Here is a 72089-nt window from a genome sequence, read left to right on the forward strand (position 1 = left end):
GTGAACACTATCCATTTCTGGTACCAAAAGTCCAAAGTTAGAGTTTTACTATCAATTGTATACTAATATTTTCATGACAATGTTTCCTATGTTCAAATTAACTTTTCAATTTCGATACTCCTTCATAACCAATGATGGCTTAATCTAATCCAAATTCTGGCATTGTTAAACATACAAAGTAAATTCGTTCGGAAGCCCGTGTGGCTTCCATACGAACCACAGACAGCCACCCATTTTCGCCCAGTTTAAAATAATATCCTAGGTAATAATCAAATAACAATCAATAAGCATACCATTGGGATATACATACAGAGCAGCAAATTATGTTATCAGCACCCTCATTGGTATAAAGATTTAACGATTCGTGTACAAATCTAATAAACCAACATTTCAGGGGAATCCTGTTGAAAGCAGGAAATTGAATAGACAGCAGCTCATCATAATAACTATTATCACAACGATGATCAAGATAAAGAGTCCGTCTCGGCTAGCCAGTAAACATTTTCTTTTCTTTTCATCATTTCATCACCTCACCCTTCGCAGTGGCTAGAAGGCGAAAGAAGGAAGGACGACCCCGTCGCCAGAGGACCACCTTCAGTAGCGAGCAGACGCTTCGACTAGAGGTGGAATTCCATCGCAACGAATACATCTCTCGTGGTCGACGGTTCGAGTTGGCTGAAATTCTGAAGCTATCAGAAACACAAATCAAAATCTGGTTTCAAAACCGGCGTGCCAAAGACAAACGCATTGAGAAAGCTCAAATTGATCAACAGTACAGGTAACTAACTACCAAACTGAAGTAGAATACGGTGCCTGCGTAGTGATTATGATGTACCATCATTACAGGACGTTCGCCGCTGTAAACGGATTATTTACTCCCTTTAGCTCACAATATTCCCAAGTGCTTGATCCATCAGTTACGACGACGGCTACGGTACACCAGAGTTTCTATGACCAATTTAGTACAACGCCCAAAGAGGATCGAAGACACACAAAGTGAACTCCACCTAGTCAAGCAGGGTTTACAGGTACAGAAGCGGACCACTAAAAATGTACATATAGCAAAAATATAAGTCTAATAAGTCAATGTGTTACGATTTTACTGAATGAAAATAGAGAAATTTTAGAAATAGACAATGAGAACCACTCTTAGTTCATTTTCTTTGTCGACTATTACGTTCAGTAGAAGATAGAAGTAGTAAGAAATATTTCGAAGGGGGTGGGGGGGTGTCGTTGTGCTCCCATCGTACGACTGTCTTTTATTCACGAATTTTCTGCAGTTAACTCGCTTAAACCATGAAATGTCCTTTGAGCCATTTAGCTTCCGACTTTCCTCTTTCAATAAATTACCGCAAACCATTTAGCTCCCCAGAAACCGACACTAACTTTTTATCAGAATAGATTAGCGCCGGCTTAACGCTAAATCCCTAAAACTAAAACACATTTTGTGTTTCAATCGAACGGCTGATCAAGCGGGATGTCCCGTCCGAGCAGATGTTCTGTTTATGCCGATAAAACACAGTGAAGCCGAAACTTGTCTTGGCTTAGCAGGCCTATGCGAAAGCACTATGCTATATTTCACCCTAAATCCCTGGGTAAACACCAAAACTTCTCACCAGCGCGATTTTTTTTTGGTAAAACCAGTCTTTGTACATGAAGGGCACAGATCCTAACTTATCCTAATCGCCCTAGTGAGATTTTGGTGCTTACCCAATTTTTTCGTTATGGTGAAATATAGCACAGTGCATTTAGCTCCCGTTTTTGTGAAACATTTAGCTCCTAGTTCCGTGAGCCATCCAGCTACCAGCTTTATCACGATCTGCTCAGACAGTCTCCAGCAGTGAGCTCGCCCTACTCCGTTTGAGGGTTTCTCTCGAGCTTTATCGAGATCTACTCGGATATTTCCCGGCGGTGGAACTATTTTACTCCGATTGACAGCTCTCTGGCGAGATAATTTGATTCGGTAACGATGTCTGTTTCGTAAGCCTATTAGCTCCCAGCTTGGTCACGATCTAATCGCTATATTCCACGGCAATAGGCCTAAGCTACTCAACGAATCAACCGGTAGGTTCCTAGGCCTGTCCAGCGGTTCCGGTTAGATCGTGGCTTCCGGATGACTGGAGCCCCAACGATCCGCCACTGGCTGTTCGACACGGCCTTTTCGCTCTAGTCATCGGCGGTGTAGCTAGCCCACTCGCGAGGTATTCGTTGGGGTGTCGACAACGACACGACGAGACATTCAATGCAAAGTAACGTAGGGAGTTTGCGAGACAATTACCACCTATTACCAGCACATTGAGTTACCCCTCGATTCAGACAGAAAAAAAATTCAGGAACACTGCATTACTGGATTGTTTTTCAGTTCCCTATAGCAACAACCCACATTGGAAAATAGGAATAAGAAACAGTACTGACGACGAACAAGAAAATCAAGCTACGCTAGAGATTCTCACCATCAGCGCAGAAAAAATATACATATTTTCAGATCAGTAATTCTCGAAATACCTTTAAGACTTCTGATTCGTGGTAGAATATCGGATTTTTATAAGTTTTCATTTATTCAGCAGATGTGTCACTATGCCTGAGAGGAGCTTTTTGGGAGAAATACTTTTTCGCTTTTACAGCCTTTTTCGGTAACAAAATTGCTGAAAGCATTTTTTTTTGCTTAAACATTTATAATTTTGAAAAAAATGCGAAATAAAATTATTCGTGTCGGGCTATAGCCAATGTAATAATAATTAAAGAAATGCCGCATTTTTCCCGTTTCAACTACTCGAACCAGAGTTGCGATTACAGGAATTTCAGGTCAAGATTGTACATAATGAAATACTTTAAATTTTAAAATTGTAAGATTATAAAATAATAAAATAAAAAAGGATGGATGGGTAATATCACAGACATAACCGAAGTGAAGTAAAATACATCTTAGGCTGTTAATATGAATGCTGCAATTTATGCTATCTTCTGAAAGGCTGTATTAAAACCAGTTATTTCGGTATTTTTAACGGAAATACCGAAATAGAAGGAAATTTTCTTCTAGTCACTAGGTGATATGACTGTGGGAATAGGGCCCGAAAGCTCCAGGGCCAGACAGAATAAAATTCAATTTGTTGAATCTACCAGACCGTGCCAAAAGGCGCTTGTGGAACTTATTTAATTTCTTGATGGTAACATTTTCGCACACGACTAGAGACAAGTGAGTCATCGCCATTCAAAAAAACAGGAAAACTAGCCTCCGATCACAACACGTATCGACCGACTGCAATACTCTTCAGTATCCAGAAGCTGTTTGAGAAAAGGTTCCTGTTCCGTATCGACAATTGGCAAAGGCAAAAATTGATTCCTTCTACCTAGTGTGTGAAACGTGAACAAACAATGAGAGACAATACAAACCAAGAGTATATCCCATTGCGGGCAAACTGTGTTGCTGTTGACTTCTCGAAATGTTCGGTAAGACCATCGAATGGAGCAATTGTTGAAGGTGAACATGAAGCTCAACGTAGCAGAAGTTAATGCCATGCAATTCCACCATTTACATCATGTGGTACTGATTATGTTCAAAAACATTAGTCAAGCAGAATCATTCGCTTCCCAGAACAACATGAAACACGTCGTCGGATATACTTGGAGGAACTACTTCTTAGGACTCCGGAACGACGTTCGTGTGGTGAGAATGCATCCGACAAAACCTATTCCTACTTACTTGAGCTTCTCAGGCAAATGCCCTCAAGGTATTACACATTCTCAACGATCACTAGTCACGTATCCAGGACAGATTCCTACGTGCCAATATTGTGATCAAACGCTACACCACGGAAAATCTTGCGTAGAGACTCCTATGGAAATTCCACGTGATATGACCAAAGCCGGTATACAGTCTTCGTATGCTAAACCACAACAGGTTGATGAACCAACGACTGCGGACCGGGCATACACAAACACCAGCTCAACAACAATCGAGCCCAGTACCACTAAACCAACTGCCATTACCAACATCGAAGTAACAACAATTACAGCAAATATTTCCAAACCAACAACCAACACCACCAATAAGGAATCAAATACCGATGAAGAAGGATTTACAATTGCGACCCGTAAGCACAAACAGCAAAAAAGAACATCCGACCGTGAGCAACATGAATGCAGTACCGATGACGACATGGACATAAACGAAAACGCGAGAGAAAACGGACCGAATGACCCCCAAGGTGCGGAAAAAACGCATCTAATATTTCACCACCTAGGAAGAGGATCTCAACACGCAGCAGTAAGATGCATCAACAAGACCCGACGAACAGGCTGTAACGATAATTTCTCCCTATTTATACAAATTGTAAAAACACGAAAGATCCACGGCTCAATTGTGCTAACGCATTATCGTGTCAAATATATTTAAAATAAAAAAAAACTTTTTACTAGTTGTCGGAAAAGCACATGCATTTTTCGCATGGTGACTTATCGACATCACGATTTAGTTACATGGGCCTTACCCAGGGCTCATGTCTAAGCCTTCTGTTATACAATTTTTTTGTCAACGACATTGATGAATATCTTGACAATTCCTGCACGTTAAGGCAACTTGCAGACGATGACGTGGTTTCTGTAACGGGACCCAAAGCTGTCGATCTACAAGTACCATTACAGAATACTTAGACAATTTGTCTGTTTGGGCTATTAAGCTGGGTATCGAATTCTCCACGGAGAAAACTGAGCGAGTTGTATTTAATAGGAAGCGTGAACCAGCACAACTACAGCTTCTATTAATGGGTCAAACTATCGCTCAGGTGTTCACAGTAAAATATCTAGGGGTCTGGTTCGACTCGAAAGGTACTTGGGGATACCACATTAGGATCTGAAACAGAAATGCCAACAAAGGATCAACTTTCTTCGTACAATTAGGTTGTATCAAACAACGATACTGGCGGTAATGGAATAGAATTCAGTACCGTTGTTTGCATATCGCCTTAGGGTGCATGCAGTCGAGCCATACGATGAGTCTCGAAGTCCTGTCGGGCATTCTTCCGCTGAAAAATCGATTTTGGGAACTCTCATATCGATTGCTCATTCGATGCGATATCTTGAACCCGGAGGTGATTGAAAATTTCGAAAGGCTCGTTGAGCTCAATTCTCAGACCCGTTTCAGGTCCCTATACTTTGACTACATGGCGCAGAATATTAATCCTTCTTACAATCCCAACCGTGCATATTTCATAAATACTTCTGAATCTATTGTTTTCTTCGACACATCCATGAAAGACGAGATTTGTGGAATTTCGGACCACACACACCTGCAAGTGGTTCCAAATATTTTTCATAACAAATTCCGAGAAGTCGACTGTTCTAAGATGTTTTACACTGACGGATCAAACCTCGAAGGTTCCACTGGCTTCGGTATTTTCAATCAGAAGTTCACCCCCTTATACAAACTCAGTGGCCCTGCTTCAGTATACGCCGCAGAACTAGCTGCGATTCAGTATACCCTTGATACACTACCCGCAGGCCATTACTTCGTCGTTTCGGTTAGCCTCAGTTCCATTGACGCTATTCGCTCTATGAAACATGGAAAGCACCTATTTTATTTTTTGGGGAAAATACGGGAGCTACTGAGTGCTTTATCTGACAAATCTTTCCGATTACCTTGATGTGGGTCCCTTCTCATTGCTCCATTCCGGGCAATGAGAAGGCGCTCCTTAGCTAAGGTGGGTGCCCTAGAAGGTGACGTTTTGCCTTTCTCATATAAAGAAAGGCTATGCAATCACTGTAAAAATCGACTTTTTAACGGAGGGCCGAGTGCCATACACCATTCGATTCAGTTCGTCGAGATCGGTAAATGTCTGTGTGTGTATGTATGTGTGTGTATGTGTGTGTGTGTGTCATTTAAACTCACACAATTTTCTCAGAGATGGCTGAACCGATTTTCGCAAGCTTAGTTTCATCTGAAAGGTATAACGCTCCCATAAGCTGCTATTGAATTTTTAGTTGATCCGACTTCCGGTTCCGGAGTTACGGGTTGAATAGTGCGGTCACACAGCAAATTCCCATATAAACTGGTACCACCATGATGTTCAAATGATGTAAAACATATTAAAATTGATGTAACATTACTCTAGTTTGCGGGTCTGGATCACTAATGATCAATCAAAGCAGCTTTGACCACATTGGCCACCTATGACGGTTCATGACGCCCCCGGAGAACCCGCCAAGTTCCTAAGCTAATATCACACCCATTCCCAAACCAATTCTCTACCGATTTTTACAAACTTGATTTCAAATGAAAGATACAGTAATACCATTGACTGCTGCTGAATTTCATTCGGTTCTGACTCTTGCTTCTGGAGTTACAGGGGTGTTAGTAAGGATACACTGGAATTTCCCATATAAATCGGTACAATCGTAATACCTCAGATTCTAAAAAACTATTGAAATGGTCACCAAATTACTTCTAATCGCAGATCGAGATCACTGATCGCCAATCAAACATTCTTTGAATATATTGTCCACTATCTACGATTCCGGAATTCCGGGCATATTCCACAATTAAAGTCACATCGGTTCTTCGGTGATGACTGAATCGATTTTCTCAAACCAAGTCTCAAATGGATGGCAAAATATGCAGTTGAGTATTGCGTCGCCGCCCCTCCCCCCCCCCCCCCCCCCACGTGTCTTGCCCTTACACCTCCCTCCTTCATCACTCCCCTCCCCTTGGACCACCCTCACGCCCGCATTTCCTTCATCCACCCCGTATACCGAAATAAGATGAAGGTTTTCTGACGCATCCTCCACTCCCACTTTACTAACCCCCCATTCCCTCCACTTTCAAACCCATTCAACCAACATTTCAAAATATAATCACATAAAGATGACATTGGACTCATGCTGATTAAGCTAATTAAATATTATTCTTTTGCCTTTCTCATATAGAAAGGTTATGCAATTGCTCCAAAAACCGACTTTCTAACCGAGGCCCGGAGGGCCGAGTCTCATATAACATTCGACTCAGTTCGCCGAGATCGCAAAATATCTGCGTGTATGTATGTATGTATGTGTGTATGTATGTATGTATGTATGTATGTATGTATGTATGTATGTGTGTGTATGTGCGGATTTGTTAACAAAATGTCCACATCGGTTTCTCGGAGATGGCTGAACCGATTTTTACAAACTAAGATTCAAATGGAAGGTATAATATTCCCATAGGTTGCTATTGAATTTCATTTTCAACCGACATCTTGTTCCGGATTACGAGTTGAAGAGTATGGTTACAAAACAAAATTTGTTGATTTGTCCACATCGGTTTCTCGGAATTTTCTTGACTTTAAATGAAAGGTCCATCAGCTGCTGTTGAATTTTGTGTGGATCCGAGTTCTGGTTCCTGAATTACAGGGTGATACGTACAATCACGCAGAAAATTCCGATTCTAACGAATTCTGCGATGAATGTAAAAAGGTGATTTTTTTTCCAAAATGTAAACACAACTGTCATTTAAAGTCTCTTTGGCCACACTGGCCACCATCGACGGATCCGAAAGCATCCAAATTCAGAATAACGGTTATATTGGTTTCTCGAAAATGGCTAGACCGATTTGATCAACTTAGTCTCAAATGAAAGGTGTTGCGTCCCCGGAAACTGATATTAAATTCCATCTCCATCCGACTTCCGGCTCCGGAGTTATGGGTTGTGGAGTGTGATCACATAGAAAACTCCGATTCAAACCGATACCGCGATGAATGCAAAAAGATGCTCTTATATATACTTACCAAGTGTAATAAGAATGAAAGACATTTCCATAATGTTATATTGTACGAATCAGCTATTAAATCATAGTTTGGAGAAATGAGAAAGGCACAATTGCACCTCTAGGTGGATTAAAACAGGTTTTTGAAAGACCAATTTGCTTCAGCGATTTTTTCAGTATTACTCATCATTACCCTAGAAAGTTGGCAAAACTCGTGGAGCAATGGGGAGCTAGGAAGCTTCGATAATCCCCAAGGTACAGTAAGATTCCGTTTTTGGCACGTTCCGTTTTTGGCATGCTCCCATTTTGGCACACTCCGATTTTGGCAACATTCTTGTTGTATATAACAAGTCTTTGAAAAATTTACAGTAGTTATTTTTTTGGAATTAATTGACATCACATTTGACTTTATTTCCAAACATGGGAGTTATGTTAACCCTCAAAGGTGCAAATCATTTTTTTTTTAATTTTGTTAAACTTGTCTCATAGTTTCAATACATTACTGCGATAATTTTAAGATGTTTTTCGCAATGTAATTTTAAAACAGCGTTATGCATTTAAGGGTTATCTATATTTTACACTATAGTGTCGTATTTAATGATAACAATAAGCTAAGAAATGTACTATTTATGTATAATATAACTGATAACAGTGTAACTAGTGTCTGACGGAATCAATTTTTATAGTAACACCCAGAGCCTGTGCTAGGGTGGGACAAAAATCAGATTCCTGCTCCGAGCAAAAAAAAGATAACAGCCCCAGCAGCGAAATCAGTCGAATGAGCCAACAAACACTACCCCGGGACATATTTCCACAGTCACGTCACCTAGTGACTAGAAGGAAATTTTCTTCTAGGCACTAGGTGACGTGGCTGTGAGAGTAGGGCCTGGGACCTACAGCACGAACATCACACGCGCAACTCGAAGTGTTGCCGATCCACATCTGAGCCGAATTACGAAATCGAAACCTCTGCCGTCTTGAGGAGGACCATCCAGCGTCCCAGTACATGATTCTTTCTGATGAAGGCCACCCGAGTCTGAAACTCGGCCCTATTCTGCGCGGCGTGTGACGTGAGACGACTAATCTCACCTCACTCTACGTGACTTTTCTCACCCAATTCTGAAGTCACTTCGGGTGACGTGAGACGCCCATTTAACCGCAATGGCGAATCTCACCTCACCCGAGTCGACTTTCAGAATAGGGTGAGAAAAGTCACCTAAAGTGAGGTGAGATTAGTCGTCTCACGTCACACGCTGTGCAGAATAGGGCCGACTGAGTTTACATTTTACCCCCCCCCCCCCTTTCATCTTTGTCCACCCTCCCTCCCCTAACTCTTCTACCCAAAAGTATAACCCATAACTCCCCAACCCCAAATATTTTCCCGAAACATTTAGTTCCTGTCTCTTCTAGTTTTAACTATTATATTACATAAAATCTCGTTGAAAATGCCCAACTCTAACTACCACATAAAACTAACTCTAATTAATCTCCCCGAATCTTTACAAAATTCAAACATGTCCTCTAGTTATTCCTACATAATATAGTTGTAAAATTATCCCCCTTAGTTAAAATTTTTTGCTCCAATAATCTCCCTGCTTAAAATGTCAAACCATAGGGCCTAGTCTAGTCTAGTCTACACATACACAGCCAATACATGTAGGGATCCCGGAAAATTGCAGACTTGTCTTGTCATCATTAATGTTTGCGGCACATATTGAATATGACACAAGCATTAAAGCGGCCAGGCCAACTGCGCAGCGTACAAAATAAAGATGATTCAAAATTATACGGCAATCAAATTATTCATTCAATGAATAATTTAATCAACGGATTATTTCGAGCCTTGAATAAGGAAGAAACGTGGACAACCGTACACAACCGTTTCAAGTTGATGGGGGTTTGATAAATCGTTGGGAGTGACTTTTGCTAAGAGGGTTAATGTCACTCCTTTGGTCCTAGGTTCCTGGGATGGGACAGAAGTATTCAACCCTGCCCTGGCTAATGAGCCAGGGTTATAGCGCCCTTACTCGCTCTCTTGTGAATATTTTTAAGATAGCTATAAAAACTCCTTAGGGCCGATTTCTTCCCTCTCGCTTAACTTTTAAACCACGTTCACCAGGTTTAACCTGGCTTAAGCGTTAAGCGAGGGTGAAGAAATCGGCACATAGTTTCATTAAAAACAAATCAATATGTAATGCCCTAGTTTTAAGTAATTTAAAATGTAAAGCAAAACAATATTGGCACCTTTAAGCTAACGTGCCTTATCAAATAAACGAATTGAATAAAACAAATTGTTTTATTATGTTTTCGCTCAAGAGCGCAGAAGGGAACAGCTAGAGAACTGTAAAGTTGCTACCGAATTTGTAAGTAGTGTTAAGAGTTACACAGTCACAAATACTGAATTCAATAAAAAATTATATTCTAGCTTAAAGCTATACGCACCAACCCGCCTGCGTTTGCTGTTAGAATCTGTATCACAAGCAGTATTGTAACATAAAAAATGATTGCGTGGTGGAAAATATTTCAGGAACATTAGCGGCTTCTTCAAAGTCTGGTTCCGTTAGAAACTATGATCAGCTGAATGAGGCGTAAAAGTATATCTGCAAAAGGAATAGTAATTTTCGGATCTAATACATACACAGATCACGACCGATTTACAAGTTTTATTAGAGTCGTCAGTTACGTGACAACTGTACAGTATTGTATGATATTTCACACAAGATCCATCTGCACAGGAGCCTTCATGATTGCTTGAAACACATCATTAAAACATATTCCAGCTTTTCAGCCAAACACTGGCTATGATCAGTTGAAGAATTGGAACGACTATTGAATGATGTGATCCGTCGACTGTGGCTCTGATATCCGCTGAAAAAAAAATACATGCATTGGGACTTACCGTGGCACTGCCCGCCACCCAATATCGGTTTCGTCGAATCGAGAATTTCAAACGCATTTTCACGCGGCTCATTCTCTGTAACTACGGTTAACAAATGGAATGCACAAACGTAAAAAAAGAGAAATGGAAAACAATTAGTGTGTCGAAAAGCATTCTGCTGCGTGAAAAGTTGAAATTAAAAAGTTCAAATTCAATTAGTTCGAGGAAATTTTTGAAATAGATAAAATAATAGATAAATGAAGACCAAACCCTAAGAGATTGGCGAGTTAAAATAAAACTATCAATTGCAATTCCCCTTCCTACCGCCTGTCACATAATAGACTGACTGGCTTCTGAGGTCTAGCTGTAAACTTTTCTAGTACATCAAAGCAAAATGAAAACTAAACGATAGTTTCTGTCACACAACTTACTAACCATCTTCCTGGTACTGCACTGAATTTTGTTACCGAAATAAATTCCCTCGAGTGTCGCGCCTTTGTGAACATTCCTTTCTCAGTAAGCCTACGAGAAAATCAAAATCTACAAAAATGATCAAACTTATTCATGACCCTGAAATCACATCCAATGCTACTCCTTAACACTAAAGAAAAACAAACTGGTTTCCATTTTTTCTCACTATACTTTTTACCTTTACTATCTTGAATTTACTCAATTTGAACATTTATTTGATTAAATCTTATGCTGTTCATTAACTCTACTAGTTAGTACAGATATCTAGTTATTTCTCATACACTTGACTTTGCTTGTTTTCATTCTAGAAACTTGCTCTAACCGAGACTCAAAACTAAACGGTTGAACTGTGCAAATACTGCATCGACTTCTGCTTGAAAATACGCTACTGCACGAATCGGTCTGTGCTATACGAATCTGATCTGCGTTCGTTCTATGCATACTGAGAGGAAAATAGGAAAAAGGATGGGACGGATAGCCGATCATTTGGACGAGAAAGCAGAATCCCATAGAAAAACTCAAAGGGGTCATGCATAAATGACGTAGCATTTTAGCGGGTAGGGGGGGTACACCAAATTTGTGACGAAGTGTGACGAGGGGGAGGGTAGGGTCAGAAGTTGTGCGACGTAGCATTAAGTTTAAATTTTTTGGCGGGCATCAAAATCCATAAATTAGAGAAAACAATTTAATGTTCCTCCATTCCTAAGTTGATTTTCACGCGGCTTTTCATTTTGTAAATTTTACTGTTCGCGGAATGGCAGGCTCGCAAAGAAAAGGATAGATTTTTCATGCGGATTTAAATTTCCACATTAGTTAGCTAATATTGCTAACTAGTAGACTTATTTTGGTAGCTGAATTAAATTTTCTTTCGGATTCAATCAAAGAAAATTTAGTAATTTAGTTGAGCTTATGCTTCCTAAAATCGTTGGCAGCTGCAGGATTGTGAACTTTACTTCATGCTTTATGACATGTAAAATTCTAAACAAAACTATCCACACTATATTTGTCATGAAATAGGCTTCTTTTGTAGGAAATTTGCTGTTATAATGAAAATGTTGATAAAAGTCGTCAAACATTTTGTAAGGACATATATTTAAAAGAATTGAAAAACATATGTAATTTTTTCATCGTCCGGTCACGTTGCGGGGGGGGGGGGGGGGGGGGGTTAGAGATATGCTACGTCATTTACTAGGGGGAGGATAGAATTTTGTGACCAAATGCTACGAGGGGGGAGGGAGGGGTCGAAAATCGCCAGAAAAAAGCTACGTCATTTGTGTACGGCCCCAAACTGTTCATTGGAGCGAAATAATAAGTCCTAATGAAGTAGACAATAAATTATGGTGCCAACCCGAATGAGGTGTTTCGTCAGCTGAAAAAAAACCTGGTCGCCTTCAGTTAGCGCATTAAGTTGTATAAAATTGAATTTGTCTTATCTTTAAGAAAATATTTACAAGCATCTGTCTGTAGGCTCTCTCCTGTGCCGTTCCTCGTAAATCTGTTCTTATTTGTGGTACTACCATCTGTTTCGCTAATAGATTCAAGTGTGTATATTATTATTGATGGACGATTTTTACGAGTTTGTAGCTTCACCTAAACACTTTTGCAAGTATGCTGTCGCTGTATATTTGCGAGAAAAAGAAATATTCCTCTTACAACTGAACCTTAAACTATTCCGTAGATCTATGTTGCTATATTTTGATGCATGTTTCATTGACTGTGATTTCCACAATAAAAATCAAAATTGGTTTTCTTTCTTGCGTGCGAAGAAATTTTGCGAGCGGAAAGATTACTTTCCATCACAATCCACAAGGAAAAGATAATTCTAAGGGTTTAGAGATCTGTGAAGAATGCTATTGTTCTTCTGCACTTGAAAAGTTTTTACTGGAGAAGGAGTAAGCGCGGGTTTCGCACAGACAAAGAAAGGTAATCAAACTGCACGCCTACTGTCTCTGCTGGCGAACTGATCTGGTCACTCTTTCGGTGGTTTGCTGTGTCCCCTCTCTCTCTCTCTGACCAACCACTCTCAAGATTCCCCTTTTCACTAAAGATTCTTCACTGCTGTCAATAAAAATCGCCTCCAAACTGCGTCTTCCTGGTGAATGATTTGTCTATATACTTGTGTTATGCTGTGTCTCTCCTTCCTTCATTTCGTTACTTCCTTGGTTAGCTTAATAAAAATACGAATGCTCCTTCTGCTTGTTTCACTTCTGACGCCTATTTTATCAGTCATCCTTGCTCAAAACATATCTTCCTTGCTCTGTTTTACCTCGTCTGTCTCTGCCTCAATCTCTCCGACTGATTCTGACCTTTTCTTCTTTCTTTTTTTGCAACACACCTAATAAAAAGGCAAAAAATTAAGAAAAAATATTTATATCACGCAATTAGATATGAACGGGCAACATTGACTGAGTTGTAGAATAGTAGAATTAGTGGTAATAGGGATATTTCGGGACACACACAATGTCGAACTGAATTGAAATCGGCTATCCGAATTAATCATAAAATCACTGACAATATCTGCCTGGAACACATTTCCTATACCTGTCTCAAACATCCTTCCGTTCTTGCATTGAAAATTTTCATGGATGGATAATTTTATGATTTGAATTTGATTGAAGTATATCAATCAATTTGTCAAAGTTAAAAAATATTACATATTGCTGGAAAAGTGTATTACCCTCACAAAATAATGTGAATCGCTTACTTCCCTGGAATATAAGAAAGCTCATTCATTGGAATTGTATCCTTGAAACAGCAGAAAATAACTTGCTGGCAAAGAATCACGGCTAACAAAGAATCGAATTGTAAGAACGGAACTACCTTTCCCCTACTGCTGAACAGGCTATCCATCGACAGTAGGAAAACATTAAGAAGAAATGAGCGAAACCATAAACTGGAATCACTTAAGCATGGAAGACGCTGTAATCATCATCTTGCAGGATATGGAAAGTGAAAACAGCACAATTTTTGCAATCACGCAACATAAAAAAGTAACAAAATATAGAAAATATTTACCTGACACGATAGAGCGTGCGTCCCAGCCTCATCCTTGTACTATAAACCGTTTAGTATCGACGATTACCTCCAGCGGCTCCGTAGCCGCCACCGCTAGCACCGAATCCACCCTGGTTAGCTAAAAAAATCAATCAAAACTATGGAACTCTAACACCGCCAATCACAAGCAATAAATACCGTCGTACGACTCCATGCCGTAAGGTGCCGATCTCTGGTTGTTGTACCCTCCGGCTCGCACCGGACCGGCATTGTATCCCTGCTGGTAATTATTTCCAAAACTGTTGCCGAAATCCGCGCCAGTACCTTGAGCTCCCCAACCACCGGTTTGTTGACCCCATCCTCCCTGAGTGTTACATCCATGATCCCATGGGTTTCCAGCCTGACTCCAATTGCCACCGCCAGCGTTGTAGCCACCGCCATTGCCGTATCCACTATTGTTGAATCCACCCTGCTGCTGGAAGCCACCGCTGCCCCAGTCATTTTGACCTCCGCGCTGGCTCTGCCCCCAACCACCGCCGCCACGTCCTCCAGTCTGGCCCCATCCCTGCGATTGACCGCCTCCGCGCTGTTGATTACCCCAGGCTCCGCCACCACCACCTCCACGACCGGTATCACTCTTGTACCGATCCATCTCCTGTTTCGGCAGGGCTTTCTTCACATCCAACATCTTGTTCTGGATGGTGTGGCTTTTTTGGACTGTAGAGCATACGAGTCATATTATTAAAAATGCAGTCTCATTCACTAGCAGACTATTATTAGCATAAAATAAGTAATGTAAGCAACGACTAAGGTTGCTGATAATCTAACAGTTAAATTTAAATATTTGATCGATACGTAAACTGTCGCTCTGCGTATAATTGTCCCATATGCATAGAAATTCCCACAGCAGCAGTAAACGACCTCGAGTTATATTAATTTATAAGACAAGCAAAAAAATACATACGAATAATCTTGTCCACGGGATCATAGTCATCAAATTCAACGAATCCAAAACCACGCTTTTTGCCATTCTCCTTGTCGGTTACAATGCAGGCCAGGATCACGTTACCGAACTTGCCGAAATAATCCCGCAGGTGTTCCTCTTCGAAATCATCTCGCAGTCCTCCGACGAACAGCTTCTTCACCGAAGCTCCCGCCTCCGGTCGATTAATGTCCTGCCGGGGTACAGCCCGTTTTGGTTCCACGACACGGCCATCAATCTTGTGCGGACGTTTACACTGGGCCTCATCGACCATGTACGACTTTGAATAGGTGATGAAACCGAAACCGCGGCTGCGTTTAGTCTTCGGGTCTTTCATCACAACAACATCGACGACCTTTCCCCACTTCTCGAAGTATGCCTTCAGCGTCTCGTCCGTGGTGCGGTAATCCAGCCCGCCGATGAACAGCTTACGCATGTGCTCCGGCTCCCGGATTTCCTGTAGAGAGGTAAAGAACAAATAGGATGATGAGCATATTCTGGATCTTTTGGGGAAGCTACAGCACTATACATTCAATCGAACTGCTATATATTGGTATCGACGTATTGATTCCCTTCTATGGTCACAATTTGAGCCAATGCGTTGAACAAAGATAAAAACTACTTTAACGAACGACTTCGAATCGAATGAGCAGGTTCATTACCATACTTAGATTAATTTCAACCGCAACGCAATTTTTTATCCATGAAAACCACTAGACTTTGTGGAACAACTGGTCGGTGTTAAGTCAGACCGGACCAAGTAGCATAATATTGATTTCGAGAAAAATGGGTTTCAAAGTTTGAATCGCTGCATCCTCTACGTTATAATTGGAAATTATTTTTTGCCATAATTCTTGTTTATGGTTACATATTTCACATTTGGCAAAAGTGGAATGTAGCAGAAGAAATTCTTTATCCAGTGTTATCATTATCTCATTTTTTGATGTTTTGCGACTTAGTCCGGTCTGACTTAACACCGACCAACTGATCAAATGGAGCGCATAACATAATATACTATGTTCACATTATTGCAACGTTAATGTAGGGAGTAAAAGAGATAAACTTCTTACCACCAAGTTGGTGCTAAACCGGTGTAGTACAATTGTGTAATATCGTTCCAACATTTTCCTTTCCGTCGAAACTTTAACAAACATCTCAAGTAAAAAGCTGAGTGCATATAAAGAGAGTTACGACACTGTCAAAATTGGAGCAATTATTACTTGTCAGTGGCATTCCAAACGAGTCAAATTCATGTATTTTAGCAGGTCGTTTGTTCGTTTGGAATATCACTGATGGGTAATCATGACAGTTGTCTTCACTCTCCTTACACGCCAAAATAAAACAACCTACAGAATAAGTTCTTTTAAGTTAAATTTAGGTACTTTTGAGTTGTGCGTCGCTTTCGCACTTATTAGTGTTGTCAAAAACAAAACGAGAGATTCGACTCAGTCGAGGTCTTGCGTGCAGTAAGGTACTTTTGAGTTATTTGGGGTATACTCAAAATTAGGTAAATTCGACTTAAATTTAAGTAAATTAAACTCAAGGTTGAGTTATTATTTTTGCGTAGTTAAATGGAAACTACCTTCAACACGGTTTACCTAATTTTACTTTCCTGCACAAAACCCCGAGATTGAGTCAAAAGTACTCAATTTTAGGTAATTTTTCGGTGGCGTGTACATACACTGTACATACAAAGCATTTTCATTCGGTATAAATTCAAAAGTATTAATCAGAATGTCATGCGAGATAGGTAAACGAATGTAGTTATTTGCAGCACAGCACAATGGTCCATTCAGAAATTGCTTAACGCAAAAATTACCCAAAATTGACTCCCCCTCCCACCATGTAACAAATTGTCACAGATTTCTTCATCCCTCCCTCCCCTATTAGGTAACAAATTCTTTAAAAAAATTCTTTAGTAAAATATGTTACGCAACGTTGTAGTTTACTCCCCCTCCCCTATATATCTCAACGATTCTATCACATTTACCCGAATGACATTCGCCCGAATGCCACATGAACCCGAATTCAATTCGCCCGAATCCCATTGACCCGAAAAACATCGATATGAAAATACACCGCAGAAAATTAAATTTATTTAACTGAAATACAATTTTTATTTGATTTACATTCAATCCTAAGAAGAAATTTCATTTTTATTTTGCAGCGTTTGGTGGAGCAATGAGAGCGCAAGTTAGTCCAAGGCCGATGATAGGAGGGGTAATGGCAGAATAGTCTATGCGGACCACCAAAACGCCATGGGCGAGGAACAGGGTGTGGGTTGGGGTAGGGTTAATGAATTGATGTATACTTGACGAATAATTGCGCTGCAGAATGTGATGAAAATGTGCATTGAACACTACGACTGTTGGCTGTTCAGAAATAAATACAATATGTTTCTCCATATGGTTTGATAGCTAATGTATGTATTTTGTGATTATGTGATGCCAATTTATAAGTGTTGAAAAATTCATTTTATCCCGGGGTTTTATCAAGTTTGTGAGACCGCAACCGTAGATGTGCGTGGAAGATCGCGAAAAGCCCAAGCGCTTGTATGTTCACGTGTTTGTCGCGTATGTCAGAACGTATGTGATTTCGCGTGTATAAATTCGATTTTGTAACTGTGTGGCCATATGCATATTCGCGTGTGTTCTTGAATGATCGCACGGACCATGAGTTTGTTGCTTAGTTTTTAGTGTACGGTTCAGGTACTAGAAGATAATTCCCCCATAACACTAGAGTTCCCTGTCACGTTTCCATGGAATGTGTTGTCTAATGAATGAGCCTCATTATTGGTGCAACTGAAGACATGAATCTAGGCTGTTAAGAACGAGGGCAGGGGCATCCTGACGTGACCGACTCATGATCGCGCGAGCGGTGGGTTGTTGGCGAGATCGCGAGTATGTGTGGATGATTACAATTGCATGTTTGCGTTTGTGATCCGGTTTGTGCTATCGCGAAGGCTAGCGGCGTTTGTACGTTTTGAATGAGATATTATGAGTGTATATGAGAGAATATGCAATTGATTGTGTTAGTGAGTGTTATAATGAATCTAAATTAGGATATAGTGATAAAAGGAAAAAGAACATGCCGAATTAAAAGAAAAAAAATGAAGACATTAAGTAGAAGCGTATAAATTGACTGATATTTTTTTTTGGTTTACATGAGTAGTGGAAAAGCAAACTAATAGAAGAAAAACAAAAACAGACAAATGAAGTAGAAGAAAAGAACGAGAGGGACGTATTCTAAGTTGCTTATATTTGGGAACATAGCCACTTTATTTGACGGTTTGGTTCGCGTGGATGATGGTTCTTTAAAATTACTAGGCACATTTTGAACATTTGACTTGATATGATCCTAATACTTTGGATAGTTCACTTAAATTTTAAATTCAATACATTGTGCAATTGAATGATGTTTACTTCAGATTTGGGTTTAAATTGGTATGATTCGAGTACTTTGGCTAATTACCTTAAGTTTTAATGCATTGTGCAAATTGAATGATATTTAATTTAGATTATATGTAATGAACCATCAACTATAGGATACTACTTCGGTCTGGATCTAGTTGAATAGATAGCAAAAATAATTCAATCTTCCAGTCGTCAGGGTATTCCTTCTAGACCTGTGCGGCACCGCGCCACGCCGCCGCCGCCGGTAATTTTTAACGTACGCCGACGCCGAACAGTAGATCGGCGGCGCGCCGCCGATGCATTTTTCCCGCGCCGACAATTCGCGAGCTCTAAAATTATTGGTTCATAACTTTATCCACAAATCTAGGAACATTGTCTATGGACCGAATATACGACGTTAACTGATTCATGATTTATCACGTCTTGATCATTATTTGGTATTAGTGGTCGTCAATTGGATTACAAAATTAAAATAATCTGGATATTTTCTCGAAAACCATTACACGACACTCGCTATATAATTCAAAAATCCATTCTTGCTTCGTCAACTGGTTATGATTGTGAGCATATAAGTTTCAATTCACCATTCGTGTGCGTGAAATGGTCCACAAATTAAAAAAGAAACTTCCACTTTCAAGATATATGTGCCTGAAATTTACCAATATGTGCCTGATCCTAATCTTTGCACCTAATCAATTTCACTGGAACGCAGTGTATTATTCATTGATTTTTTAACCGATTCTTAATTCCTAATATGCTACACACGATTCACCAGTCGAGCTCGTGAAACTGTTCATGATGTAATTTTATTATACTTACGTAAAAAAATACAAGGAACTCAGACTATTATTCATGGATTATTCGCTCTGCTTTTTGGTTTTGAAATTTCTATGTGAGCTATTGTGTACAACTGCTAGCAACCAGTCTCATAGGCACGAGCATTAGATACAAAGATATTACTAGGACCTGTAACCCTGTTATTCCTTTGTTAAAATTCAGAGAAATGTTCGGAATTAAATGAAACTGCGCTGAGCAAAATACATTACGTTAGCACAATTCATGTCCGTGAAATAATTTAGAAAACTATAAGACATGTGACTCTGTGTAAAAAATCCAACGGTAAGCTCAAGACTAAAATATCAAGATAACACGACGAGAATTTACGAAAATCCTTGCACATCGTTCAATTCTTGACTGTTTTAGTCAATAAAGTTAATACAAATCAATGTTTCATCGAGTTATGAATTAGAATCATAAAAGTATTAAACATATTCAGACACAACCACCTACTAAACATTTGAGTATAATGTCATCTTTTTTTGCGTGAACTAGTTTTGTGAAAACATAAAAATTATTTTCAATACGTGGTTTATTTATAATTGATTGAATCGTTACCTATTTTAAAAAAAATTTCTTGAAGAATAGTTGAGCAAAGTGATCTTGACTTTTCGCGACGCTGGTGCACAGATGTGGCGATGCAGAGGGTAACATTTCTAGTCTCATAAATTATGCATCGTATGATCTAGCCCCACTCAAGAAAGATTTTCAGTGATTTGCACCAGCCCGGTATCACAGACAAATAAGACGTAACACGAGATGAATTTTCATCACTCGTAGAAAAAAAAGGTCGATTTCAATTACAAATCGGTGGCGTTAGTGAAGAGATTTTGACACAGAGCTAAATGCGTTACTTAGTTTCCGCACCCACCCGAAAACTTTACGGTCTTTTTAATCTAATGCAAACCAAAACAAACAATATGGGCCGGAAATGTGAAATTCATTCTTGTCGAAGTGCCCAAGTGGGAGGTTCACAACCATTTCTTAAGTTACAACCAGAGTTAAAAATATTCAAATTCATTGAACGAAAATTGATCATATTCAGCCGCATTCATTTTCAATATTCAGCGACGCAGCTGAAAACGTCAAACGAACAAACCGCCCATTCATCCATGCAGATTTTCATTCATTTCCGATTATTACACGAAGCGACCGTGCAGTAACGAATCAAATGCATCAAAGTAGGCCCTGGCACAATATAAGCGATGATGATTGTTGTTTCAGTTGCTTTACCGGCATTTGAAAACATTTTCCTAGATAATTAGTGAATGAATATATTGTACGATATTCAACTGAATGATTAACATGGATATTTGATGAATATTTTTTCTATTCACCGCGAGTCGCATCAGGTTCATTTTCAGTCGTCAAAAACAGATTCGATTATTTTTAACTCTGGTTACAACACGATGCCAATCGATGACTAAGCACATAACAGTATGTTAGTAATTTAATTGATTCGGTGTATCGAATGTATGCAATGGATTAGAATTTGTTGGTCCCCGGAACTGCTGGAGAAATTGGCAAGGTGCAGGTGCTACCAAAACTAGAGTTACGCTCAGGTTATTTTCAATCAGACTTGTTTAGTGATCAGTTTCAACCTAACAGGAGCTAACACGTTAAGTCGTGGAATGATTATGATTGATAGTAACTGTATATTTAGGTTTCGTCAGGGTGTCGCTGTATGATTGCAGCACATCGAGCATACTTTGCACTCAAGATAGAAGCAGATCGTACGTTGTAAGAAAATGTAGTACCAGGGAATCGTATTCCTTATCATTGTGGCGATTTTGTACTTACAAGAAGTAAAAGTAAACACCAGCCTGGAAAATGAAGTAATGTGTCTACCTTGAAAGGTGTCCTTACATGATCATTAAAAGTGACATTTCTGCGCAGTAATACCAATAATAACGCCTCGTGTTAGGGTACCTGATATCTGCGGGATTCTAAAAGAGCGATGGTAAACAACCCAGGGACAACTTGACAGATAGTGCTTGTTTCATATATGCACCACCGATTTGATGGTGGCGCTAGTATGCCTTCTCTGTATGAGTACCACGAACAACGAAACGAAAAAGTTTCAAGAGAAAAGCGTGTTTCGTTACGTGTGTTATGAACGCCGTCAATGCGGCTAGAACAACATTTAGAAAAAGCTTATTCCAAAATGTGAATAAAGAAAACTATTATTAGAGAATAAATTTATCCCTAACTGAAAACCATCAGCAAAGTTACATAAATCTTATTAATATTTAGCTGGAAGTCTGTTTTTAACAACCGGCTCTCTTCCTTCCTAAACATGTTTTGGATTTCTTGTTGTGTGAAGTTTGAAATCGTTAAATCATTGGTGCTTTTTATCTCGAGAATCGTAAATAAAAAACATTTTGGCCAATGAAAGTACATCACCACCCAGCTTAACAATTCGTTTTGAATAGAATTTGTGTTTTTATCAGAATTCTAGCAGCAAAAAAAATCACCATATCACCCCCAAAATTTGCTTATGAATTCAATATATTGGAGCTGTCAATTGTCCCCGGGCTTACGGTAAAGATGACTAAATAGAAACAAAAAAACAATGAAACGACAACAATTAATTTCCTCGAACAAAACAAATTTTTTTTACCGTTGCTTAATTTCCCAAATATAGAACAATAAATAATTATTATGGGTCATTGAAATACAGTCGTTACTCTGCACTCTTCAAATTTGTCCATTGCAATCATTATTTCATGCGAAGTCGTAGTATGCGACATCGACAATTTTTCTATTTCGTTCTTCAAATTTTACAACTGTAAAAATAGCTCCACCTTTCATTTATTATCTTGCATTTGGCAAGCAGGGTGGGCACTATTGGAGCTCCAGTTGAAAAAAATTCGATATGGTTGCGAGAATTACATTTTGTGCAATGTGTTCAACAGATGTCGCTAGTACATCGTGGGCGATGATTTTTTTAGATTTTCTATAAGCTGTAACGTTTGTTTGTATGTATGAAGTCTGTTACAATAGAAACCGAAAATTTGGGAAAGGAATTGTACAGTCAAGAATTTTTTTTAGTTACATAGGCATCAATATTCGTCACGCCGACACACGCCGGCGCGCCGCCGCCGGTGGGATCCAACGGCGTGACGCCGCCAACGCCGCCGCCGCCGGCCAAAAATGTCGCTTACGCCGCCGCCGATTAAAAATGCATCGGCGCACACCTCTAATTCCTTCGCTTATATACACCAACTGAATCACGCGCCGTGTTGCTATTAGATTCTAGGGACCAACAGAATCCAAGGTCTCCAAGCTACAAATCCTTAAGCATAAAAATTTGCAGTCTGAAGTCCACCACCAAGTCCACGGAGAAAAGTTAGTATTGTTGAGTATTAATTAAACAACACACATGTAACATGCGATAAAACTACTTGAAATCATCTAAGTGCCAAAAAATGATATATATTTACCACTAACGACAATTGCATTCCGTTAAAAGTTTCTCATGCTATGCTGACCGGGAATGGATGATTGACGTGCGTCGGTAAATTAATCGTACCTTCATTTATCCAATCCGAATGAATCGAATCGAATGCACGAATTGAACACTGGTAAAAAGCGATCCCAAGCCAATCGGCCACGCCAGTGTGCACATGCTCTTAGCTGACTGTTAGTTTGGGCTGGTGCAGAGTATGAAATAACACAAAACATAAAAAAGGCGCATAATCCCTCTCGGTCTCCTCGATGCACCACTATCGAGGGGTAATGCAATAACCATCTTAAAGCAGTTGTCTGCTGAAATATGCTTGAAGATGTTTGCAGTACCGTCAAACCCGTCAACCTAGGAGAGTGGCATTCAATCCTAAGAAGAAATTAGCACTAAAGCTATACCTTTTTTTTTTTTATCTTAAAATACGTTTATTTAGGCCCAAATGCTGTAGCTTAACGAGGCCGATAATTCATTTTTTTTATATTACATGTCACATGTTAGTGGGGGAAGGGAAAGCCGTATTTAGGGGCGGCTTGCTCCCCTCTTATGTAAGTAAAGGAAAAAGGTAGGAAGTGGGATACATATTGTGTAATTGACATCGTCGTTTGCTGATTGATCATTGTGGCGGATATGCACACTTTGTTGTAGTGTTGTAGTTTCCAGCCTGTAATCGCAGGGGCGAGGGGAGGGTCGATATTTCGGATAATTATTGGCACTCTATATCATCTGCATGTGCGGTATGTCATGATGTTCTGGATAGACGGTTATCAAGAAGAGTGTGCACCGAAGACTCGTGAAGCAATGCCATATTGTAGATACAGGGATAGGTTGGTGAGATTCTACTGTGAATGAGAGAGGGTAAAATGTATTAAACTTGGACATCAATGGTTTTCAAAAAGATATAGATAAGAAAAATATAGGGGTGGTCACGGCTTGCCAGGACGTCCCGGACTGGCACATAGGGTGATCTACCTCGGGCCCGAAGGGAATCTATTAGTTGGGACCTGGCAACACAGTACTCTGCGCACAGCCAAACAACATGCTCGATGTCGTGATAGCCGTTCTCACAAACACAATGATTATTTTCAGCAAGCCCTATACGACGGAGATGCGCGTCAAACGAGTAATGGTTGGACATGATCCTTGACATCGTACGAATAAAGTCCCGGTTCACATCCAACCCCTTAAACCAAGCATTCGTTGATACCTTCGGGATAATGGAATGTAGCCACCGTCCCAGATGCCCATTGCTCCATGAGGTTTGCCAACTATCGAGCGTCCTCTGACGAGAGATACTGAAAAATTCGTTGAAGCAAATTGGTCTTTCGTAAGTGTCGCCTTCTAATGCGCCCACCTTGGCTAAAGAGTCCGCCTTCTCATTGCCCGCAATAGAACAATGTGACGGGACCCAAACCAAGGTAATCTGGTAATATTTTTCAGATAAAGCACTCAGATATTCCCGTATTTTCCCCAGGAAATACGGTGAGTGCTTTCCAGGCTTCGCCGCACGGATGGCCTCAATGGAGCTGAGACTATCCGAAACGATGAAGTAATGGTCTGAGGGCAGGGTGTCAATGATCCCGAGAGTATACTGAATGGCAGCTAATTCTGCGACGTAAATTGAAGCAGGATCATTGAGTTTGAATGAGGCAGCAAGATTTTCGTTGAAGATACCGAAGCCTGTGGACCCGTCGAGAATTGATCCGTCGGTGTAGAACATTTTGGCGCAGTCGACTTGATGGTATTTGTTATAGAAAATATTTGGGACCACTTGTGGGCGAATATGATCCGGAATTCCACAAATCTCTTCCTTCATGGATGTATCGAAAAATACAGTTGGATCAGAAGTATCTAAGAGATGAGCACGGTTGACGTTATATGTAGTTGAATTGATGTTCTGTGCCATGTAATCGAAGTACAAGGACATGAATCGGGTCTGAGAATTAAGCTCGACAAGCCTTTCGCAATTTGCAATCACCAATGGGTTCAGAATATCGCATCGAATGAGCAATCGATATGAGAGGTCCCAGAATCGATTTTTCAGCGGAAGAACGCCCGCCAGCACTTCGAGACTCATCGTATGGGTCGAGTGCATGCAACCCAAAGCAATACGCAAGCAACGATACTGGATTCGCTCCAGTTTGATGAAGTGTATGTTCGCAGCGGAGCGAAAGCAGAAACATCCGTACTCCAACACTGATAATATCGTTGTTTGGTACAACCTGATTAGGTCTCCTGGATGGGCACCCCACCATGTTCCAGTTATTGTACGGAAAAAGTTGATCCTTTGTTGGCACTTCTGTTTCAGATACCTAATGTGACATCCCCAGGTACCTTTAGAGTCGAACCATACCCCGAGATATTTGAATGTTGAAGCCTGAGCAATAGTTTGATCCATTAATTGAAGCTGTAGTTGCGCTGGTTCACGCTTTCTAGAAAATACGACTAGCTCAGTTTTCTCCGTGGAGAACTCGATACCCAGTTGGAGAGCCCATGCAGACAAATTGTCCAAGGTATCTTGCAGTGGTCCTTGCAAGTCGACGGCTTTAGGACCTGTAATAGAGACCACACCGTCATCTGCAAGCTGCCTTAGCGTGCAGGAATTGACAAGACATTCGTCAATGTCACTCACGTAAAAATTGTAGAGGAGAGGGCTTAGACATGAGCCCTGGGGAAGGCCCATGTAGCTAAATCGTGATGTCGATAAATCGCCATGCGAGAAATGCATTTGTTTTTCAGACAACAGGTTTAGCAAAAAGTTATTTAAAATTGGCGAAAGACCATGCTGGTGCAACTTCTCATAAAGAATGTTGAACGAAACTGAATCGAAAGCCCCCTTAATATCCAAGAATACTGATGCCATCTGCTCTTTGTTAGCATATGCCATTTGAATTTCTGTTGAGAGCAACGCAAGGCAATCGTTCGTCCCTTTGCCTTTGCGGAAGCCAAATTGTGTATCTGACAGTAAGCCATTTGTTTCAACCCAATTGTCGAGCCGAAACAGGATCATTTTCTCGAACAACTTCCGGATACAGGACAGCATTGCAATCGGACGATACGAATTGTGGTCGGAGGCTGGTTTTCCTGGTTTTTGGATGGCGATGACCCTCACCTGTCTCCAGTCATGTGGGACAATGTTACCCTCAAGAAACCTATTAAATAAATTCAACAAGCGTCTTTTGGCAGTCTGGCAGATTCTTCAATAAGTTGAATTTAATTCTATCTGGCCCCGGGGCTTTATTGTTACATGATAAGAGAGCTAGTGAGAACTCCACCATCGTAAACGGTGTTTCGTTCGCGGTATTGTAAGGCGACGCGGCGCGGTAGATTTTCTGTGCCGGGGCGGAATCCGGACAAACCTTCTTGGCGAAATCGAATATCCAACGGTTTGAATATTCCACGCTCTCGTTAGTACTGTTTCGGTTTCGCATACGTCGGGCCGTGCCCCAAAGAGTGCTCATCGATGTTTCTCTTGTTAACCCGTCGACAAACCGGCGCCAGTAACTGCGTTTCTTAGCTTTCATTAAATTTTTCATTCGCTTTTCTAATATCGCGTACACTCGATAACTAGCAACTAACCCGTCGTTCCGGAAAGTTTTATACGCGGCAGCTTTCTCCGCGTACACGTCTGAGCACTCTTTGTCCCACCACGGGTTGGGAGAACGTTTTTGGGTGTTCACGTCGGGTACTCGTTTCGTCTGAGTTTGAATCGCGCTATCGAGAATCGAGTTGGACAAAAACTTATATTCTTCCTCCGGGGGAAGTATCTGTGTTGAATCGATAGTTTTGGATATCTCAGCAGCGTAGCTCTTCCAATCAATGTTTCGTGTGAGGTCATAGGGAACATTGATTGGTGTCGATGGTCTTGAACCAGTGGTGATTGCAATTACAATTGGTAAGTGGTCACTACCGTGGGGATCAGATATTACCTTCCACTTGCAATCTAACCGTAGTGATGTCGAGCATAAAGATATGTCCAGTGCACTTGCTTGCGCAGGTGGTCTAGGAATTCGTGTCATTTCCCCTGTGTTCAGAATTGTCATATTGAAGTTGTCACAAAGGTCTTGAATTGTCGAAGATCGATTATCGTCGTATAGACAGCCCCACCCCGTACCGTGAGAGTTAAAGTCTCCAAGAAGCAGGCGGGGCGAGGGAAGGTGTTCAATCACGTTGGAGAATATTCGATATCCCATCATGGCCCTAGGAGGAATGTAAATAGAAGCAATGCAAAGATCTTTGCCTTTGATTGTTGTTTGACAAGCGACAACTTCAATGCCTGGCGTCGAAGGGAGGTTGATTCGATTGAAGGAGTAGCACTTTTTGATCCCTAAAAGTACCCCCCCCCCCCATATGAGTCTTCTCGATCCAAGCGGATAATGTTAAAATCGTGGAAGTTGAGGTTTATATTAGAAGTTAGCCATGTTTCACATAGGGAAAATGCATCACAATGATTGTAATTTAGCAAGTGTTTTAATGAATCAATTTTGGGGATAATACTTCTGCAGTTCCACTGTAAAACAGTGATCAGATCCCTGATTCCGTCTAATAAGTTAGCCATCGAAGGATACGATCGCTGTAAGGAGGGGCCATTGTTCAGTCAACTGTTTTAAAAATGTTCTTACTGTTGGTAGAATAGCAACCAGCAAGCTTTTCATAGGATCGGTAATGTTGAAAGCTGTGAATATCCAGTCCACAATGTCAGAAAATTTAAGGAATCCCGTTTTAGGTTGAGTTTCTGACTGTAAAATTGGAGCACTTGGGATTTTTGGTGCCCCGGGGAGTGGTGGGAACTCCTGGTTGTATCTCAATTTCCCAAAACCAGGAGGTATTATCTTCGGATTTGTACCAGCACTTCCAGTTGATGAATTATTTTTATTTTGTACCCTTGTTTGGGACAACCTAGGACCCTTACGAGGAAGTTCAGGTGAGTTTTGATTAGGTCTTTTCCTAGAGTTTCCAAGCGGAGCCAAAGAATGCCCCTCGCAAGGGTCGTTAGAGGCGTTATCGTCAGTTGGCAAGAGAGCGAATGGGTTTTCGGAGATAAGTGGAACAGCTCTTTTAAGCATTTCTGCGTAAGAGCGTCTGGAGCGATCTTTGGCGGATCGCTTCAGTTTATCCGCGCGAAGTTTGTACGTTGGGCATGTCAAAAGTGCATGCGGATTCTCCCCACAGTAAACACACTTCTCAGCGGGGCTACTGCAAGTATCATCCGCATGGCGTTCCCCACATTTACCGCACCGTTGCTTGTTGCTACAGTAGGTGGCCGTGTGACCTAGCTGCTTGCAATTGGAACAATTCATGACCCGCGGTACAAACAGGCGTACAGGTAGACGAGCTCCTCCCACTTCAACGTAGCTCGGAAGTGCAGATCCGGCGAAGGTTACGCGAAACGAGTCTGATGGATAGTAATTACCATCTTCGATGGACTTTGAGTGCAATTGCTTGCACTCCAAAATCTTAACTGATTGAAGGTTAGGGTCCTTAAAGCGGCCAGCCCCATCATTCATCAGATCATCGACAGTTAGACCCGCATCACTTACCACACCGTCGATCTCCACATCACGAGAAGGGATGTAGACGCGATACTCCAGCGTAAAGAGGCTATTGCTAACGATATCATTGGCCTGTTTCAAGTCAGTAACGACTACGCGCAGTTTATCTGACTGAACCTTTTTAATCTCGGTTACGGCCGAGTAACGTTTTGTCAGCTCCCGTGCAACAGTTATGCTGTTTAACGGTTTATTTTTGGGCCGAAAGTATACCACCCAAGGACCAGCGGATCCATCCTGGTAAACCTTGACTCGGGGGGGCTGTGAGACATTGGGGGAAAGTGGGGGAAGTGGATCGACCATAACATTATCTGTCTCAGTATCAGATATACGTTCTTCTTCTTCATAATATTCCTCTTCGGAGGGTGATCCTTCTGTTTGTTCCATTTTGTTGCGGGAGCAACACGCTCGACCGCACTGTTTAACTTAAATCAAAATAAAAAATCAAAAGCAATAAAAAGAAAAAAATCGATAAGAAAAGTAAAAAACGAAACACTTCACCAGTTGGTTCCTGACGAGCTGGTAGGTGAATTGATCCTTCGTTTGTTTTATCCGTCACCCGCGTGACCTTCACACAGTAGAGCTGATATAGCTCGTCTAAACAAAGCCGTCTTTCAGGCAAGAAAAATGTTTAGTAACGCACTTCACTGCACTACTTTAACTGATATCGCAGGTAACAATTATCACTCGCGGGACTGTTTATTAGTAATGCTTTACTGCAGCCTCTGCCACAGCAAGCACCTTCGTACCACCGAAAAAAACTAAACCACACCGGAGAGAACAAAAAGCACTTGTTTCCCGGTACAAAGTTGGGTTACGAATCAAAAAAAAAAAAGCTATACCTGTTAAACAGTTAATCCTATCATCTGGTTTATATGATTTAACTAGTGTCTCCAGTTTTAGGTCTTTTAGCTGCTGGTTTCGCTGGCAGTGTATGTAGAACGTCTCGAACAAAGCCGACCATGGTTGTTAGCCAGTTGACCAAAACTGGTATGTTGTATGCTTTGAAAGATATTTGGCATTTATTTCGATTTCAGTACAGATTCATAGAAATGTTGGAAAGAAGGAATCAAACCCCAGGTTAGAGTAAGCCGGGCAAACTAGTGGATCAACAGTTTGCTTGCGATCTTACTTGGCACACAGATTCATAGAGCTGCTCATGTTTGAAAGAAGGAATCAACACCTAAATTTGTGTAAACCGACCAAACGAGTCGATCACATGTTTATTTATTAGAGCTTTTTGATATACAGGTACAGAGAGCCACCCTAGTTTGAAAGAAGAATCAACCCTTATGTTTGAGTAAACTTGATAAATGTATAGATCACCAGTTTATTTGTGAGGGCTGATGAAACCCACAATATCATGTGTTTTGCGCATTGAGAACCAATTTTTGTTTCAATTTATTTATTTTACTACACATCTTGTCCAATAGCTTTGTTAAGAGCGGTTTAAAATTCAATGCAAGCAAGAACGGTTTAAATATTGGCAGGAACAGAAATAGGTTCAAAAGACCTTAACGCAAAAAATGGGTTGTAAGGATATACCACTTTTGCCCTAGAAAGAGAAATATTCCTAAGAATTTTTTTCAGAAATTATGAAAACCATCATCAATGTGGGTTTTAATCAATTATATGACAACCATCATCAATATTATAGGTGTCTTTTGAAGGGGGTGGTCAGAAGACATTGGGAACACCATGTTGAAATCCAAGATGGCGACTTCCGGTTACCAGAAAACAAAGAACCATCATCAATATGGATGTCATTTGAAAAGGAGTGGTCAGTAGACATCGAAAATTGATACATAACGCCATTTTTAAAAACAGCAACTTCCGGTTACCATAAAATAAAGAAAAAGAAAATCACCCTCAATGCAAGTGTCACTTAAAGGAGCATGATCAGTAAACAACGAAAATCAGTGTTTCAAAAATCAGCATGCGTTGAAAAAACCATAGTTTGACAAATCATTAAAATCCATGATTTCATCACTCATAATTTTTTTGGCTCCTGAGGAGTGAACACCACCAAGGAGTGAAAACCGGTTACTAGACTACAATTGCAGCAAACAGTTTAGAAGCCCGATGTTGAGCTCAATTTGGATTTTTAATTTTCATTTTATTAAGCACAAAAGCAAAACAGAATCTTGGTACAGTTCGTGGCGAAACCTTTTTGAATAGACCTCGCGGGTTAGCATTCAATGGTTAGCGTACACGGCTAATACAGTAATAAATAGTACACCTGATTTGCATCCTTCCACTATTGAGATATCTGACGTTTAAAATACGCACACTGAAATCTCGCATTTTTATTCTGCCGCCCTCTCCTTAAGCCCAGAGGCGGTTTGTTTTCCTCCCAATTTGCCGTGTAAACGATTTGTTTTCCTCCCAATTCACACGCCAAAACGGCACAATACCAACGCAGCTGGATAAGTCCATGCATTTGAACTTTTGGAAGATTAAATTTAAACATATTTACATACGTGCTGCTGGGATAATTGAGAAATTAAACGTACAAATCTTGAAGAACTGTTGGCTAAGTTTGATATTAAATTCAGACAGAACAAGAATCACAAACCGGAATGGGAATGAGAAGCCAAAACCAGGAGTGAAAACCTAAGAGTCAAAACCTACTGGGATTGCTTTGATTTTTTACTTACTCTCAGAAACGTAAATAACAATGGTTGATTTCCATCGCTCCTTTGGAAACAGGCTCCTTGAAGTGAGATGTGTGGTTTATTTGAAACACTGACGAATGATTACCGCAATGATTACCGAATGATTGATGATTACCGCCATTTTGATATCCAAGATGACGAATTCCGGTTATCAGAAAATAGTGAGATTATCCATCAACATAAGTGTCATTTGAAAGGAGGTGGTTGGTTGTTAGACATCGAAACGAAAGTTCATGATTAACGCTATTTTGAAATTTTGAACGTAACCGCCGAAAATCCATATCGTCTACCAATTATTGTACTGTGCGGGCGTTCTTGAGATATCGACGTTTAGAATAGGCACACAGATATTTTTATACAACCGCTCTCCCTTTCAGACAAGAAGCGGTTTGTCAACCTCCTAATTCAGACATAAAAACGGCACAATGCTAACGTAACTGGATAAGTCTATAGTCAAGATGTTGCTCGTTTGACATGCAATCAACGAATGATACAAAATGGACACGCGGAACCTACATAAAACCTCCCGTCATGCGATTGAGCAACTTGGGTGCTCTCTATTGACTGCTCTGTTGTAAGTAGCTGCCTCGAGGATGGAAAATGTTCCCTTTTTGAGTTCTCCATTTTCCCAAGTTTTAATAGACTACCTTTATTACTGTTGTCTTATTCAGGTATTTATGAATCAGCTGGTGCAAAAAAAATTAAAATCCTTCTACCAACATAGGAGCCATATGCGCGCAAACCTTACTCAATATCGTTACATATGAGCTATTTTTGATTTTAGAATAACACCTAGCTCCAGATAGTGGAGTAAAAAGTCTCTAATGTTAAAAAACGGTCTGTGTGCAAAGCATTCCCAAGTGTTCGCGAAGCACTATTTAATGCTTTTAGATATGTTGTACATTCCCATACACAACATAATCCTTAGAACTTCATGGTTCTTATAGAGATCATTAAAGCACCCCTCTGCAGTGTTGCTGAACTCGCAAAAATAACTCTTGTATTTCTCATTCGCGTGTTCTCATTGCGCCCAACACTCGTATCCGTGTGTTCTCCATGCATGCCTTTCTTTCGTTCACTCCCCAGCCGGGTAGAATTTCTGCGAGTGCCAGTCGGCCAAAAGCGACTCAAATTGCACATATTGAAACCCACTCTTTCGTTCGCACCCACCCACTGGCGCTCACTCCTACTGCTGCTACCACTCGTCCGTGCTCCCACTCGCCCATGCTCCCGCTCGCCCATGCTCCCACTCGTCCGTACTCCCACTCGTAGCCACTCGCGCTCTTTAACCCACTCGTATCTTCTCGCACTCTTAAGCGCGTTCGCCTTCACTCGCACTCTTGCAGTCGCTAGCGCTCTCGCTCCCACTCGCATTTCGTTCTTCGTTGGTAGACCAATAATGTATGAAAATGAATTTATTCGGATATTTTATGTACAAAGTCTAAGCCGCGGCTGTTTGAAGATCGATTTGCACAATACGTGTGGCTTTCGTCACCGGTACAGCACGTCATGGGAACGTCAAAATTAGTTATATGCAGTTAAATGTAGGTATTCACACACAACATCAACAGCACGGAATGCTTTGACGTACGGGAAGTGTGAACGAGAGACGCATTCAACTTATCTTGATGGAACGACGACGTGGCGTTGACGGACATTTACGTTGATGGAAGCTAATATATCGTCTGCATTGAGGTTGACATGACGCTGGTATAACAGAAAAGGAAAATAAACGCACCCGAATGAAATGCAGTTGCTTTAAAACGTAAATTAAAAAAAATGTGCAAAATCGCTTGGATTAACACTTTTAAATATGTGGAACCTTAACATGTCAAATATATATATATAATTCCCCTCAATGCTGCATATATGCATTTCTTAAAATAATTAAATAGTTACTACAAGAGTCAGTCCCATAAAGATAGGAAATCGCAAAGAAAACGGGACAAATCTACGATCATGGGTATTATACATTCCTGGTCAGAGTTAAAAATATTCAAATTCATTGAATGAAAATTGATCATATTCAGCCGAATTCATTTTCAATATTCAGTGACGCAGCTGAAAACGTCAAACGAACAAACCGCCCATTCATCCATGCAGATTTTCATTCGTCTTCGATTATTACACGAAGCGACCGTGCAGCAACGAATCAAACGCATCAAAGTAGGCCCTGGCACAATGTAAGCGATGATCATTGTTGTTTCATATGCTTTACCGGCATTTGAAAACATTTTCCTAGATAATTAGTGAAATGAATATATTGTACGATATTCAACTGAATGAATAAGAAGGGATATTTGAATGAATATTTTTTCTATTCACCGCGAGTCGCGTCAGGTTCATTTTCAGCCGTCTAAAAAGACCTTCGATTATTTTTAACTATGTTCCTGGTACATTTTGCATTAAATGAATCGGATATTCGGATTAAATACATGGTTTCAAGATAAACGTATTTAATGCGGCTCACTGCAAAATTTCAACACCATTAACAAACATTGGCTTCTATAGAATATGTATGTAGGAGATCGACTACCGTCATAAAGTGAATTTCTAAACATAAGGACTTATTTTATTGAATATTTCGTGACCAATTCAAATATACACTGTCCTTGTCCTCCAAATTACGACGGAATCAGAGCAAATCTATCAGCTGTAAGAAAAGTACTCTATGCGTTATATATGCTAAAACATTCGTTCACAGTCCTAAATTGATACAACCAGCGGACCATATTAGAAGAATTCTCTAGTGAATGATTTTGCGCACTTTTCACTAACCTGAACTCTGCACTTTAAAAGTGTGAGTAATCAAGCTGCTACTGAAAACTGCAAGCTGTCAAAACACATGTATTTGAAGTTATAGAGATGGTACTCTCATAGACAGGCCAGTCAACATAATCAGCCTATGAGATATTTTTTTAGTAGAATGTTAAGTGCGTAATACGGTTCGAATCGAGTTTTTGTGCCACAAGCAATACTTGCATTGAAATAGTATTTTTTACTTGCTCGTCAACTCCTCACGCTGGCTTTTCCCAGATAACGAATTAACTGGTTTATTTTGCCGATTGGTATTTTCCCGAATGGGTTGTTTTGCCGAATTAAGTATAAAAAGTTATTTCCAATAGCAATTAAATAGTATAAAGGATGATTCAATATTTAAATTTGACAAAAAACATGGATGTGGGATGATAAATTATAGAATTAATAGTCAAAATGTAAAGAATAGTTAAGGTAATTATTAAAATCAAACTTTAAATGAAAATAGTTTCTCTTTGAGCGTTTTGGTGGAGGAATGCTGAAAATGAAAATTTTGAAAATGCTGAATTTAAATGAAAATTAAAATGCCTAAAGAAATGAAATATCTCTGAATTAATTCCTACTATCGTGATTCACTTGCTTCTCTTATTCATACACATAATCTTAGGTTTAGATCATTTCAACAAGTATATACCAAAGTTTTATAAATCTGTACTAATTGAGATTTGAACATGACTGAACAACATTATTTTTGGTAATACTGATTCTTCTTGACGAAAAAAAAAGTTTGCACAATACTGTTCAAATAATTACTCACGATAATTTACTATATATAAGTGGGACGCAACTTTATTCCATTTACCATCTTAGTAAAATTGGTAGTAGCAGATTAGTTTTATTTTACTTTTTTCAATAAATTATATTAACTTCGTGTTTCCAATTTTCATTGTTCAAAAAAGAAACTATCCTTAAAAAGCTTTAGATTTTATTGCTGGATATCACATACATGCTTCCCTTCTGCCCAGAAGTGCGTAATATACGCCCTTTACTTCTGCTCAGAAGTGTATAATCGGTACAAAAATGCAAACCCATTAGCCAGCATGGACTTTTATAGAATATGTGGTATTATTTCCTTAACCCTCCGGAAGTCGCACTTATGGCCCACTGAACGAGCAGCCGCTGTTGCTCTAAGACGATTTCGCTAGATTTTCAGAGCAGTGTGCACTCAGTGCACTAGCGCGACTTCCGCAAGGTTAAGGGGTTGCCTGGTGTAGTGGGGTAAAAAAACATTATTGTTTTTTTATTCGTTTAATTGTTTAATTGTTTAATTGAACCTCTAGAAAAGCCCAGTGTAATATCGGTGGCCACACTGATCTTCTTTTGTTCTAAACAACCATGCGTTTCAACGATTTCAGTCTATCGGCAACTTTAATAGCATCTTTCTCGAAACCGCATTTTTAAAATTGTCGATAACTCAAAAACCATTCAACGAATTGACTTAATTTTTTATGAAAATGCATAACATGTGTAATCGATGAACTAAGGGAAAATGAAATACAAAAATCTTCCTCGTTATTTTGAAGAAAAGTGAACGAATTTTATTTTTCGGTTTTTCTTATGCCATTTTCCGAAATTCCAACTGTTCTATATTTTTTTTGGTTCATCGAGTAACTACAAGTCTATGTTTTAAAAATCTTATTGAATTTCTAATTTCAGACAATTGTATCAAGAGTTATCATGTCCTCCGCGGCATTCCTCGACATGGAAATGGTTGAACGTCTTCTCTTCGAACGCTCGTACGTGTGGCTTTGCCTGACTGAAATTTTTTCATTCATAATGAATATATACATAAACCTTAACGAGAGGTCCATTGTCACCTTGCCATCAAAATCGTATAACAAAATTACTTTCAGTTTGAGCACTTTATAGTAGACGCCCCTTAAAAGACAAGTTTTATTTAAGACACCGCACTTATAATTTGTTTACATATTTTAAAAAAATAAGAAAAACAATATATTTAATTTGTTCTTTAAATACGACCGGCATAAACCTGTATAGACAGATAACGTATGTAATGCAATGACAATTTAATGCAAACACGCGCACTGTTAGTTTAGTTAGTTTTTGCTTGCACTGTTCTAGGATTTCATCAGAATGCCGTATTCGATCCCTTCGCTCCTTTACGAGCGCTCCCAGTTGCTAAAAGAGTGTATACGTGCTGTTCTAATAAACATCTTCAGAGCTGTAAAGAGTGCTTAGCACACGGGAGTGGGTGGCATGCAGTTAAAACTCGCAGCCGAGGAGTCCCATCATGGGAACCCACTCGCCGTTAGAGCTGATATCCAGCGAGCGGACAAGAGTGCGAGTGACACACGAGCCTATAGCGAAGGCAGATAACTCACATGAATCAAGCATATTTGCCGCTCGTGCTGATTGTCACATAGTTGAGAGTTCTTCGAAAACGTGTGTACAGCAGTAGGGAGCATACAGTAGGCGCGTCCTTAAATCCACCAGCAACTCATCGGTATTTTGATGACTTTTTGTTGCAAGAGAGTAAAGCGACGCGCTGTGACACCAATGTGCAACATAAACAAAGCTTGATTATGTTGCGCGAGAGAGAGATCATCACATCAGACAGCTCAACATTCCATCGTACGGTGAGGGCCGATGCTTTGCTCAACAAAACGAGAGCAGTGCGGTGGGGGATTATTAACACACACAAACAAGTCAACTGTTCTGGTATGTGGTGACTAAGAATGCTGCTAATTAAATTTCGCTCCCATGATTAGCAGTAAGCAAATCGATGTGGTTTCGGTGAAAATAGCTAGTTTTTCCCCGTCGTACCTAAATCATTGCAAGGAATGTTTCGCAGGTAAATGTTTTTCAAGTGTAAAATGTTTGTCAAGCGTTAATAGCTTTTTTTTAGAACAAAAATCGCCGATCATGGTAAGATACAACTGCAGCAGTCGATGCGTTCAACAAGCAGTCAAACATTCATCCAGTTCTTCCAGTTGGGCTTTATTTCTCGCCTACTGCGGTATTATTGGCTAACCAGAAACAGCAAAAGCCTGCTGCTGTTGGCCTGCGACCGCTTCGATCGGAACAGTGACAAACACCAGTTGAAAAGTGTACGGAACTATGGCGTCGGATCATGTGAACCGAGGGGGTTTTATTGAACAGTGGAATTGAAATTGGAGGAACAGAAACGTTTGCTGGAGGAACAATCGGTGGAGGAATAGCGGAATCAAGCGATGAAACGATGGTTTTTTTTTGTAACGGAAGCGATCTGTATGAATACGGGACAAATATGTTCTCTTTCTGAGATGGTGGAATTGCGAAAATGCTACAAGCTGCGAATGTTTTCGGACGAGTCTATCGTTTGGCGTACTGGGCGAGAGTGGACGAGGACTGGTGGAACATTATAATGTATGTTTGGGCTGTGTACGATATCGCAGAATTCGTAACTATTTTGCTATTATTGTTTTTAGAAAACGAAAGTTGACCTACTGTGAGCTAGTTTTGAATAGGCCGTCGGTACGATCGGAGTTGCAGCGCCGGGCCATCATTCATCGTAAAGCACCAACGGCTATTGCTTTTCCACTTCACGTCCACCACGGCTGAATTAGACTGTCATGGGCGCACTCGATAAGTTAAAAACCGAGCCAATATTCTTCGAATTGAGGGACTGTTGTCGACAAATTTCCCAGTAAGCTTAATTGAGTGGTCTGTTGGAATTTGTATTGATTGAATCTTTTTCAGCAAACTACCTTATCTCAATGAATTCACTTTTCGAGGTGATCCTTTATCACCAGTAAAGCATTTCTACCTGGAAAACAGACAGACAGACCCTCAAACGAAAAAGTCTGATGGATCAAATTTCTAGGGAGTTGAGATATAATTTAGTGATTGACGAGTAATTCATCTGTATTACCGCAGTATCGACACTGGATTGGCTGTTATCACACCTGAATACCTCGAACAGTCGGAGAAAAACAATCCACGACCTAGCATTCGGTTAACGGTTAACCAACGCCGACATTTATGACGCATTCCGTATTCTGCAGGAATTCTGTATAGAGCAACGGGAGAAATAAAATAACTGAAATGCAAGCACAATAAACTCCTCAAATAAATGACTTGAAAATAAGATTTCGGTTATTAATTATTCAATCAGATACCTATTATACCAATTGAACTATGTAGCAGCGTCGGAATGAAGTCTCGAATCTGCCTGTTTTTTGCCTGAAGAGTGAAGATACACAAACCCATTCGCTTGGCTTTAAAAATGTTACTGCCGACTAAACTTCTAAAGATATAGGTCAAACAATTTCATAAGGAAGCTTAACCAACAAGAATAAAATAGAGAATAAACGCAATATCAGTCATTATCATTATTTCGTAGGAAAATTCCTTTTGTGCAACAAATAATCACCCTTATTCTTGTTTACGACGAATGCGAGATTCGTTCAAAAGCGATTCGAACAAATAGTATGCAATTTCAATTTTGCCGTCGTAAACGGGAATACAAATCACTTTCGAACGAATCTCGCATTCGTCGTAAACAAGAATAAGTGTGAATTGATAGCAAAAAGTACCTCATTTGCTCAAATGATTTCACAAACTTGGACCTAACTTTTGAACAAAAGGTCGAAAACCAGTAAGCCAACGCCAATTCGTAGCTTTTTGGATGCCCTTTCTAGACATGTGCAACAAAACACTGTCCGCAGACCCCTTAAAGCAAAACGGTCTTGACGACAGTGATTTAAAAATTGATAGCAAAAAGCACCTCATTTGCTTAAATGATTTCACAAACTTGGACCTAACTTTTGATTAAAAGGACAGAAAAGCCGTAACTGAACGTCATTTTGTAGCTTTTAAGATGCCCTTTTCACACATATGAAACATGATAGTGTTTCCAGACCCCGTAAGGCAAAATGGTCTTGATGACAGTGATTGAAAAATTGATAGCAAAAAGCACCTCATTTGCTTAAATGATTTCACAAACTTGGACCTAGCTTTTGATTAAAAGGACAGAAAAGCCGTAACTCAACGTCATTTTGTAGCTTTTAAGATGCCCTTTTTATACATATGTAACATGATAGTGTTCCCAGACTCCTTAAGGCAAAATGGTCTTGATGACAGTGATTCAGAAATTGATAGCAAAAAGCAGCTCATTTGCTTAAATGATTTCACAAACTTGGACCTAACTTTTGATTAAGAGGGCAGAAAAGCCGTAACTGAACGTCATTTTGTAGCTTTTAAGATGCCCTTTTGACACATATGAAACATGATAGTGTTCCCAGACCCCTTAAGGCAAAATGGTCTTGATGACAGTGATTGAAAAATTGATAGCAAAAAGCACCTCATTTACTTAAATGATTTCACAAACTTGGACCTAACTTTTGATTAAAAGGACAGAAAAGCCGTAACTCAACGTCATTTTGTAGCTTTTAAGAGGCCGTTTTTATACATATGTAACATGATAGTGTTCCCAGACTCCTTAAGGCAAAATGGTCTTGATGACAGAGATTGAAAAATTGATAGCAAAAAGCACCTCATTTGCTTAAATGATTTCACAAACTTGGACCTAACTTTTGTTTAAAAGGACAAAAAAGCCGTAACTCAACGTCATTTTGTAGCTTTTAAGATGCCCTTTTTACACATATGAAACATGATAGTGTTCCCAGACCCCTTAAGGCAAAATGGTCTTGATGACAGTGATTCAGAAATTGATAGCAAAAAGCACCTCATTTGCTTAAATGATTTCACAAACTTTGATCTAACTTTTGATTAAAAGTACGGAAAAACAGTAACTCAACGCCAATTGGTAGGATTTTGGATGCCCTTTCTAGACATATGCAACAAGATACTGTCCGTAGACCCCTTAAGGCAAAAAGGGTCTTGGTGATGGTGATTCAAGAATTGATGGCAAAAAGCACCTCATTTACATAAATGTCTAAATTCTTTGAATTTCATCGCTCATTTCATAGGTATGAGAATTTTAGGCCTTGCTAGGTATTCATGTCATATATTATTACCTACATGTAAAACAGTCCGTTTCACGCGTTTCTAGGTACCTATCGACCACAACCTACCCGTTTTCTGTACAAAAGACCGAAGGAAACCTGTAATTTCTCATAGACTGATTTGAGCAAGTCAAGTATAGACATCTGTCTTAAGTGTGATAAAGTGTAAAATAATTTAGTTTTATATTTCATACTGTTGAATAAGCATGGATTTGGTGTGGGATGCTTTCGAAAAAATCCCATTTTTGGATGACACTTCGTCTTCTAGTGAAGCTCGGTCAGAATCGTCTACTGATTTGAGCAGTTCCAATTTATCACAGGATTGCGAACGCATTAAGCAGTACGCTGAAAATTCTCTTCTGAAGAGTGACATAAAGTTCAAGAAGCATTACCGAATGTCAAAGCAGAAGGCTCGGGTAAGATAAAATATCAGAATCACCTAGTTTGCATATTTTGTCTAATAATTCATTTTTGTTGCAGTTTTTAATGGCTAAATATAAAAAAGATTGGAATAGCACTAGACGGCCTCCAGTACCAATACAGACAGCTGTATTGACTACCATTTGGTGGCTTGCTAACAAATCAACGTACAGATGTAAGTATGCAATATTAAATTCATGTGACAGTATTTGTAACAAATTTCTATTTCACAGCTTCTGGTGAGCCGTGGCTTGACTCATAGCGTTGTTCTACGGTTCTGCAAAATTTTGTATGAGAATAGATCCAAGTTTATTAGATAACCACGGGAAGATGAACTGCGGGGAATAGCGGATAATTTTAAAAAGTTTCCAAATGTTATTGGTGCGATTGATGGGACACACGTCGAGATACCAAAGCCCCGAAACGACGACAGTTACAACAACAGAAAGCTAACGCAATCGATTCAAGTTCAGTTGGTCTGTAATGCGAAAAAACAATTTTTAGATGTGTTCTGCGGGTACCCGGGCAGCGTTCACGATGCTCGTGTGTGGAGGGAGTCGCCGTTATATGCCTATCTTAATTCTGCACAATGTACCGTTCCTAATGATATGCATTTGGTTGGAGATTCAGCTTATTCACTTGATACATTCCTTCTACGGCCTTATAAAGACAATGGAAATCTTAGCCCAGAAAAAATTAACTTCAACAAAGTTCACTCTTCAACCAGAATGGTAATTGAGAATGCAATCGGTTTGTTAAAAGGTAAATTCCGGAGATTGAAGTACATGGAGATAACAAATCTAGGAAATGCGAAATTCTACATAATGGCTGCAGCTTGTTTACACAACTACCTTTTAAAAGATGAAATCGACGACGATTCTTATCAACGCAGCTATTCGAGTATGTCAAATGAATCTATTGAAAATATTGAGGGCCATTTTGGTGCACGAAATATAAGTGCAGAAAATAAACGGAACGAAATAGCTATTCGCTATTCTCATGAATCAGATTAATTAGTAAATAAGGTAGTTTAATGTTGTAATAAATTCGATTGGAAAAGAAAGCAATTAGCAAAAAATGTCTTATGTTATTATTAAAGAGAAACCAATATTAAAAGATAACTTTCCTCTCAAAATATAGCTATGCTTGAGTAATTGTGACGTGAATTGTATCAATTTTACGGAAATTGCACAAATGATAGGCACAAACTTATAGAATTTTCGTTTCAATCTTTTACTACACCGATGTATTCAAACATGGGTGTAATCAGTCCATTCTCACTAGACTCACGGCAAGATAACTTTTGGCCGTGTACCTGGGACGTGAAGGATGCTGCGATCCAAACTTTAAACTCGTTTTACTCGAAATCAACATTTTGTCACTTAGTCCGGTCTGACTTAACACCTACCACTTGGTCAGCAAACGAAGTATATTGGATCCATTACAGTGCGCGAAAAGAAGCATTCTCAGAATGTATACCGTTATTTTCAGAATTAGTAAATTTTCAAAAGAATTCATTGTTGATTTTCCTAGTTTCCACAGTGATCTAGATCTGCGATAAGAAGTAATTTGGTGACCATTTCAATAGTTTTTAGCCTCTGAGGTATTACGATTGTACCGATTTATACGGGAAATTCCAGTGTATCCTTACTAACACCTCTGTAACTCCGGAAGCAAGAGCCAGAACCGAATGAAATTCAGCAGCAGTCAATGGTATTACTGTATCTTTCATTTGAAATCAAGTTTTTAAAAAATCGGTAGAGAATTCGTTGGGGAATGGGTGTGATATTAGCTTAGGAACTTGGCGGGTTCCCCGGGGGCATCATGAACCGTCATAGGTGGCCAATGTGGTCAAAGCTGCTTTAATTGATTATTAGTGATCCAGACCCGCAAACTAGAATAATGTTACATCAATTTTAATATGTTTTATATCATTTTAACATCATGGTGGTACCAGTTTATATGGGAATTTGGTTTACAAGGCACAATATTATTAATTTAGGGAGAAATTCTTCTTTTACTGCATAAATCGATTTTGCACAAGTTTGTGAACGCAACAATATGTGTGTCCAACTCTTTAAACGATTTTCAATTGATTGTAAAAAATTGTAAACACGCCCTTGTTTGACACCATCGGTCTTACAACGTAACCCTGCAAAAAGGTTGAGGTCACTGTTGAATGGAAGGTCAGAATGAATGTAAAAAAAACCTATGGCTTAATGATCCATGCACCACTAGGGGGATTAGAACAGGTTTACCGTTAATACTACAATTGCTATCCGGCATATTGAATTATATCAGTTTTTTAAAGAGTCAATATTGAGCCCATGAACATCACAATTGAAAAATGATAAATCTGAATTGGTATTTGAAAGTTTGATGTTAAAGAGGGTTTAAAAGTCTGGTTCATGTTAAAGTCAGGGGTGCAGGAAATTCATGAGTTTAGAAAAATAGGCACTGTAAGTGCGTAACAAGTACGAAAAGCTTTGATCTTAAACGCGTAGTATGCTTTTTGCTTTACCGGATCAACTTCATGGACTGCAGTCCACATATTCACTTAAGACATTTTCTATCTACAATCGCTTATCAGTTCATTGTAAATACCTATACTGCCGTGATCCGCATAACAGTCCCATTTGCTATGGGTTTCCTATGCAGGTGGGACTGTTACGCGTATCACGGCAGTATAGGTATTCACATTCCCTTTAGGGAACCCCAAACAACATGGAAGAGACATGCTGTTATAGGAATTTTTCTGCTAGTTTGTCACTTCGGTATACACGAACAGTTGAATTCCTTGTGAGATTTCTTTTCGTGGATTTTCTAACGCAATAGGAAATATAGCTATCTAATCAAAATAATAACGTAAATAGTAGTATAACATAAACGAGGATTATGAAAGTAACACATTTTCAAATACATTATAATTATTATAAATCACAGGTTGAATAAATGTGAAAAACATCATTGCAAGTTAAAACAGTTGTTGCTGTTTCAGCTGGCTTTAAGTATGACGCATGTAACATGGGGAACGCGCCAATCGAGCCAATATATTCTGAACATTTGGCCTCTAACCAACCGAATCTAGTATATCTTCAAATACATGTCGTGGAGCTGAAGGTGCGCATTATCTTTATTGAATTCAACACATTTCTGCCAGAATATCTGACCCTAAGTTACTGATTATTATAAATTGCTTCTTAAAACTCCCGAACGTAATTATAAAATTGTTCAGTTTTCATCTATCGAATTGTAATCCCGACCGATACCGCGTATGCGATCCGGAGATTTAATATTAGACTGGTTATATTTTCCATATATATTAGCGTCATAAACGGTATCATAACTTCGACCGGGCAGTTCTCTTTGCCATCCAACACGTACAGCCAAATTTCCAACAAACTTTCTAGTACATCAATGCAGACCGTCTCGCTGGGAGTCATCTCAATCTTTAGTATGGTTAACCTATAGATGTACATTGCATCGGAACCCACACCTTCCCCCATTGCGGCCAGTTGAATAAACTTCAAAGTAATTGCGTAGTTAACTGAACAAACGCATCGCAGATATAAGTCTGGAACCAGAGAAATGTACTAAAAATACTACAATTTAGATATGGTATATAACTTACGAATTCAACACCGAAAGAAAATGCTTTCGGCTATAGGTCTTCATTGTAATTAATCTTTAAGTAGATGTAGATAAATATCTCAGACGAATTCGGTTCAGTCTGCTTCCACTGAGCACGGCGATTACCTGGGAATCGTTACCACCTGGAGCAGTGCTTATGCATACGGGTGTCCTGCAGGATGATGAAGTTTGGCAAATATTTCCGAAGTGTCCGAATTGTCATGGTAAGGAATAGACATCTATTCACCGATTACAGCGCACTAGATTAACGAAGAATTTCATGGGGATAATTTGGCACGGAGCATCCGAAAATATTCAGCCAGCAGCAACTAGTTCTACATGAACGAAAAAAACTGCTCTTGTTGAGAGTGACAGATGTATGCATGGGGCAGATGTATGTGTGGGGTAGTGTTGCCACTTTGAAATCTGTATTACGACCGAAAATTTTTTTCACCATCTGTGACTTTTGGAATAGAATAAAATCCGTGGATGGTTGCGTGAAGTTATTAAAAAGTGTGCATAAATATGGAAATATTTATGAAACCTTAAATCTTTCAAAAAAAAAATACCATTATCTATCATCTGTGTAAAGAAATCTGTTTCCAAAGATGATTAAATAAACCTGTGTTATTGCAGAAAAATCTGTACATGTGGCAACCCTGATAGAAAGAAATTTGAATGCTCTTTACCGCTCAAAAGGTGGGAGGATATAGGTGTCGCAGCTCTCTCACATGAAATGTCGCAGCCGGTGTTTTGTATCACAACAGAGCGAAAGTCTTCTCTTTCGCTCAAAGAAAATTTTACGGCGGCCATGTTTAGCTCAACAATTTGGTCATCGATGACCAATTGTTGAGCAATGTTGAATTCCAAAACACGCCTAGTGTGAGTCTCGCGCTCGCTGGCGAACGAGGAGGGTGTGTTGGCTTCTCGCTCTTTTAGCAACACTGCCCCTCTGGCGTCAAAAATGCGAAATAGCATCTATGGTTAAAGATTTTAATAATATAACAAATTTATTCCTTAATGTTTTTAGTTGGTAAAGATATTGCTATGCCCAATTTCTCCACTCGTGATTACATCCTTCAGAATACACCGTTTGCTTCTGTCTTAGGCGAAAGGAATAAACCGTGAACACGATTTTCAGAAGGGCGCGGTAAATGGACTGACTGTCTTGCTAGGTAGGACTGGGTAAATGGGCGAGCTTGACAGGATATTTCTAATGGGGCTCAGCAAATGGGCGCATAGAAACCCAATGAAAATGAAAGGGTACGTGTCTTGGCGCGTGTTTACGCTTACACCGGGAAGAATTACCTAAAATAACCAATTACCAAATCGATTGTATACTATTCTCCAGAAAGCCATCCCCCAGAATTCAACCCCCCAGAACACCATACCCCATAAAATGCTATTCCCCAGAAATTCATTTCCCAGAATTCCATCCCCATTCATTTGATCTTTTTAACTTACTACAGTCGTGATTCGCTAGTGGGTCACTTTTAAACTGGATGGATCTTAATATCAAAATCCTATGTCAAAATCACCACGAATCACTACTGTACTCGTTCCCATTTCCATCAAACGATATTCTTCGCTTTCGATTCGTGCACATTCCACACAAATTAAAATACTGAAATGTTTTCCCCAGAATGAACTATTGTCCAGGAAACATGTAGAACAAATGGCAGAATCTAATACAGGTGTGTTTTAAGCTTCTAACCACTCATTTATAAATTAGTTAACCCTCAGACCCAGGAACTTTTTTTACTAGTGGTCTATCCCGTATACTTGCGCATATATCAGTGGCGCCATAAATGGATTATAATCGTAAATGCTATCACTGTCCCAACTAAAAATATATTCAAAATGACCGCTAACATTGGCGAATAATTGTTGTCGAGTATTGTCTGTTAGTCTGTGGTATAAGTGCCATTTGGCATAAGGTATGAAAATACTTTCGAACGTATTTCGGGCGAGGGTCTGCCCCAAAGGGAAAAAGAGCGTGTCCGGATAAGAATAAGAAGAGTGGCAGATTTGACACACGCAAGACAGATTCACGATAATCTACATAAGCATTCTATATTCAAAACATTGTTTTAATTAATTTCGTTTTTATTAACCTCTTTTTTTGGGAAGTGAATCAGTATTTATGCAATGTCGATCTTGCCAATCGTAAAACCAAAACTCTCGCTTTACGTATGCCTATACCTATGCCTATAGTTTGACAAGACCAAAATTTGACAAGACCATAATTTGATGTTGGAACGGTCTATCCCTGAGAATGATCATAGGAAGGGCAATCCCTTGATTTCGGGTAGATCGTACATTTGTGTACGAAATATTTCCAATGCAAAGAAAGATAAATCTCGGCAAACATATGATCACGGCGTTAAAGCCAACTGTTAAAATTCACTTTTAGCGGAAACTCCGAACAAACCGTTACTCTCCAAACACAGATGTTGGTAGTAAACAAGAGAAAAAAATTCTTTTTCATTAAATGCAATGGACTGTGCTGTCATATGTTTGTCGAGAAATGCTCTTAAAACACACCAAACCGTTTGTCAAAATGAGCATTCATTTCGATTTTAATATAGATTCAAGGAAAGTTCAAAAGAAGGAATTACCACCTTTGAATAAACCGGTCAGACGAAAATATGACAAATTTGCGTACAAGAGTTATTTGGCATACAAAATCAAAAAACGGCTCATGATTGAAAGAAGGAACCAATCCCTATGATCGAGTAAACCGGTTAGACGAGTGGATAACAGGTTTGCTTGCGAGAGGCAGCCACATTCGGCGACATGACCTCAGCAGTTCCTTGAATTAGGTAATGAGCAAACCTTAGGCTCCGCCACAAAAAAATGATTACGAACATTAACTTTTCTGGGGAATTCTGGGGTGATTTTCTGGGGAATGGAGCATTCTGGATAATGGCTTTCTAGGGAATGGTACATTCTGGGCAATGTCTTTCTGGGGAACGGTACATTCTGGGGGATGGAATTCTGGGGATTGGCTTTCTGGGGAATGGTATACAGCCACCAAATCCTGTAATATTCTGCTTTGATCACTGCTGAGGAGGGCTATTTTTCCTACCCCTTACACTACAAATCCGATTTACCGACCCCTCTAAGACGAACTGTCATTCCATACCAGAAGCCTAATATTTTGTCATTTATTACTTATACCCACAAGAGATAACACAGAACTATATATCGTTCGTTCAACCATGTTGTTGGTTTTCTTTTATTTAATTCCGTTGCTAGTGCCCGAATTCCCATTATTCGGAACACACATTTCACTCGCTATGTACAATCAAACAGAACTTAAAAATTGACATCCCTGCGTGAGCTTGAAAGAGAAACAATTCAATTCAAGCCCGTGACGATGGAAGAACTGTTTGGTTTGTTTCCCTCGCCATTCGTTCTTTCGATGCAATGCATTCACGTTCGCATATGTTCGGTTTCAGGCGCAACCTGAATTCTAGAGCAATACATCATAACTAACAGAAACGTTAGACGGAGAAAGTCGCGTGTGTAAAAGATTTCTTGTAACTTTTAAATTTATTTAAGAATTAAAGCACATAGGCTATTAATTCTGACATCTCTGCATTTACTCATTGCAGGATCGTATAAACATATTACATGTTTGTCCCAAAAATAATATAGAGATTGATAACATTTATTTGTTATGCCATCTATTACAAATGGTCGATTGATTTTGCTGTTAAGCTCTTTTACATATGTGGTCTTAGCAGCACCGTATGAAGATGGCACATTTTACTAAGACGTTTGAACAGGCGGGGTAGCAGATGTGATATCTTTCCTATGCAGGGTGGCCAGACCTACCGATTTATCGGTAATCCTACCGATTTTGGTCTTCCCTACCGATTCACAGACGACCAAGGCAAAACTACCGATATTTTGTTATTCCCACCGAAAACTACCGATTTTTATTGATTTTGGACACATCCTACTCAACATTCATGTTTTGGGTTGGATTTGGTCTGAGATCTGTGTTGTCAGGATTTTACAATTCTATGCCAATACTATGTTTTTGGGACAACAACCCGGCCTACCGATAAACTTTTAGTGACCCTACCGATATTTAGGAATTCTATCTGGCCACCCTGTTCCTACGCTTTATTGCAATCGAGAGTGTAGATATGAGGTTTGGCATTCGAACAAGATGCTAACTACAGTCGACTTGTCAAAACATCACATCTACAAAATTTTAGCAAAACTTTGGTACACTATATGCGACATTTCGACTTATAGTTAAATTAACATGATTATTATTTTTTCTCTTAACTTTGTGTACATAATAAACTTAGTTTGTTTACATATGTTAGATACGACGTTTTGAATAAAATGTATAGAATTTTGTTCCTATGCTAGCTCTGAGAGGGATTATCGAGCAAAAGTGCAACAGCTAGATTACGCAGTTCACTTATGCTTGAAAACGTTACATATGCCTTCAAATTGTCCACATAATAGCAAATGAATGGTCGGTTAATAAATTTATTTCCTCTGCTCTCAAACATTCGATTCTGCATGAAATTTCGATAAGTTGGAAAATGAATGAATGCGAGAGACGTTGAAGCTGAACATTGGTTTTGGTAAATTCACTCAGAAATAGTCAACTGATTAATGAATACGAAATTTCGAACCACTGATCAAGAAAGATGCACGTGCGAGCGTGCGACTGATATGCAGGCAGATTGCAGTGGTAGCCCATTGGCGAGCAATCTAGAAATCTACAATAATTCAGTCATGATTCAGAACACCCCGGTTTCGACCGCGATACTAGTGGCAGTGGAATCAGCAAGGTTGAATTTTGTTAAAGATGTAGTTAATGTCTCCCGAGAAAGCGACCTCTTGGTGATATTTGGCGCATTGAATCAGAATTTCTATTCAGTCTGATTTTAATCGCAGATTAGTCAAAACCCTTTTTGGAGTATATTCAAGTATTTTGAAATTAGTTTCAGAACTCGCGACTGCAATCAAAAACTCGTTGGAGAAATAGAATTAGTTTTCTTTCATTTTCACCTGTTTTGACATAAACCGGTTTTGATTAAAAACCAGTTGTCAGACAAATGGAGAAATAGACCGTAAGCGCTCAATCACCACAGCTCTTGAATTACCCTTTCTAAATGTGTTAGTATCCATTCGTAAACTAATTGGTTTATAAAAAATCAGTGCTCCTCCTCCTCTCTCAAGTAGAGATTCGACTTTTTTGTAATTTGTAGTTTTATTGCATACGAAGGTAATTGTTCCGAATCGCGGCTTTTTCGAAAAGAGGGTTAATTTATTTTGGTAATGGTTCTAAAAGGCCTATTTTATAACAAGCAATGAAAAAAATTCGGGGGGAAAGCTTTAAAGTACTTTAAACTGGAAAAATAAGTTGTTCCCACTTACCGTTCTAACAATGGCATTGCTCATGAGAAAGTAACGTTAAGGGTGAAGGTAGTGTGATGCGGCTTTGCCGCATAGTCGAGTCCAAGGATTCGAAGCGGCGCAAAGCCGCTTAGAAACCGACGGACGAGGTGGTTTTGATCTTGCTATCAAAGGGTGCCATCAAACCTGTAATCCACTCGTTTGCCCGGTATACTCAAACCTAGGGGCTATCCCTAGTTTAAGTCCGACCGAGCGGCAGCGAAGTCGAACGGCATGACAAAAAGCGATGTGGCGTAGCCACATTAGGCATTAACAATGTTTTATTTAGTAACAATAGGATTTATTTACAAAATACAAATTATTTACAAAAATAAAATGTTGTCAGTGCCGAATGTGGCTACGCCACATCGCTTCATTCAAGTGCTGTCCGACTTCGCTGCCGCTCAGTCGGCCTTAAACTGGGGATAGTCCCTATGTTTGAGTATACCGGGCAAACGAGTGGATTACAGGTTTAATTGCACCCTTCGATAGCAAGATCAAAAAAACCTCGTCCGTCGGTTTCTCAGCGGCTTTGCGCCGCTTCGAATCCTTGGACTCGACTATGCGGCAAAGCCGCATCACACTACCTTCACCCTTAACGCCACTTTCTTATGAGCAATGCCATTGTTAGAAAGGTAAGTGGGAACAACTTATTTTTCCAGTTTTAACTACTTTAAAGCTTTCCCCCGAATTTTTCTCATTGCTTGTTATAAAATAGGCCATTTAGAACCATTTCCAAAAGAAATTAACCCTCTTTCCGAAAAAGCCGCGATTCGGAACAATTACCCATACGAAAATCTGTTAGTTTACATTGTACATCAGGTCAAGGAAAGGTAGTTTTGGTTAGAGATAATAACATTAGGAGCGAATTGTATTTTTTTTTTTTTGTAATTGTGATCGAACGTTAACCTATTACCTACATGTTTATTTTAGGTCAAGGAAGGTTAGATCTAAGCCTACACAATTTGCAAAATGGTGAACCTTTTCCGTTTGAGGTATATCCATGGTTAAATGAGTGTCGACATTACATCAGTGTAATGCAATGTTAAAACGAAAACGGCATTAAATGATACTCTACCGGGATTAATGAACGATTTATTACAAAGCTTTTCTTCCAACTCGAATGTTACTGGTGTGTACTATACACTCGAGTGTGAATGTGCGAGCTTTCCAGAATCGCCAAAAATAAAACGGACATTGACGCCGTGACGTGATGTCATCAATCGTTAGATAGCTAAGTTTAACAAACGCGCCATACAATTTCCGAAAGCTCGATTATGTGGTTTTTCCTCAACCAACAGGGTATCGTTCATGCTAAATAAATTACAATTACTATTACAAATTTGAATAAACCAGTTCATCTTCTAACATGGCCCCAAACTTTATCGTGTACTCGCACGATACAGGTAGAAAAAAAGCGCTTCTACGCTTCCCGAAGCGGCGTGGAAAATTCGCGTCATTTTCAACATGGCGGCCTAATTAACAATCTTCCGCATATCAAACACCAGCAAGTACGCTAGCACTGAACAAATAAAGCCTATAGAATACTTGAAAAAAGCAACTAGTTTGGAGGAAACGGAAGCCACCATTTCAGTTCGTATTCTTTCAGCAATTAAACTATACTCCTAGATACCTACCTCGTCTTCACGGTGATCGCCATTTTGGTGGTCGTCGCTCATGATGTTACGTTTGCCGATTATTGAACCACTCAGAGAACGAAATTATTTGCTATGCTCGATCCTTATACGGGAGCACGCGATAGTTCAACCAGGATATTATTCGCAGGAAACGCTTTTGGGTTTAAGAAAACCAGAAAAAAATGTTCCACGAACGGAAAAAAGTAGCTGCAACCGGAACAAGCACTCACTGCACAAACTTGCGAACCGCACCGAACGAAAGTCAAAACCGAAGTGATGGCAGCAGACGGCAAGGTGTCCAGATGGTATTTTTAAGGTCAATAAAGATTGACCCAAAATAAAAAAAATAATAATGGTATGCCATATCAATATAAGTAGTTTTCGGTAAAAATGAGAAAACAAAAATTGATACCATGCTATTAATAATACTCCTTACTGAAGAAAAAAAATTCGGTAAAACTCTCGACAAACATATGATTACGGCTTAAAAGCCAACTGTCAAAATTCTCTTTGAAAGGAAATTCCGGGCAAACCGTTACTCGACAATCACAGATGTTGGTAGTATAGAAAAGAGAAAAGTTTTCTCTTTCATTAACTGCTATGAACTGTGTTTAACCAGTAACGGTTTATACGGAATTTCCTTTCAAAGGGAATTTTGACAGTTGGTTTTTAAGCCGTAATCATATGTTTGCCGAGAACTATTTTTTCTCCATTAAGGAGAAAATTGTTGAAAACCATCTTTGCGCGTGAAGGGCACAAAACCTATAACTAAATTAGTTATGGAATTTGCGTTACGAGGAGCTCTGATTCCTTTTCATGTGGGGCATAGCGCAGGACTAGAGGTTTGCTCAGAAACACAAACGGATTCTGATGAGACGAAGTCCAAACGCAAATCCCATAACTGATTTAAAAATTGGTAGCTCTAAGTAAAAATTAAAAAAAACTCGTTAATATTGCCAAAATCGATTGGTCTGGTCACACTGGTGAAGAGCGAAAATCCACTCCAGTCAGCAGTGGCGTGGGTTCAGGTTCTTATATATATCTTGTGACACAAAGGTGGGAATAGATTATTTTACACTCAAAAAATAAATCACGTTGCTTTTACGTGAAAACATATCCTAAACTATTTTTACAATAAACGACAAGTTACGGCGTCACAGTAAATCCATCCCAAAATGCGCAGGTAGTTAATACCTGATTCCTATATGGAGTCCGTCTGCCCGGATAGAACGGAACATCAGAATTGATAGTCGAAACATTGCATTTACAACAGTAATTGTTGTTAACAACAATTTTTATAGTAACATCAATGTTTTGGTTTCAGGACTTCCTAAGATTTTACACAAAAATGACGCTTCTCGTTTTTTCGTTTATTTTATTTGTTATTATTTTCAAACGCACTTTTTTCACCATGGCGTCCCATTTGACCGCTTTGTGGAACGTTTTCTAGTTTTTAATACCTTGGTAAGGAGATATTATATATATTTAGCTTTTTGCTAGTGGCTGCGTTTTCAAATGCGCACTCTATTTTGACAAGTCGTCTGTACAGTGCAAACTTTGACAACTCGTCAGCAGTGTCAATTTTGACAAGCGGTCTCATCAGCCTTGAATTTCATGCAGCCCCCTGCTAGGCAGCCATTTTGTCCTATCCAACATCTGCCTTTGTTATAATCAAAACAACCCAATGCTATTGCACGGGCGACATGGGCCTAGAAGCGACTAGGCCCACATATGTTGATTACTGTCAAAGTCTGTGTATCTCCATAGCGGATGACAGGAGTGACACCCCCTGGTTTCATGGCTATCATGTATCCTGCTTATTTGTTTTCTTAATAAACGTTAAACGTTAAATTTGTTAGTTTATTTTCAAACGCCTTTTTCCCTTTTGATTTTAATTTCCTCGCGAATTTATTTATAAGCATATTCTCAGCTATTGGAAAGTGTTGAGAGAATTATGCGATTAGAACCTCTGCTCTTACCTAAATTCATCACACATGAAATAACTAATAATAGCACATGAAACTTGCTTTTAAACCACCCGGAAAAGCATCTTCTAACGATACAGTACCTAAAACTAGACCTAAACGATGTTTGTTCACATCTGATTTTGGATGCAAATTTGTAGCAAAATTTAGCACCAAGAATTGATAATTGTCAGCTACAGCTGCAGCTGCGTTTACCGAAGAAATCGGTTGGAATTCACCTGCCTTATTAGTTTCGACTAGATTGAGTATCGCTGATTGGTTTTCCTCAGTATAACCAAATACAAATTAAATACGCCAAGGTCCCATACAAAAGCGTTATCATTTCTTGGTTCACCAAGGAGGCGAATTAAACTACCCAATTCGTCTGAATCGGCTTGTCAAGTCAAAATGGTCGAAAAAAATAAAACTGGCATCGCTAGCTGATCTAAGTATGCCTTTCTGTTTTTGGTCATTTTCAGATTGTTTTTTGTCGCTAATGAAAAATGATCTGTCTAGTCAACAAATGTTCGTTGACTTGTGATTTATATAGCAGAATCGCGGGTGATGAGATTTTTTAAGCAGCCTAATAAACAACACAAAGGTGCATGCTGCTCTCCACCGATCCACAAGATAGCTCATTGACATCAAGTGTTTTGGGAAGGTAACCATGTTATATAGCCTATCATTTATCACTAACGCGTTGCATTATTGTTCATTTATCATTAACGCGTTGCATTATTGTTCACTAGAAAATCGTCAATTTCTTCGAATCACATGTCGATCGAATCCACCGGCCGGCGACAGAGCACAACACCTACTGTCCTGTTAATCAAGCGTCCACTAGTGGTTATACATAGAGCACTCTAGTTAGAGTGTGGCCAAGAGGCCATGACGTATCCAAACGAACATGAAATTTGACATATACACAATAGAAATACGTCAGATTTCTGCTCGTTTGGATACGTCAAACGCGTCTTGGCCGCACTCTAACTAGTGCTCTAGTTATACATACATGCAGCTCTGGAATTACCGGCTTCGTATACACCATGTCGTAATGAAAATGCGTCAACTCACCAGTAGACGCCTTATTTTTTAATTTTAGGAGACCGCTTGAGCCGATTTCATTTCGAACATTGTGTAGAAAAGCCTTTTCTGCTTAAATTGACGATCCGTCGTAATGCAGAATACATACTGGTCGAAACAGATACAGGACAAGTCCGTTTAAAGCCTTAGGTTCGTTAAAAAATTTTAAGGAAAGCTAGACGGGTCGTGCCTGTAACCCGGACTTGCTACGTTTGACGCGCAGGTTCCCGTAGGAATGAATTTACCAACAGAATAAGTTAATGATAAAGTAAGCTAATAAATTACAATTACAACAGAACGGATTTGTCCCGGCTCTGTTCCAATCGAATTATTTACTATTTGGTGCGTTTCGCTCTAGTATTTTGGCGTAGTGATGCCGAGAGGTATGGGAATATCGATGATGTACAGCCTTATTCTATAAGACGGCGGACTACTATTTCGAACGAATGTTTCTTACATTTGGAATAACGACAGCCAATACAACCAGGAATCGGATTTGATCGAACAACATCCGTTGAAAAAATAGATTTCTCGTCATACAGAACACTTTGAGCTTGTAGGAAAAAAGCTCAACGAATTCAATCGCAATGTCAATAAAATTTAAAAAATGTCATTATGAAATGGGCTTTTTTATTATTTAAATCTTATCAGTTACAAAATTAGAATAACACTATTAGTTCAAAATTTACTATACGATTCCTGCATTATAAATGACAACATACTGCCTTGTCCGTAATACATTGATTGTATCATGATCCGGCTACATTGATGACGGCAAAGACAGGTACTTGGAGAACGAATACAGTGCATTGCAGGGCCGTACACAAATGACGTAGCTTTTTCGGCGATTTTCGACTCCTCCCTTTGTGAGGTGTCACTAAATTGTAACTTCTCCATTGTAAATAAAGTAGTATTTCCCATATCTCCCCCCAACCACGCGGCCGAAGATGAAAAAAATAAAATAAATATTTTACAACTCTTTTAAATACATATCGCTACAAAATGTTTGACGGCTTTTATCGACGTTTTCAAATTGCAAATTGCGTGCAAAATAAGCCCATTTCACGACTAAAATAATTTTGATAGTTTTGTTTTGAATTTTGTGTGCATGGAGAGAAGTTGATTCTAAGAAGCACACTTTTAACTGATTTACTAAATTTTGGCTAAATCTGAAGAGAAAAATTAATTACGCTACCAAATTAAGTGTTTTAGTTAGCAAGATTTGCTAACTAACGTATCAAGTTAAATTCGCATTCCGTTTTTCTGCTAGTTTGCAATTCCGCGAAGCGAAAGCTTACCACATGAAAAACCGCATGAAAAGTAACTTGTGCGAATAATTTATTTCTGATAGGAATGGAGGAGCATTAAATTGTTTTTCCTAATCAATGAGTTTTGATGCCTGTAAAAAAATTGAACTTAATTCTACGTTGCACAATTTCTGACCCTACCGTCGCACTCGACACACTTTGTCACAAATTTGGGATACCCCTCTACCCCAAAAACGCCACGTCATTTATGCATGATCCCCAAACAAGTATTTCTCAGGCTATAACTGGACTACTTGAATTATCAGCCAAATCGATGTAGATTCAATTGCGATTCTTTATCGAGTTCCGAAGCTAAAAAACTGGAATACATTGCGTCGTAAACATGCTTCTGGTTCCTGATCAATATACATACACAACCGATTCGTTAGTGTTTTTACGGTTATGTTGTGCTAGCTAGAATGATAATCACATTAGTACACGCCATGGATTAGTTTAGATAGCGCTTAAATCGACGATTCCAGTATTCCAAATCTGGTCCGCGGAATGTTTAGCCACCTGTCTTCCCGACCCGTTGGTGCTCGAGTTGGACACCACAATCCAGCCTTATTTAAGAGAAAGGGGATCGGGTGGGTCCACCTAAAACAAAAATGTGACGCACAATACGATTTGATTTGAATATGTCATTGATTTGCTGGTTACCTTCCGGTAAGTCCACTTCCGGCTTTCAGTAGTAATACTTTGACACTTATTCTAGTAACAAGAGCTTTCGATGATCCGTCACATCTTAGCGAAGTGTGTAGCCCAATCAACGACGCCCAATCATCTGCAATGAACGAATCAATCTGACCGAGATTTTCCGGAACGGGTTTTCCTGTAGCGTTCTTTTGGCTGAGAAAAATCACCAAAGCGAAATTATTCGGGATTCTTATACAATGGACTTTTATGTAACGACTATAGTTTTGAAAAATCCTTACCTCGAAATAAAATACAAATTCGAAATTTGCATGCACAACTGTAATAAATTTTAAGAAAACTCGAAAAGTTATTTTCATATTTTCTGAATAATAAGCAGTATCCATGGTGACGTTCAGTATATGTGTTGTTCGACTCCAGCGAGGCCAGTTTTCGCAATATTTCATCAAAGTACACTGTCACTTTGACACTGTACCTTGCCAGGTACAGGGTAGCTTAAAACGTGTCCTCGAAAAATCATCAGAGCATTCCGTATTAACATATTTGTATTTGGTATAACAATCGCCCAATTACATTATGAGACTGATTAATTGCCGTATTGGTCGACCGATTTTTGTATGCCGATTGCGAGTTGCTAATAGTTTAGAATAGCAGATGTTCTGTATCAACATTTCGAGTTGAGTGCCGCTGTTGAATGGGACTACAGTTGACTGTGCGGATACGTACCGAAATCAGTTTAGTTTTTCAACTGAAAAACAATACATTGGACGGAGGACTTGTCAAAGTGGGTTGCCGAAATTGATTGCAGAAACTACAAATTTGATTGTATTTTCATTGTACATTTTGCATCATATCTGATTCTTTTACATCATTTTTCATTGTGATGTAACAATGAAAATCGTTGTAATTCCGTTATACATTTTTATTCGGGTGGAATTCAACTCAAATGCAAAAGACGCTTCCGAAACCGATTGAGTTGGATTGATTACACGGTGCTACCTAGTACAGGTCTACAACCTGTACGCATCAAATGCAATACAAAAAATTGTTTGAGAAATGTTGTATCCAGCTTTTCACGTGCCATAATGACGGTCTTAATTGCCCTTTTCTGACAATAATCTTTTATGCCAGCTTGACAGCAACGTCCAGTTGAAGAGGTCGGGCGTCCATTGAATAAACATCCAACGCATTGGACTAACGTAGGATGACTTAATCTCACTGGGCGGTTAACGTAAACGATTATTGTCAAAAAGGGCCATTAAACGTACTGCGTACTGAGCCATTTACACCGCCATTATGGCACTAAAAAGCCTAATTCTATTAATATCTTGAAAGAACATATAATACGCGTTCAATGACATTTTGATCATGAAAATCGGTCGGAAATGGCAAAAATGTTCAATTATTCCCAAAATAGGAACTGTCGCGCATGATCTATTAAGGCGAAAAATGCAACTTCAAGATAACCGCTGGGGTGCAAGGCTGATCACAGTAGCAATGCTACATACACACCTTAACGGCCGGTTTCTTCACTGGATGAAAACCGGTTTTCGCTGAAAGTCAGTTTTCAGGTTGCTGGTGATCAATTAGCTGAAAACCGGTTTTCATTTAAATGAAGTAATTGGCCGTAAGAATCATGGTATACAACCCCTAATTTAGGCAAAATCCCCACCGATTTTGATTATCAAAATATTGTTGGAAGCAGAATTGAATATTCTTCCGAATTATAATTAGAACTAGGGCGTGCATTTGAAAAAAGTTTGAGAATTCGCGTGTTTTTCATGAAAAAATTTAAAAAAATGACAATTTTTCATGAAAAATTTTCAAAAAATTGGCAATTTTTCATGAAAAAAATTTAAAAAAATTGGCGATTTTCGTATTGTTGTCCATAAATCGCACATTATTTTTTTACAAAACAGCATCATGTAGGTTGGTAAAGCCCATTTTTCTTCTTTCCAGAAATGTTAAAAATAAATCGAAAATCGGTTGAAAAATAACAGCACAGATAATATTTTAATGTCGAAAGTCCCAAAAAAATTATTTTTTTTGCTATGAATCAAAATTTTGGGAATATATTAAACTGGCCTAACGTGGTTTTGTGTTGCATTTGAGTAGACCTACAGCCTATTCAGCTTTTTGCTGGTAGATGCATTTTCAAATGCGTACTCCATTTTGACAAGTCATCTGTCCACTGTCAATTTTGACGGGCCGTCCTTTCAGCCTCAAGTTTTACAACTCTCACCTTCCCAGCTCGTGTAAATTTTCGTTCTCAATTCAAACGTCAAAATCGACTTTTGTGTCCAATGATATTATTTCGGTCATATCAATTTTATTGCGTGTCTACTTATAAGATTATCAAAAGAGGTATCTGCTACGCCGCCATGATTTCTATGCCAACATCTAAAACGTCGCGTTAGGGTCGATCCACAATAAACAGAATCAATTTCATTCGGTACAATTTTGTGATACTCGAGTTCGTTTAATTTGTTGGTGAATCATGGTGAAAAGTTTTTGTTATTCACCGACATGTCCAAAATAACATTTTTCATCAATTGGCGGTGCAATATTCAAACTTTTTAACAAACATCTAATGATTGAGGCATGCCGTGCCGTGTCTGAATAGTGAAGGTCGAGCTTCGAGCAAAACGAGCAGAACAATTTGAACTGTCAGTGGGGCCCATAATTTGTGTGCCCGCTGAGATGTTGACTTATGTCAGTTCAATACAAATGGGATAGGGGTGCCATATACGTGATTCAAACCCTCAGTGAACGTGATCTCGACTCGAACACAAATGCTCATTCATAATTTTCCGTTCCATTCGATAAATTTTGGATCCGATATTCATTATATAACATTATTTTAAAAAAATTTCGTTGTGATACGTAAAAACTATTTTTTGGCTTTTAAAATAAATCTAATGTAAACATAGACAACCATACATGGGAAAACTGAGGTTGTTTACATCTGGCCTATCAAAACAACACCCAAAATGAAAAAAATATATATACATTGGATGGTGTTTATGTCAAATAAAAATAACCCTGCAGGAAAATCGGAAAAGTATTCATTTTTTCTGACAGGGCATCATTTGTCGTGAAATTCGATATGTTAAATGCTTCTGATACAGTCGTGATTCGTTGGTCCGGTCTTGGTTGGTCCAACTAAAAAGCGGTCCAGTTAAAAAATGTCCAACCAGCGAATTACGACTGTAGTGTTAAATCAAGACTGTCAACATATTTCCTTATTTTAAATTTAAATTTTGTTTTCACGTTTCCTCAGTTGGAAAAGAACATTGTCGTAATTACGAAAATCAGCTTTATCGATGTATGTAATAAAAAAAGATTTTTTTTTCTCATTTAATGACACAATTGAAAGCATATTACGGTTTAAGCCAAAAAAAGTAATTTAGAATCATTTCCAAAATAAATTAATCCATTTATGTGACGAATGAAAAAAAATTCTGTCACATAAATGAAAATTTTAAAAAAATATGAAGCCGCTCATCTAAATTTGGAAAATAATCCAGATTATATAGCCAAACTGAACTTTTTCAGAAAATTCTATCATTACTTTTTAAAAATGCAGAAGTTTAATCTTCATCGAATTCTCTTTCAAATATCACCAAAACAAATTACTGTGTAGAGGCGCTATTGACCTTGTTCATCTGTGGTGGGATTCGCCGTCTCATAAGAAAGTCAATGCGCGAAAAGACCTTTAATTGTCATTTACCTTTGTGCTCTGCTCTGTGAGGGACTTTTATTTATTTATCACGTGGATTAACCGGATTTTGCATTAAAAGCAAAGTTTAATTTGTTTTAGAATTAAATATTAAGTTAGATATTCGAGAATTTGTTGAAGAGAATGGATTTTAATTCTTCTATCACTCCGGGCTTCTGTCCCGAATGTGGTTCTATATTACCCCTGTTACGGATGAGCGGGAGTGTAACTTGCTATAACTGCCACAAGAGTTATAACGAAGCAGGTAAATTCCGTTAACTTTTCGCACAATCTCGAATCTTGTTTTTTTCTATATCCCTAGTCTTTGGAACCATGGAAGTGGAATACACTATTCATTTTAACTCGTACGAAAACAAGAAATCTGCCCAGCACGACAATCGAAATGCAGCTGAAGAAGAATCGGACGGACCGATTGTGTCACGACGGTGTCCAAAGTGCGGCAACGACAAAATGTCTTATGCGACCCTTCAACTTCGATCGGCGGATGAGGGGCAGACGGTTTTCTTCACATGCATCAAGTGCAAGTAAGGTTTTGCTGTCCTTCGTAGGAAGTGATGTTAACACATTTCTAATTTCTAGATTTAAAGAGTCGGAAAATTCTTAAACAGCATAAAATGAGCTTTACCTGTCGTATAAACAACATCAAATGTCAACCGTTTTATAAACGTACCGAGTGTGCAAATAACTCAGTCACTAAAATAAAAAGATTTCATTCATTTTGGACGCTTTTGTAATTTCTGACCGTGCAGCCCGTCGGGTTTGTATACTTTAATAATAAACCCACTTCAAATCGCAATCTATTGGTATTAGTTGGACCTAAAGAGATTAGAATAACAGAGAGACGCCATGTTTCGTTTAGAATTCCAATTCAACTGTCATTCCAAACGAACAAGAGAGTTGTTAATCGTAAATGTAGCATTATGTGGCATTGTGTTTAAGGAAGTATTGGTTTCCAATCAATTCGAATTGCTAAATGTTTTAAAGAAAAAAGCTACATCCTCAAACCAAATTTGTTACAATACTATCGTGTTTAGAAACGCTACCGAGAAAATGGTATGGTTCAGTTCAAACAACCATGCCCAGTGGTTTCGAAAAATCTCCTACATTTTTCGAAGCTCCACTGCAGCATGCTGACCAGGGCTTTAACCGGCCACTGCAAACTCAATTATCACATGGCAACTATTCAGCGCGCTGAGTCTTTTTCATGTGATCTTTGTGAATCCGACTACGGAACCTCATATCATCTGATATCCAACTGTCCAGCGGTAGCGCAATTGCGATTTCGAGTCTTCAGCCGTCCTTATATAGACGAAACCATGTTTGGTCGACTGAAACTCAGAGACATACTAAAGTTTCTTATCCAATGTGGTAAAGAGCTTTAGGCTTATTCGCAGGCAAGTTGAACTACTTGTGAGTTTAACTTACCTGTTGTTTATTTTTGTTTTGTGCTGTTATTTTTCCCTCCCTTCCAATTCTACTTCCCCACACCTCCTTGTCCTTTCCTTCCGCTCAGGAAATGATGAAAACACACGGCAAGGCACAAATCCCCGACTACGTCCGGGGAACGTGCCATTTGAGCCAATATATTCTGATTCCTGGACCTAAAGAGATTAGAATAACAGAGAGACGCCATGTTTCGTTTAGAATTCCAATTCAACTGTCAATGTCATTCCAAACGAACAAGAGAGTTGTTAATCGTAAATGTAGCATTATGTGGCATTGTGTTTAAGGAAGTATTGGTTTCCAATCAATTCGAATTGCTAAATGTTTTAAAGAAAAAAGCTACATCCTCAAACCAAATTTGTTACAATACTATCGTGTTTAGAAACGCTACCGAGAAAATGGTATGGTTTGGTGGGAGGACGAAATTCATCATGAGGGTTACGAATATCAAATGATGCAAACATTCAAAATGAAAGTCGTTCCGTTATTGTTCTGAATCAGCAAAACAGAGCAAAACTTTTTTGTTTCTTGCAAACTCACAATACAGGAACATATGTACGACTTCAACCACGCCCCAGTGAGCAAATTTTCTGACAGAGACCGGTCTGCTAGATTTCTGTAAGTCTTGGTTTGGCAGCCCTGTTAGATTTCTGCGCGTATCCTGTCGGGTTAGTTGAGCCGAACTCGGTTTCGCTCGCGTTTTCTGGCAAATTTCGACAGGAACCGAGCAAAACCCTGGCATAACTCGGACATAAACTGTGCAAAAATCCTGGCAATTCCTACCTGGTAGAATTTAGCACGAATCAAACAAAACATCTGACAAAGATGTGGCAGGAAGCGTGCAGAGATCTTGGATAAAAGTGAGCAGCATCGGTTGGTGTAACCGCTTCCATAGAGAACAGACGTCCATCTTCAGCATTCAACTTGTGTAAAATCTCTAACGGTTTCGAAGGTAGTTTGGATATCTAAACCAGGTGCGCTACTGTCGTCATGTTTTTTGTGGCTGAGTGCGACAGAATTGACAGCGGTTATTCCTCTACCCAGTCAAACTAGTCCGGAACCGATTCGGACTTCCAGCATGAATTCCAACTCAAATGCATCAACCGATAGAGTCGGAATCGGTTGTTTTCTTTGAGCTAGATTCCATGCTGAATCCATCCAGGATTTCGAACCGGTTCCGGAATCGATTTGACGGATAGTTGGGATAGGTTGGTGTGGCGGCGCTAGTGTTTTTAGTATATTAATTAAAATGTTTACACACGTTTTTTAAATATTTTTGTTCGATCATGGATGTCTGTTCTCTGTGCCGCTTCTGTCAGAAACGGTTGTTGCATTTGAGCGAATTCGTTGCCAGAATTCTCGCACAAATCGCGCAAAATGCTCGCAGAAACTCTACCAGCATCAATATCATTTTGCTCAACTTTTGCTAACTTTCTGCTTGCCACGCTGACCACTGAGAACTGACATACAAGTAAAGTTTTCAACTTGTGTAAGAAATAAAACTGTCGCTTTGAAATGACAACAGCAAGTAGCAACTTGCCACTTGGCGGCGCTTCGATCGGCCAGCAATCGCTATACGGGATTTGTGTGCAAACTTGGATACAATGGTGACTCATGCATGCGATGGTGATTTTCAACGCATTTTCATTTAAATGTTTACACAGGTTTTTCGGAAAAATTTGTTCCAGCTTATATGTCTGTTCTCTGTGGTTATAATTTCAACACAGAAAGCATTTGAAATTGATTCTACCAAGGGTAAAGATGTTGATTCATGTGTATTTTTCATGAAATTCAACTCGGTAGCGGAGTAATGAGTGAAATATGTTCGTTTGCAAAAATCTCATTAGCCCTTTTGAAGAATTAATATTATTATAGTGGTAAGGTGGCAACATTGTGGTGGTGCTCAGCTATTTTCGTCCGCGTCCCCTATCACTTATTTTTATAAAATGATTCATCAGAAGTGCTATCTTTGAAAATGAATCGCCTTGATCACGCAACTAATTTTGTCGTATGTAATTTTAAATGTTCTTTGATTTGATGACATTGTAGGGGAACACGTATCCGCCGGTTGATGCCAATCGAGCTGACAGTTCTTTAGACTGAGCAAAATAATTTATTTGTTTGTTTAGCGTTTATTTGACTAGCTTGGGTAGCACACGAGGAACAAATGTTTTATTGTCATATTTGATTGGGAAACATGTTACTTATTTTGTATTTTAAATGCAGCCTGGGATCTCAAATCCCGTGACGGGAGTCTACACAAAAATGAGTTTTGCTGAAGTATAAACACAACCGCGGAAAACGTCACGAGTTTATAAAACAATTAACAATATTAACTGTTCCCAACGGGGAAAATTGTGTTTTTAGGTTTAAAAATTGGTGCAATTTTGTTACTGTTGGCATTTTTCAAAAGCAGCGGAACTTTTGTTTCGACAATTTGGAGACTTGAAAATTTTTCCATGATCTAATTCCGGCAGTGACTCATTGAATAAGCAGCCGCTGGTGCCCTATGTCAATTTTACTAAATGTCCAGAGTAGCGTGCACTCAGTCACGGAAGATTTAAATCCCAGACTTCTTTTGAGAAACACAGGCTTAAATCCCATGGCACAATTTTTTACGAACGGTACAACTGTTATTTTATGGTTTTGGAAGCGGATAGCGTGTTTACTGGTTCACGATGCTGGAGACGACAGTCTGCTGCTCTGGATTGTCCATAATAAGTTGTATCCAGATCGCTGAAAACATTATCACACTAATCGCAAACGATTTCCGAGAAGATTTTTGCGATCGTGAGCAAATTCAGAGATTTTTCCGAGGACCTATTTTGAAAAGCAAACAATAATTATTATTTATTTGCTAGTCAATTTGTTTTTCTCTGCGTAACCAAGGAATACAACAAATAACAACGGACTAATCAGTGTTTCTAATTTCATGCATTTTCTATCCAAAAGCACCGGATTCTGTTTTTGCACGCACTTTTTTTGCACGACTTTTTTTGCACGGTTTTGCCAAATAACACGGATTTTTTTTGCACGGAACGCATCCCCCGTGCAAACAAAGAATTTGGTGTATTTGACATTACCAGTTACCTGAGTCACTGAGGGGTAGTCAGATTTGCGATACAGTTTTGCAATGCCAGTGTCTAGTCGTGTCGTTGTTCAAGCCCTAATGAAAAATATTTATATGTCGATGTGTGCGAGAGCAACTCCACAGATAAAATGTTTGTTACCCACCAGAATCTAAAAATATCTAAGCGTGTAAACGGTGTAGTGTTTGTGTGGTGGAATGTCAATCTCTCCGCAAAAGACCTCAGTCGAAGAAAAAGGAAAAACATACAGGTGTGTTGCGCTACAACAGCAGAGTGTAATTTTTTCGTCTATCAGTCGAATTCACCTGAAACGGAACTTTAATTGGTTCCGAAAGAAAAGTTATTGACTTTTTTTCACATACTCGTTCGGTTAGTGAAGTGTTTCGAGGAAGTTTTTATCATTCGATCGACAGTGCAGTCCGTCCTGGACATGGAACCCTAGAATATTGCATCGCTAACACTATCGATTGGTTGGTTGGCAATAAGTAGGAAAATTTGATGTGTGCAAAACTTGAAACGTCATATTTCAATAGGTTGGAACAAATTTGAGCAGGTAATTTCTTTGTTTGATTGTTCGGAGTGCTTTCTGATAATCGATAATTGGGGTTTTCAGTAACTAACGGTGATTCATCGACACAGATTGTACTCTGATTGGGAAAACAAATCTTTCAAGGTCAGCGGAAAATGTCTAGTCAAATTCCTCCGCTGTTTTGTCACACTCCTCCTCCTATGGATTTTGATGATGATGAAGAGGACGACGTTCCCGATCCGGATGAGGATGACTTTGATGATTTTGCATCGGTACCTGCGGCGAGCGTAAATACAGATCTTCCGACGCCAGTATCGTCACCATTCCCTGGATTTGCCACGCCATCCAGTTCGCCTGTAAAAAAGCATATAGCTCATAAACAAGACGAAATATTGCCACAACCTGTGATAGAAAATGCTCTGGATGATTTGGAAGTAGATCCGCCTCGAATCGAAAGTCCCCCTTCACTGATTTTGTCCCAACATATTTACTCGGAGAACGATTTGCCCAGCGAAGATGAACTACAAGATTACGCCTTCAATCCTCAAGAAGGAGATCAGAAGGATACTTCAGTTGGTCCCTCGGAAGCTGAGGACAATATAAGCATTCCATCACTTCAGCTTGACACGGAGGTATCTAAATCTGCGACTCCTGTACATATGTCAGAGAACGAAGCCAGTGAGCGCAATTTGTCACCACAGGAGCCAACGCCGGAAGATCTTGGGCCGGACCCAATACAGGAAGCAGTTGTAACACCAGTTGTCGCGGAAGACATGTGCTGTCGGTTCGACGATAACACCGAGAACGATTTTACAGATTTCACTACTGCATCCAATGAACGTTCAGCGGTTTTGGAAGTGCCAACCGCAAACGACGTCTCTTTCGACGATGATTTTGCTCTGCTGGAATCGACACCATCGGCAGATAGTAACTTTGTGTCGCAAAGCAAAACCGATTTTGCGACGTTCGATGCAGACTTCAGTAAGTTCGATTCATTCCCAGCATCCTTTCCGGCCACTTTTGACGAAGTAGGATGTGCCCCGAAAGATATTTCCACCAGACAACAAAACGGCTCAGAGGAAAAGACCTCTCCAGATGCGCCGAACGAACATGATCTCTCGCAAGACGATTTTGATGATTTCCAAGATTTTGCCAAATTTTCCGCGGATGGTAGTCCAGCCAAAACAATTGAAGTGGTTACTTTTCCAATTGGTCCCGAAGAGTCTGCTTGTGAGTATAAGGATGATGAAGAAAATAGCGATGATTTCGGCGAATTTAGCGATTTTAAACAGTCGGACGGAGTTCCGGCCCCGGTGATATCCATTCCAACTTCCCGATCTGTTCAATTCACTGTGGAAAGTATTTTGAGTGTTATCATCGGTATGTTCCCGTCCTGTGCAGAGGAAGCGCAAAGCGATACTGGTCAAGTGATGGGCAGCGATTCTCTGCAGAATGAACTTTACCACGAGCTGAGGGATATGGACTCTACCAAGGCACTTGCGTTCCAGTACAACAGTTCCGATAGTAGTAAAACGTTGGTTCGAGCGCTTGGTATCGATTCGAGAAACATTGTAAGACTAGCTGATATCTGAGAAATTTCTCGGTAACTTACATTTCGTTTCAGCTCTTCGGTCCCAAATGGAACAGTTCCATGCCGCGATTCGCTGCGAACTTAGGCTTCAGCCCCCTGGAACCACTGAAACCGGCGTCGAATACCACAACTCCCAGTAACGCTAGTAATCCGCCCATATCAATCGGTGGAACCAAAACCGAAACGGGAACTAAATATTCCTCCTTCAGTTTGGATCCATTGCCGCAGTCTACTGGTAGCGTAGGCGTCCCCACTGGGAATGTTCCTGCTGTGCACTTTGACTGGAACAGCTCCGGGTTGATTAATCCGCTCGATGGTAAGCGTTATTTAGTTCTATCGATTCACTATTATTACGTTTTCCCTACGCTCGCGAAATTACCCAACCTTCATCAATCATTCCTAAACGGGGGAAATTCGTTTTTGCTTGGTTCAATTGCTCGTCGAAAGGTCATTCGCTTGAAGCTATCAGAATCGCCACATGTTGCTGTAACGGCATCGATAACGGCCATGGTTGTTACGTTATGGTTGTTTCAGAAGTTTGATTTCAGCTCACTGTTGTTCCATTAATTGGAGATAGATTTTATTCGACAACGCGTATGGTGTTCTTACACAATCACGTGCATAGGTATTTTTTCACTTGATGTTGGCAATGAACAAGGTGGACTAACAAAACGGATGAACTATTTCCAAAGCACGGCTCAGTAATTAAAGCATTGTGATACAAGTGCTTGGAATATATCTATAGTTGTCGCTTGGGTAACCAGTAAATTGTTCTGGTATAGGCGACACAAGCATAGATCTCAATGATTAAGGGAGATTAGTTATAGCACTAGTGTTGAATCATGATCTTTCAAAGTTTTGAGAGTATCGTTGTGTAAGCGCATACAAAGTACATCCTTGATCTACTGGTTTTTTGGATCGCTTTAGATGTAATATTTTATCGCGCCGTTCAAATTTGTCGACTAATCCGTAGAGTGTAGCTGCAGTTAGTTGTAGGTATTTGTAGAACAAGCCAACCTGTAACACTTCTTCAAGAGTATTCATAAGCACATTTAACCCTTGAAGGCGCAAACCGATTTTTTTCAAAGTTTCTGAAAATTGTTTCACAGTTTTAATACACCACTATGATAATTTTGAGATGGTTTTCGAAATGTTGTTTTAAAACAACATTGCGCATTTAAGGGTTAATGTTTTCTAGGCAAGCCTGTCATTGGCAGAATTGATTGCGACTGATTTTATCAATACTCCTACGTCGTCTTTAATAACTGTGCTTAAATAGTAGCTTTGCTCTCATCTTTAGGGTGCCCTCTACTCTCGGTGCCTGAAATTAAGCTGTTTTTGAAATAAATTGCAAAGTGTCTACTGAGTCTACTGAATAGATTTTGAACTTTTATTTTTTATTTTGAAGCTACGACGAAAAAAAATATTGGTGGCTTGAAACATCATTTCGGATGATAGACTCGTAAAATTCGTAATTAACGGTCCCGGTTGCAATGACAATGTCGCCTTTATATACAGATAGCCTGCGAAACTGGATATTTTTTGCAAACTTAGTTTCATGTGCTTTAAAATTACTGACTCCTTTCCCCTTCAAGATGCCATTTAAAATACCGGAGAAGCAGTTATCTGTCAAGTACGGTTCAAAGCAGTTAACGAGAAACAAATCGTTTCTTCTTTAAAGGGTGTTACGATCAAAAATTTCTTGTGTGAAAAATCAAATGATATTTTTTTGTAAGTTTAATTCATACAGACTTAAGAAAAAGTATTCATGCAAGCTTTCTTTTTAGTGAATGCGAATTTCCTGGCCTTTCGTTTGTCTCGTTCCATCAAGTTTTGCACAGCCTCCATGTTCACTTTCCTCGCCATACAACGCCAGATTGCATTGAACTGTATCCCGTGTTTTCTTGGGGTTCCGCTTGCTGATTGCTGGCGGAGCTCTGGCATGTTGGGTGGGTTCATGTCCTTGGGCATCACCTGGACGTTGTTCGCGGTATACCACTTCATGACCTTTTTTCGTATTGGCAAGATGCCCAATCCAACCAAAACAGAACGGTACTATTTATTTATTTCTTATTTCAGGCTTTAACCACACGGGCCATTCGCCTCGAAGAAGTTTAATGTAATGTACATTTCTTTAGACAATCCTATTGGTTAGAATCTCCACAATGAATCTGCTGATGTCTGTAGTGGGCTCCGTCCCGGTAATCGATGAGCCGATAGGAGACTTGCTAGCCCTTAGATTAAATGGCAGCGAGTAATAGGACATCTTTCAGAAAAGCTAGCAGAACTTCCTCCCTGACCGGATCATTTTCAAGAATATCCCGGATCGAGGGAGGCAGGTTAGAATTCTGGCGTAGGTCTTCGTTTCCTCTAATCCCATAGTTTCCTGGCACCCAACATATCGTAGTAAGCGGGTCGTAATACTCTTCGATTTAAGGGTGTTTAGAGTTCCCGGACTCCAGGGCGGTTATAACGGAGAGTGAATCTGAAAATATCACGGTTGGGGTATCGTCGGGTTTTTTAGAGATTGCTAGAGAAATCTCTGCTGCTTCTGCTGAAAAAAACTGAACAGGCGGATGGGATGTGGAAAGCAAGACCTGTTCCTATTCCACTCACACCCACCCCCACACAGCTTTGAGCCGTCAGTGTAGATTATGATATGGTTAGAATACTTGCGGTTCACTAGCTGCTTCAATTATGCTCGCACTTTTGGTTTGGTCCACGATTGGACCAATTGCGGTATGTAATTCGGCGATTTCTGGGAGAGGGGCGTCTGCAAAGATGTTGTGGAGACTCCTGGCCGTTTCCAGAAGGGTACAGTCATCTCCGTTGGTTTTTTCAAGGAAGCTAAGCGCCCGTTTCATGGTGGTCACTGCCACAGCCCACCAACATGGAAGTATGCCTCCCTCAACGCAGGCGGCTTCGGCAGGGGTGCTGGGAAGAAGGTTGCTTACTTGTCGAATCGCTCCTTGATAGAGGGGGGCGTGGGTGGTAGCCAAGCCTTCCCAATTCCGACTAGTCAGTTCGATACCATGGAAAATTTTACTGAGAATTAAAGCCTGGTTTACATTCAGTGCTGTCCTCCTGTTGAATTTAGGATGTCGAGTACTTATGGTTTTAACTAGCCGTTTCCTGCTTTGGCATTCCTTTTTAATTTGAATGAAATGGGACAAGAATGTTAGCTTGCGATCAATCACAACGCCAAGGATCCTCGGTTCTTTTTTGAATGGAATGGTGGTGCCAAAGAGCTTCACCGGACGGGCAGTTGTGGAGGGAATTACAACAGTTGGGCGATAGAACATTTGGGAGCTGAGATGTTAAAACCGACAGACTCTGCCCATCGCCCAACAGCACTGACCGCTGCCTACAGTTTTATTCTTCCACGCCTCGATTACAACTAGTATTATGTCGTCTGCATATACGAAGATGTGTACATCCGAGGGAATGGCGTCGAATAAGGAATTCATTCTGATTAAAAACAGCGTCACAGCTAAGACAGATCCTTGTGGGCCTCCATTTGCCTCGTGAAAGGTGCGAGACTGGCTGCTCCCAATGCAGACTTGGAAGCTACGGTTGCTGACGAATTCCTGGACGAATCTGCCGAGGTTGTCGCGGATACCCCACTGATGTAGCTGGCGGAGTACACGCTTCCGCCGTACAGTGTTATAGGCTTTCGCTATATCCAGTATGGCAATGTCTGCATGGACATTACACTGATTGGACGAAAATCACTTATCTCTCCTGTACCCTGACTTCTTAGGGATAGGGATTACAAGTGCTCTACGCCAGAACTCTAGAAAGGTCCCGCCTTCCCAGATTCTATTGAAGCTATCTAAAACGGCTCCCTTCACCACCTGCGGAAGGTGTCGGAGCACAGAGTAGCCTACGTCGTCATGGCCTGCCGATTTTCCTCGCGCGGTGCCTAGTGCGTCGGCAGGTTCGGTAGCGGAAAATTGGTAGTTATATGATTGGCTGGAGTCCGGTATAAACTTTGTAGGAGATGTATCCACGGACGTCTTATGTTTTAGTGAAGGAGGCGGGCAATGCCTCGTCCGATGACAGTTGTTCAAAAAATTGGCTAATCTCGTTGGCGGTCACAAATGGGTCAATTGTCGTAGCGCCGTTGATAGTGAGGGAGAAGCCGGTCTGTTTTCGTTTCCCACTAAGAGAGTTCACTCTCCTCCAGAGTTCCTGGGTTGAAGAGTCAGGGCTGATACCGTCGAGAAAGTCAGCCCAGCTGGTTGTCTTAGCATTCTGGACAGCTCTTCTCGCTTGATTTCTCAGCTTACGGTAATCCACCGATCGCTGCTCCCATAGAGGGTTATCGATGGTAGTTCTCTTGAGTGATCGAAGGGCCGTCCGTCGTGCCCTGATAATCGATGCCACTTCTGGGTACTACCAATATATTGCGCGACGTGGAGGAGTCCCGCTGGTACGGGGGATACAAGATGAGGCTATCTGCACTATGAGCTCGGATAGGGTATCGGGTGAAGATGCCCGGTCTCGGTCGATATTGTCAGATAGGTTTTGTTCAAAAATCCAGCGTCCAGCGTCGGCACGTAGAGGGGGGAGTGAGTTCATGAAAAATTGAGATAAGAAAGTGGTCGCTGTTCCCCTTGTCGGATGAGACGGACCATCCACAACATCCTGCGATAGAGTAGGAACAAATTGTTAGATGTAGAGCCGATGTCGATCGACCGCGGAGAAATGTGGATGACAGCATTACTGTTCTCGACTATTCCCAATATTGTGTTACCGCGACGACAGCATCTCTTAGAGCCCCAGGCAGTATGGTGTGCGTTGAAGCCCCCATTAATATAAAGGGGGTTGGGAGCTGCTCGATGAGGTTGCTAAGCTTATTTCGTATATTCCTAACTTCCTGGGGTACATAGATCGAAACAACAGTGCATTTGAGGGGGTAATTGATCCGGCGTGCTACGGCGATTAGATTGGTGTTGAGCTGCACCGGCTCTGTTATCAGTTCCGATCTGGTTCCGAGTCCAACTGACTGATATATATTGGCACCGCACCTAGACTCCCAGTTGTAGCTATAGCTGACCCACGGGGAAAGATCCGTGCCCTTCCTGACGTATATTATATTTCCTGATTACACATCATATTATCATGATTTAATCTGTTCCACAATATTCCGCCACGTCACCCGGTTAGGTGCTGCTTGTCTCCAAACTCTCAGGTGCCCGATACTCGCCAGGTTCTGCTCCACTTGGTCCAGCCACCGGGAACGCTGCGCTCATCTCCGTCTTGTACCTGCCGGGCTGGAGGTGAAAACCAACTTGGTGGGGTTGTTGTCCGGTATCCTCACAACATGCCCCGCCCACCGTACCCTTCCAGCTTAAGCTACTTTCCGGATACTTGGCTCACCAAAGAGTCGCGTTAGTTCGTGGTTCATCCTTCTCCTCCACACGCCATCCTCCTGCACACCACCGAAGTTCGTTCTCAGCACCTTTCTTTCGAATACTTCGAGTGCTTGCAGATCCTCCTCGAGCATTGTTCACGTTTCGTGCCCGTAGAGAACCACCGGTCTAATCAGTGTGTTGTACATGGCGCATTTCGTGTGGTGGTGAAGCTTCCTGGATCTCAAAGTTTTGTGCCCTTCCTGTTGTATATCTCCTGAATAGCGAGGCAGATAGGTTCTTGGCGAGCGATAGTTCATTGTAGATGTCCGAGATTGGCTTGCAGTCCGTTGCACGGCTAGCACGCTATTTCTCCCACTGGCACGACTGATTCGGGTAGGGCTTCTGCCACCTAGCGGAATGGAGCTACCAGACAACCCTC

At 39.9% G+C, this 72089-nt stretch overlaps 3 protein-coding genes across 3 annotated transcripts in view; 2 read left to right on the plus strand and 1 right to left on the minus strand.

The window, feature by feature from the left end:
- Positions 1–12474: 12474 nt before the first annotated feature.
- On the minus strand, positions 12475–51183 carry LOC131694599 (heterogeneous nuclear ribonucleoprotein 87F-like). Its single transcript, XM_058983079.1, has 5 exons — positions 50895–51183; positions 15043–15517; positions 14277–14795; positions 14100–14217; positions 12475–13419 (listed from the first exon to the last, which is right to left on the minus strand). Exons 1-4 carry the CDS (start codon positions 50934–50936, stop codon positions 14150–14152), a joined length of 1104 nt encoding a protein of 367 aa, XP_058839062.1. The 5' UTR covers positions 50937–51183; the 3' UTR covers positions 12475–13419; positions 14100–14149.
- Positions 51184–59621: 8438 nt separating this feature from the next.
- LOC131694602 (DNA-directed RNA polymerase I subunit RPA12-like) lies at positions 59622–60413 on the plus strand. Its single transcript, XM_058983080.1, has 3 exons — positions 59622–59885; positions 59943–60165; positions 60221–60413. Exons 1-3 carry the CDS (start codon positions 59765–59767, stop codon positions 60243–60245), a joined length of 369 nt encoding a protein of 122 aa, XP_058839063.1. The 5' UTR covers positions 59622–59764; the 3' UTR covers positions 60246–60413.
- A 3965-nt stretch (positions 60414–64378) lies between these two features.
- Positions 64379–72089, plus strand: part of LOC131694603 (aftiphilin-like) — a gene marked incomplete at its 3' end in the record, with an annotated part of 8652 nt that continues 941 nt past the window's right edge. The window contains exons 1-3 of the mRNA XM_058983081.1: positions 64379–64726; positions 64787–66273; positions 66327–66609. Of these exons, the coding sequence (XP_058839064.1) occupies positions 64858–66273; positions 66327–66609 (1699 nt within the window). The remainder of the gene's footprint in view (positions 64727–64786; positions 66274–66326; positions 66610–72089) is intronic.

This window comes from Topomyia yanbarensis, unplaced genomic scaffold (genome assembly GCF_030247195.1).
Source record: "Topomyia yanbarensis strain Yona2022 unplaced genomic scaffold, ASM3024719v1 HiC_scaffold_106, whole genome shotgun sequence".
Taxonomy (NCBI): Eukaryota; Metazoa; Arthropoda; class Insecta; order Diptera; family Culicidae; genus Topomyia; species Topomyia yanbarensis.

Coding starts and splice junctions, on each gene's coding strand:
- LOC131694599 (XM_058983079.1), bottom strand. CDS start 50,936: ATGAGCGACGACCACCAAAATGGCGATCACCGTGAAGACGAG. Junction 15,518..50,894: donor GCGATCACCGTGAAGACGAG/GTAGGTATCTAG, acceptor ACCTCTCTACAG/GAAATCCGGGAGCCGGAGCA. Junction 14,796..15,042: donor TCCCGTGGACAAGATTATTC/GTATGTATTTTT, acceptor TATGCTCTACAG/TCCAAAAAAGCCACACCATC.
- LOC131694602 (XM_058983080.1), top strand. CDS start 59,765: ATGGATTTTAATTCTTCTATCACTCCGGGCTTCTGTCCCGAATGTGGT. Junction 59,886..59,942: donor CAAGAGTTATAACGAAGCAG/GTAAATTCCGTT, acceptor CTATATCCCTAG/TCTTTGGAACCATGGAAGTG. Junction 60,166..60,220: donor TTCACATGCATCAAGTGCAA/GTAAGGTTTTGC, acceptor TCTAATTTCTAG/ATTTAAAGAGTCGGAAAATT.